This window comes from Cololabis saira, chromosome 20, assembly GCF_033807715.1.
Source record: "Cololabis saira isolate AMF1-May2022 chromosome 20, fColSai1.1, whole genome shotgun sequence".
NCBI classification, from domain to species: Eukaryota; Metazoa; Chordata; class Actinopteri; order Beloniformes; family Belonidae; genus Cololabis; species Cololabis saira.
This window is the reverse complement of record NC_084606.1, coordinates 325,080-397,168: the sequence shown is the minus strand read 5'-3', so window position 1 is coordinate 397,168 and position 72,089 is coordinate 325,080. Positions and strand designations below refer to the sequence as shown.

The window sequence follows — 72,089 nt, the reverse complement described above, 5'->3', positions numbered from 1 at the left end:
ACGCTGCTGGTTCTCACCAGAACTAAGAAGGATGACACATCAGTCCAGTTCTGAGATCTTTACACCGGTTCCCTGCACCTCAGAGAATAGACTCTAAAATACTTCTGGTAGTTTAAAAATCTCTGAATGGTTCAGGACCAAAATACATCAGAGACCTTTTACCATAGCAACCACCCAGACCTCTCAGGTGTCCTGGTCCAGGTCTGCTCTGTGTCCCCAGAACCAGAACCAAACATGGAAGAGCAGCATTCAGCTTCTATGATCCACAGATCTGGAACAAACCTCCAGAAACTTGCAGGAACTGGAACCCTCAGTTCCTTTGAATCAACTTAAAACTCCTTGTTTACAGCCTTTGGTGGATTATTGGAACTATTCTGAATTAAACTTTAAACAATGATAATATTATTTCTTAATTGTAACTCTAGTTTAGGTCTAACTTTTGTTTATTCTGCCAACTGCACTAACTCATGATTTTAATTTTTTCCTCTTTATTTTTCATGTTTTTCTCATGTAAAGCAGCTTGAATTGTTTGTTGCTGAAATGTGATTCAACACAAACTTTACTGAAGACACAACTACATTTTCCTCCATAACAGTGAAATAACCTGGTTGTTGTTCTTTTCTTCCGTCTGCAGACTGAGTGGCTGTCACCTCTCAGAGGACATCTGTCCACTTCTGTCCTCAGTTCTCAGCTCTCAGTCCTCCAGTCTGACAGAACTGGACCTGAGCAACAACAACCTGCAGGATTCTGGACTGGAGCAGCTGTGTCCTGGACTGGAGAGTCCACACTGTCACCTGGAGTCTCTCAGGTCAGGATTCATTCAAGTCTTTTCCAGGTCCAGTGAACATGCTGCTAAACGTGTCTGCAGCAGGACAATTGAGCAGAGAATATGCAGCAGACCTGTGTTGTGTGTCTGCAGCAAGACACTTGAGCAGAGAACATGCAGCAGACCTGTGTTGTGTGTGTGCAGGCTGTCAGGCTGTCTGATCTCAGAGGAAGGAAGTTCTTCTCTGGTCTCAGCTCTGACCTCCAACCCCTCCCACCTGAGAGAGCTGGACCTGAGCTACAACCATCCAGGGGAGTCAGCAGGGAAGCTTCTGTCTGGACTGGAGGATCCCCGCTGGAGACTGGACACTCTCAGGTAGGACACTCTCAGGTAGGACACTCTCAGGTAGGACACTCTCAGGTAGGATACTCTCAGGTAGGACACGCTCAGGTAGGACACTCTCAGGTAGGACACTCTCAGGTAGGACACCCTCAGGCAGGAGATGGCATCCCCCTGAAATAAAAACAGTCAAAGGCCCAATCCTAATACACCCCCTTCTTTTCTTCACTAGCCCTACTTTCTTTCACTCGCCTTTCTTTTCTTCACTACCCCTAAAAAAGAAGGGACAGATTTTAGGGCACATGAAATCTTCCCAGGGGCCTGTCCTAATACTCCCCCTACCCCTCGTTTTCATCCCTACCCCTAATCAGGAAGCTGAGAGCCAAAAGCTGTTTTAATTTCAGCTGTAGCGCTGTTAATATGGCACTTTAATAAGTTTGAATATTTTTTCAGGCGTAAAAGTAACCATTAAGATCCCCAACCTGGGCTCAGTTTATCAAAATAACGCCTTAAGGATTTTGATCCGATGTTTTCGGAGATGAAAAGAGCTGCCGGTCCGGCGCAGAAGCAGCAGCAGCAGCTCACGTACAGACGTGATCGCGCTGCGCCGTCGTTCCGGGGGAGAAACCTGCTGCTCTGTGGAGAATTACTGCTGGCTGAAATAAATCATTTAGGAAGATAAATGTTGGTTTAATAGATGAAATGTAACAGTTGTAGCGTTAAATCGACGCAGAGGATACGGCGTATGGTACGGCGTAGGGTACGGCGTAGGGTACGGCGTAGGGTACGGCGTAGGGTACGGCGTAGGGGACGGCGTAGGGGACGGCTATTATTTGTTATATATTATATTATTTGCACAAATTATCTGTCCCCATATGATAAAATCCACCATCCCCCCTGATTTCTTTTTTACAACTCCAGTACTGCTTACAGTGAAACATGCAACAGTGTTGCCTTGGTGTCCAGCTGGAAATGACCCACACTTTTGACATTTTCTGCCTTTTCTTTTGCGTTAAACCAAAAATTTCCTCCTCTTTCTTCTTCCTTTACGTGCGCGGCGTTAGCGCGTTGTGCCATATTAAACGTAGTCTGGGTGAAATACCTGCTTTGAGCTGCAAAATTAAACGATTCCTTTAGGCAGAAAAATTCCTCCATCATGTTTTCTAATCAATTTATTTAAATTATTCGAGGAATCGTTTCAGCCCTAGTCTCGTTTTGGTCAACGAAAATGAAGACGCATTTTAGCAGAGTTTTTATTTTGTAATCTTCATTTTAGTCTGCTTTTTATTCCTGTACAATATTGCATTATATATTTAATTATCATCATCGTCACATGACCAGAATACAGAAGAGTATCAGGGCCAGGCAGGAGAAAAATAAAGATAATATTTTAGAGGAGGAAGATTTTTTTTTTCATTATGCACTTTGAAAAAAAAAAAGTCGAAATGTAGAGAAAAATGTTGAAATGTCAAAATTAATGTTGAAGTACAATTTTGAGAAAAAAGTCTAAATTACAAGAAAAAAGTCAAAATGTCAAAATGAATGTTGAAGTACAACTTTGAGAAAAAAGTCGAAATGTAGAGAAAAAAGTTGAAATGTAGAGAAAAAAGTCGAAATGTCAAGATTAATGTAGAAGTACAATTTTGAGACAGAAGTTGAAATGTGGAGAAAAAGCTGTGACATCTCTGCTTCCTCTGAGAGAGACTGAGCTGGTCTGACCCTCCTCCTCCTTCCAGGGTGGAGCCTGCTGGACAACGATGGCTGACACCAGGTCTGAGGAAGTGTAAGTGTGTTTTTATTCAACCATCTTCACTCGTTCATGAGTCCATCAGTGATCAATAACTGATCAATAATAACTGCAGCTGCTTGTTTGTTCTCTCCATCAGATTCCTGTCAACTCACCATTGACACAAACACAGTCTACAAATACATCAAACTGTCTCATAACAACAGGAAGATGATGTTTGTGTTGGAGGATCAGTCATATCCTGATCATCCAGACAGGTTTGATTTCTGGCCTCAGCTGCTGTGTGGAGAAGTTCTGACGGGTCGCTGTTACTGGGAGGTCCAGTGGAGCGGACATGTTTTTGTATCAGTGAGTTACAGAAGAATCAGCAGGAAAGGCAACTCTGCGGACTGTAGGTTTGGAAGAAACGATCATTCCTGGAAGCTGGACTGTGATCCAGGTGGTCAGTACTATGTCCTTCACAATAACAGAGTAACATCCATCACCTCCTCATCTCCATGTCCAGACTCTGGCAGAGCAGCAGTTTACGTGGACGTTCCTGCTGGAACTCTGTCCTTCTATGAAGTCGTCTCTGACAGACTGATCCACCTCCACACCTTCAACACCAGCTTCTCTGGACCTCTCTATGCTGGATTTGGATTCTGGGACTGGTCTAATTCTGTGTCTCTGGATCCAGTTTCTCCAGAGTCTCCAGTCAGAGAAACTGTCTCTGTTGGATCCTGGACTTGGACTCTGGTGATGATGATGATGATGATGATGATGATGATGATGATGATGATGATGATGATGGTGATGATGATGATGATGATGATGATGATGATGATGATGATGATGATGATCTACTTAAACTAATTAAAATAAAATCTAAGTACAATTTGATTATGACACTTGATTCCAAATGTAGTTTTTCAACAAATTGTAGTATTTTCTCCTAAAACGTGGTTTAGCGGTTAATAAACCATCCAGTTATCAAATGTTCATAAACAGACATAACTGTGCTGGCGTCTGATTTATAAACATCATCATTTCATCTGGAATAACCAGAGTATTAAATATCAGAAATGAATCTTGGATTAAAAACAACATTCTTTCCGTGTCATCGGTTATTGAAAACTCCTTCTTACACAAGTTAGAAAACTCAGATACTTTAGTGAAGTTTCGTCTCACTTTCTCGTGGACGGGTTTCTGCGCGGGGAGCTCCGTGTGAAGGAGATCGGAGCAGTTTTTAAACTGCCAGCAGCTCCGTTTCTGGACAAAGATCATTCCCGTTAACGGAGTCACAGCTGGAACTGAAGGACGAAGGAGACGACGGTTCCACGCGTCCAGATGTTGGAGCGGAGTCGGTGGATGAGAGCAGAAGTTCAGGTAGAAAAAATGGGAATATATATATATATATATATATATATATATATATATATATATATATATATATATATATATATATATATATATATATATATATATAATAATTCATCTTATTTAGAGGTGCCTTTCATGTCACCCAAGGTCACCTTACAGGATTAAAACAAGAAATACAATTAAAAATACATTTTATAAGTTAAAAATACAAAAAGACATCCGTAAAAGCAGCAATGGACAGCATAGAAAAGAAAAAGTAAATAAAACACTAAATAAACCAACTGGTGAGATTTATTGCACAATGTCCGGTCAGAGTGAATGGGCAAGTTTGAACAGGTGAGTTTTGAGTTGAGTTTTGAATGTGGTGATGGAGTGTATTTGTTTTATGTGTGGGGGGAGGGAGTTCCAGAGTCTGGGTGCCGAGCAACTGAAAGCTCGGGCACCCATGGTGCTGAGGTGTGAGGTGGGAGTGTAAAGAAGTCCAGCAGAGGTTGAGCGGAGGGTACGGGAGGGAGTGTATTCTTGTTAAGAAGTCCAGCAGAGGTTGAGAGGAGGGTATGGGAGGGAGTGTATTCTTGTTAAGAAGTCCAGCAGAGGTTGAGCGGAGGGTGCAGGAGGGAGTGTATTCTTGTTAAGAAGTCCAGCAGAGGTTGAGTGGAGGGTGCAGGAGGGAGTGTATTCTTGTTAAGAAGTCCAGCAGAGGTTGAGCGGAGGGTGCAGGAGGGAGTGTATTCTTGTTAAGAAGTCCAGCAGAGGTTGAGCAGAGGGTGCAGGAGGGAGTGTATTCTTGTAAAGAAGTCCAGCAGAGGTTGAGTGGAGGGTGCAGGAGGGAGTGTATTCTTGTTAAGAAGTCCAGCAGAGGTTGAGCGGAGGGTGCAGGAGGGAGTGTATTCTTGTTAAGAAGTCCAGCAGAGGTTGAGCGGAGGGTGCAGGAGGGAGTGTATTCTTGTTAAGAAGTCCAGCAGAGGTTGAGCGGAGGGTGCAGGAGGGAGTGTATTCTTGCAGAAGGTCACAGAGGTAAGTGGGGGCTAGGTTGTGAAGGGCTTTGTGGGTGAGGAGGAGGTTTTTATAAATTATACGGTATTGGACTGGGAGCCAGTGGAGTTGGATAAGGACGGGGGTGATGTGGTCCGATGACTTGGTGCGGGTGATGATCCGGGCGGCCGAGTTCTGAATGAGTTGCAGTTTGTCGGTGAGTTTGGTTGGGAGGCCAGTGAGGAGGGCGTTTCAGTAATCGATACAGGATGTGATGAATGAGTGGACCAGGATTTCGGTGCTGGATTGGGACAGTGCTGGACGGAGTCTGGAGATGTTGCGGAGGTGGAAGAATGCAGTCCGGGTGATGTTGTGAATGTGAGGTGCAAATGAGAATGTGCTGTCCAGAATGACGCCGAGGCTCTTGACGTGGGGGGGAAAGGAACCGGGAAGCCGTCGGTGATGATGGGAGGAGCGGGAGAGAGTTGTGACTTGGTGAGGGTGGATTTGGAGCCGATGAGAAGAGCCTCAGTTTTATTGCCGTTGAGTTTTAAGAAGTTTTTGCCCCTCCAGGTATTGATGTCGTGCAGGCAGGTGGTGAGGGAAGTGGGAGGAATGGCAGCGGTGGGTTTGGAGGAGATATAAATCTGTGTGTCATCGGCGTAGAAGTGAAAATGGACCCCATGATGACGGAGAAATGAACCCAGGGGTAGGAGGTAGATGGTGAAGAGAAGTGGACCCAACACTATATATATATATATATATATATATATATATATATATATATATATATATATATATATATATATATATATATAGTATATATATATATACAGACTCAAAAAGTTCCATATAAAATACATAATTACAGGTCACAGTTTTTTCAAACATCTGTTCCAATGTTTCCATAGTCCAGATGTGAACCTTGTATCACTCCGTTTGATGTTAGTGAGTGCAGTTATTAGACCATTTTCTGACTCATGGAGTGGACACATAAATTTAAACATGAAATTCCTCAGCAGAGCATGGAAGGTGGGGACATAACAATGAACTAATAAAGTGCTTGCACTTGTCCATGTTGGGAGCTGAAGGAGGATCCTGAACGCATCATTCTACGCTACCTGCAACTTGTTTAGCTTGGCTTTGGTGGTTTAATGACACCAAAGGTGAGCTGTGTAAAGAGGTTGACAACAGCTCTGAATAGATGGACTTTAACATCAGCTGTGCACATGTGGAATCTACGGGCAGCATGTTGGCCTGAGCAGAGAGCTGACAGCATCATCATCACAAACATCCTCATTTATCATGTCACCAAATACCCTACTCTCTTAACAACATCTAAGGCTCACACAGTAAGAATGGGGGAAACTGTTGTTTCTGATCCTCCTTAGCTTTAACAATCACAATATTAAACACAATGTCATACTGGACTCCATAGCTAGAGCACTTTAAGCAGCTGCTGAAGCACCGTATGGAGACATGATGACCATCAGCAAGAAGTAACCACTTATCCAGTCCTACCCCTGAATCTACATATATTCTTACATAAAACAAGACGAGTTTCAATAACTGTTCAATACAGTGATAAAAATACTCAATTATATGTAAATATAAATATAGTTAAAATCAAAGCAAATCAAGGCAAACAAAAGAAAACTAAACAAACGCCAGCATTAAGTTGCTACTATGTATGTATGTAATAATAGAAGTAATTATAATGTATGGTATTACATTATCATTACTTTACTATAATATAATAGAGAACAATAGACAGCAATGGTATAACAATATACTTGAATAACTATATAAGAATAGATATGCTATATATACACTGGTTCATATATTTACCTTCAATTATATACATAAAAATAACTATAAATCTATATATCGACATATCTACATATAACTATAAATCAGTATATATTAATAGAGATATAGATATTTAAATACTGTACGTATAATACAACTCAATATATCCATATCCATATCTACATATAACATATCTATATCCATAATATACATCTATGTATTTACATATATGAATAAATGTTGATACATGTAGATGTATAGATGTATATTATGGATATAGATATGTTATATCTCAGTATGTAAATGGATGAGCCGCTGCCCGGAGACGAGAAGGAGCTCAGTATCAGATCATGATTGTGTTTGTGGGGGAAGAAAGAGCTGCCGACCCCAATAGATCAGAAATATCACACAGGTTTAATGAACCGATTAAGTTTTATCGGAAGAGGCGAAAAAAGAAAGAGGGAGAGTAAGAAGCTAAATGCCCGGGAAACAATAAACATTGGCCCGGTGTCGTGACAAAACGTGATTGCGTGCCAGAATCTGATTTGTGGCCGCGGGAGCGCGCACAGCAGCCCGTTGAGCGAGAGCGTTTAAATGTCAGATTTTCAGATTATGAAGCTCAAGAATGAGATCAAAATTAGATACTCGCTTCAGCAAAATTAGATACTCGCTTCAGCAATCAAATAAGTTCCAGAAAGTGTGGGGACCTTTTCTAGAAGCATTCCAGACCCTGTGAACTATACTTCATATTTCTTTTGTATTCCTAGTGCAGGCTTTTGATGTTAGAGTGACCTCATATTGTGATTAGTAATCTGGCAGTGACATGGGAGGGATTAGTTTGGTCTGTAGTTTGTTTTTGTTACTATTTTATATTTTTTCATACTGTTTAATTGTTTTTTATATTTTGTACACTGGTGTATGCTATGATTAACATGCCCATGCCTACTCAAAATATTTGTAATTGACATGCAGCATTTCACCTGTTTTACTTTGTGAAAATTTTAATAAAAAGATCTTGAATTAAAAAAAGAATGAGATCAAGTCATATTTAGGCAGAAACAACTTTTCACTAACTGTATTTGACCTTCAATCCATTTTTGGCAGGTGAAAATGACTATTTTGTGTTGTAAACGAGTTAAAAGTAATCCTGTGAGCTCTAGTGTTTATATTATGAAGCGGAAGAATGAGATCAAGTCATATTTAGGTAAAAACAACTTTTCATTAACTGTATTTGGCCTTCAATCATTTTTTGGGAGGTAAAAAGAGCCATTTTCAGGGGAGAAATCAGATTCTGGCAGGCAATCTCTTTTTGGAAGGACACCGGCGTTCCCTCGCTGGCGTGAGCTGTAAGACGAGGAGGGATGTCCGACCGATGGGGATTTATGGGACCAGAGCGCATTATCAAATGCAGCGACGGGGACAGGAGTTTTCCGGCAGTACGCGCTGGTGCTCATGGGAAACGTAGTGTTCTTTCTGGTAAAGCACTACCGCTTTTGTCCAAAGGAGCCGCCAAACTCAACAAAAGCTGAAAGTTGTGCTGCTTTAATACCAGAGTAGCTGGGAGGATCCAGGTGTCTTTACCTGCATGTTAATACCAGAGTGGGAGGATCCAGGTGTGTTTACCTGCATGTTCATACCAGAGTGGGAGGATCCAGGCGTGTTTACCTGCATGTTAATACCAGAGTGGGAGGATCCAGGCGTGTTTACCTGCATGTTAATACCAGAGTGGAAGGATCTAGGTGTGTTTACCTGCATGTTAATACCAGAGTAGCTGGGATCCTACGGTGTGTTGTGGTTCTGTTGCAGCAACACAGGGAAGTCGGTGCCTGGGGGGGCAGATTAGTGTGATGAGGGTCCGTTAAAGGGCCAGTCCTCTCTTTGGCCTACGAACTAACTGCTGTTGTCTTCAGTAGTTCCAAACACATATATTGTAAATATCTCTTTCTGAACCGTGGTGAAGTGTGTGTTCTCAGAGTTCTGACCCCGGACCATAGCGGTTAACTAAAGGTGGTGGCTGCAGCTTCTGCCTGCTGGCTGTTAAATATCCATCCATCCATTATCTATACCCGCTTTATCCTTTGCAGGGTCACGGGGGGTGTTAAATATTAATCTAATAAACAGCTTTACTGCAGTATGGAGGACAAAGTTCAGTGTTTCTGCAGTTGGAGACATCAGCGTACTTTATGACATCCCAGCTCAGATTACAGGCTAACTCTCATCCAGAAACATTACATTTAGTTAACATAAAATAAACCATCTGTACATTAATACAACTCAGAATGGAGCGAGGACTCATCTGGATGAAATGTTTCTGACTGTGAGTTTTATTTCCATTTTCCTACTTTTGAATGTCAGTAGTTTAATAACTGCTAAAACATCCATCATCTAAATTCTGTTTAACAACAATGAAGATACAACCGTATTTTTTTACTCCTCTTTCAGTGTTTTGAACCAGACTGTAAATATGTTTCTTTCTGCTGTAAAGTTGGACATTTGAACACTGAGGTCAGCGAGGTAACTGGCTGTTGCGGCCTCTAGTGGTCAGTGGAGGAACTGCAACCTGAGACTCTAGCACACAGGTGTCAAACTGAATCCCGACATGCTGTTGATGTCTATGTGGAAACGTGATTTGACAGGTTTTTTTCTTCTGCCGAAGCGTCGCACACATAGATCTATGTGGAAGCACATTCTGACTTCCTGCTGATAAATCGTCTATTTGCATGAAAAAGTCTTTGTAAAAAAAGAAACTGAGATAAAAGAAACGGGAATGGTACGGTAGTATTTTACCGGCTCGACACGTCTCATTCATGGTGACGCAGCAGAAACAGACTGCAGGTGGCGCCGCACATGCTCAGCAGGATCATTCATATGCAAATACAGTCATCAACTACTTTGCATTGACCATTCTTGGTAAAAAGTGGGTGTGTAGAGGGCGGGATATGAGGAGAATTCACCTTCAACCTTCCAGCTGGACTGGGATTTATAAAGAGAACATTGCGTGCAAGTGTGCGTGCACACGGTTTTATAAATCCGGATTTTTTTTTGCGCCCGCCATTTTCAGCTTTTGGGTTTACGTGCACTTTTAGTCTGAATCCTACACACTCTTTTATAAATGAGGCCCCAGTTCATTTACTCAATAATTTAATTGAAATTCATTCATAACCTTCAATAGTTCAACCAGATTATTTATTAGACTCCTCCTCCTCCTCCTCCTCCTCTTCCTCCTCCTCCTCCTCCTCCTCCTCCTCTTCCTCCTCCTCCTCCTCCTCCTCTTCCTCCTCCTCCTCCTTCTCCTCCTCCTCCTCCTCCTCCTCCTTCTCCTCCTCTTCCTCCTCCTCCTCCTCCTCCTCCTCTTCCTCCTCCTCCTCCTCCTCCTCCTCCTCCTCCTCCTCCTCCTTCTCTTCCTCCTCCTCCTCCTCCTCTTCCTCCTCCTCATCCTCCTCCTCATCCTCCTCCTCTTCCTCCTCTTCCTCCTCCTCCTCCTCCTCCTCCTCCTCCTCCTCCTCCTCCTCTTCCTCCTCCTCCTCCTCCTCCTCTTCCTCCTCCTCCTCCAGCTCTGACTCATTCCAGGATCCGTTCAGCTGCGTCTCAGTTGGTTTTTCTTCAGACTGCAGAATCTTCATCTTCAACTCTTCGGACTGTTTTTAGAAACTGTAAGTTTGAACTTTTTCTTCAGGAACTTTCCTGTTAGTTTCTGCTCCGTCCTGGTTGGAGAAGGTTTTCACTGCAAACTTTGGTCATTCTTGTGTCTGAAGACAAATCTACATGATTGTTAGAAGACGATATTATTATTAGGGCCCGAGCACCTTCAGTGCGAAGGCCCTATTGTATCTGTAGGAATTTTTTTTCTTTCTTTCTTTCTTTTTTCTTCTGACGAAAGGAGGGCATTCGAGGGCCTTTTTGCCCCCCTAAACGTGCCCAAAAAGTCACCAAATTTTGCATGCAAGTCAGGCCTGGCGAAAAATTTGATATTTAATGGTTTGCATTAATGGGCGTGGCAAAATGGCTCAACAGCGCCCCCCGGAAAACTTGTGCCTCAAGCCCCACAATACGGTTTGACGTACATGCACGAAAATCGCTACACACCTGTATCATGTCACAACTAAAAGAAAAGTCTCTTGGCGCCATGGCCGAAACCGAACAGGAAGTCGGCCATTTTGAATAAATTGTGTCATTTTGGCGAAATGTATGCCATTCCTTCGGCAGTTAATTCAGCCCGAACCGTAACGTGCACCCAGGTGTGTTATACATCAAAATGTGCGTCTACATCCTGCGACACCACGCATTACTTTTCTCTTTCAAAAGTGTTACCGTGGCGACGCTAGACGCCAAAAGGCGCGCCCCCCCTTCATGTGATTGGTCCATATTTGATAGTTCTCCAAAAGTCACCAAATTTTGCATGCAAGCCAGACTTGGCGATAAATTTGATATTTCATGGTTTGCATTAATGGGCGTGGCCTAACGGCTCAACAGCGCCCCCTAGAATACTTTTATCTGCCATAACTTTTGAATGGTTTGACATAGGAAGTCGTGGGTGGTGTCATGGGACTCTGTAATGAGTCCTTAAGCTTAGTTGGCTTTAATTAGCCCCGCCCCTTCTTCTGATTGGTTGTCCCGATTTTCTGCCATAACTTTTGAATGGTTTGACATAGGAAGTCGTGGGTGGTGTCATGGGACTCTGTATGGAGTCCTTGACCTTCATTGGCCTGAATTAGCCCCGCCCCTTCTTCTGATTGGTTGTCCCTTTTTTCTGCTATAACTTTTGAATGGTTTGACATAGGAAGTCGTAGGTGGTGTCTTTTCTGATATGCTTATGGGGGGCGGTGGCCGTGAGTGCGAGGGCCCGTTCATCGCTGCTTGCAGCTTTAATTGGTTTTATTTTTGATCTGTTGTAGCCGTTTTGCATCAATGTGATTTATGTTTAAGAGGATTAATAACTTTTGTAAGATTCCTTTGGTTTTATATTTGTTCTAACCAGTGACTAATCATAAAGCAGAATATTGCATTTCTATTGGCTGCTGTATGTAGAATAAATATACGGTAACTCAGTGAAAGTTTACAAGTCACTGGACCTTTGAGCTACACAGTCTTTAGACCAGCATACTTTATTTTATTCATAAACGTTAAGGATTTGGTTCTGTATTTTGTATGATTTTTCAGTTTTTTTGCTGCGTGCAAAATACTTTTCTGGTCCAAAGCTGCTGCTGCTGCACAGATCAGAGACACAGTGATGATCAATGATGATTAGTTTTCTTCATCGATCAAACTGTGAGGTGTTTTTATTTCCTGGAATGAAGCTGTCGTCTCCAGCATTAAAGTCAGTTTGGTTCCTGGAAGAAGTTGTTCTTTAGTGCTTGTGTAACTACTGAAGATGGCGTATCTTCATTCAGAAGTCTTCCTGACTGAACTTCCAATAGCATCACTGTTGACACAGAAGCTCCCAGAGGTTCATGCAGACGGGGTTAAAAACAACAGGCTGATTAACTGAAACATTTTTACTGAGAGACGTAAAAGAAGTTTCTTCTCCAGGTCATAAGACTTCTTAATCAAGACACACCCAGCACTCTGGACTCTGAACTCTGTCAATCATCACACCTCATATCACATTTATTACTCGTTTGCACTGGATACGGCATGTTTATATCTCCTTATATTTGCACATTGAACCTTTGTCCCTGCAGATAAACCTCTGAGTTTCCTCACGTTTACAGTAACACGATTTTCAAAGTTTCTGTAGTAAAAACTGTTCACAGAATCACCTCATTGTTGTTTCACACTTGTTCCAGCTAGTTAGAGCATGTTAGTCCTGGTGGAGGACAGGCTGATTACTTTGAGGCCCTTTCCAACATTTGGAGGATAAAGAAATAAAATTATTAATTACAGCTGCAAGCAGCGATGAACCTTTGTGCACGTTCAGGCTGCAGTGGAAGCTTGTATGACTTGATGTAGATTCTTCAGAACTGGACATTTAGTGGATGAAACCACCCACGACTCTCTATATCAAACCATTCAATAGTTATGGCAGAAAGTAGGAACTATTAAATATGGACCAATCAGATGAAGGGGGGCGCACCTTTTTGCGTCTAGTGTCGCCACGGTAACACTTTTGACTGAGAAAAGTAATGCGCGTCGTCGCAGGATGGAGACGCACATTTTGATGTATAACACACCTGGGTGCACGTTACGTTTTGAGCGAAGAAGCGGCTGAAGAAATGTCGAAATAAATAAATTGCGGCAAAATTACACAATTAATTAAAAATGGCCGACTTCCTGTTCGGTTTGGGCCATGGCGCCAAGAGACTTTTCTTTAAGCTGTGACATGATACAGGTGTGTACGTGGATGTACGTCAAACCGTATTGTGGGGCTTGAGGCACAAAGTTTTCTAGGGGGCGCTGTTGAGCCGTTAGGCCACGCCCATTAATGCAAACCATTAAATATCACATTTTTCGCCAGGCCTGGCTTGGTGCAAAATTTGGTGACTTTTGGGGAACGTTTAGGTGGAAAAAAGGCCCTCATTTCGTCGGAAGAAGGAAAATTCCTACAGATACAATAGGGCCTTTGCACTGTAAGTGCTCGGCCCCTAATAAGTGACCTCTACTGCTCAGTAGAAGCAAAAAAAAACAAGAGGAACAAACCAGAGCAGGATCAGCTGGTCTGTGTGCAGCACCAGTGATGTGTGTTTCCTCTGCAGATGAAGGTGTGTGTGTGAGCTGATGTGGACGTGAATTCAGCAGAATGGACCAGTGTGAGGACGGAGAGGACGGAGTCCCTCCCTCTAAAAGATCTCGGTGTGGGGAACGTGAGAGTCAGAGCAAAGCTCAGAGGTGAGATGAGCATCTCTAACTGTCCCTGACTCTTCTGCATGTCAGAGCTCAAGACTCACATCACCAAACATCATTATTACAGGAATCAACCTGGACCTGGGCCTGGACCTGGACCTGGACCTGGACCTGGACCTGGACCTGAACCTGAACCTGGACCTGGACCTGGACCTGGACCTGGACCTGGACCTGGACCTGGATCTGGACCGGAACTGAGACCCCGACCAGTACTTAAACCTAAACCTAAACTTAAACCTAAACCTAAACCTAAACCTAAACCTGGACCTGGACCTGGACCTGGACCTGGACCTGGACCTGGAACTGGACCTGGACCTGGACCTGGACCTGGATCTGGACCGGAACTGAGACCCCGACCCGTACCTAAACCTAAACCTAAACCTGGACCTGGACCTGGACCTGGACCTGGACCCAGCTGTGTGTCCTTGAAGAGTGACCGATCAAAAGACTTGATAGTTGACTTTAAAGGAGACCAACATTCTGCTCTAAAGAGGTGAGTATATCTAAATGCTGCCAATGATTTATGTTAAATGATTTTTAAATAGACTAAATATATTTATCTGTATAACTTATTTTTCATTTAAATAGAATATGTACATTTAACTTTTGTCTTCTATCAGGGTCCATGAGAAAGGAGGCTCTCTGAAACATGAACCCAGCTGTTTGTCCTTGAAGAGCGACTGGTCAAATGAAAGAGGCATTAACTTTAAAGGAGACCAAAATTTTTCTCCAGAGAGGTGAGATGTATTTAAACACATTAAATGTATTTAAATCAGTCCTCATGTTAGGAAATGTCCCCATGTTTCTCCCTGAGTAGATCTATGTAGTCCTGGACCCCTGTGGTCCTCCCTCACCTGATGGTGATCTGAGCTTCCTCCTCATAGATCTTCATCTCCTGTCAGGAGCTTTTTCCTCTGGTTGACACATCTGGAGGTCTCACCTTCCAGAGGACTGATCCTGATGATGATCCAGAGTTCCTCTTACTGATCCTGATGATGGTCCAGAGTTCCTCTTACTGTTCCTGATGATGGTCCAGAGTTCCTCTTACTGATCCTGGTGATGGTCCAGAGTTCTTCTTACTGATCCTGATGATGGTCCAGAGTTCCTCTTACTGATCCTGATGATGATCCAGAGTTCCTCTTACTGATCCTGATGATGGTCCAGAGTTCCTCTTACTGATCCTGATGATGGTCCAGAGTTCCTCTTACTGATCCTGATGATGGTCCAGAGTTCCTCTTACTGATGCTGATGATGGTCCAGAGTTCCTCTTAATGATCCTGATGATGGTCCAGAGTTCCTCTTACTGATCCTGATGATGGTCCAGAGTTCCTCTTACTGATCCTGATGATGGTCCAGAGTTCCTCTTACTGATCCTGATGATGGTCCAGAGTTCCTCTTAATGATCCTGATGATGGTCCAGAGTTCCTCTTACTGGTCCTGATGATGCTCCAGAGTTCCTCTTACTGATCCTGATGATGATCCAGAGTTCCTCAGCTGCTTCATGTCTCCATCAGTTGCCCGTCTTCTTGATCTCTAACGTTTCTTGGAGCAGAACTGGATCTTGTGAACGTGTGAATGAGCAGAGCTCTCACTGAGGTCACATGTTCTCGTTGGATCAGCAGGACTAGTAAACCTTCACCACCACCAGTCCTCTGGTGGACTGTCCTCATCCAAACAGGACTTCATGGACCTTCAGCTGCTGTTTGTCTCTGTGAGGACAGACATGACGTGAGCTAATTCTTCCTGGCTCCTCCACAGAGTGGACCAGCAGATCTCAGAGTCCCTCAGTGGTCCATCTGTCCAGCAGCATCAGACCCAGCTGGACTCCATCTTTCAGGTCTGTACATGAACAACAACTGCTTCTCCACCTTTTGTCCTGATGTCCATCTGCATGCTGGTCTCTGGAGACCAGTGGACTGTCAGTCTGTCCATCATGGACCTGATGTTTGTCTCCATGCTGGTCTCTGGAGACCAGTGGACTGTCAGTCTGTCCATCATAGACCTGATGTTTGTCTCCATGCTGGTCTCTGGAGACCAGTGGACTGTCAGTCTGTCCATCATTAACCTGATGTCCATCTGCATGCTGGTCTCTGGAGACCAGTGGACTGTCAGTCTGTCCATCATGGGTCTGATGTTTGTCTCCATGCTGGTCTCTGGAGACCAGTGGACTGTCAGTCTGTCCATCATGGACCTGATGTTTGTCTCCATGCTGGTCTCTGGAGACCAGTGGACTGTCAGTCTGTCCATCATGGACCTGATGTTTGTCTCCATGGTTTCAGTCTGATTGTGTTCTTCATGTGGTCTTCTGTTCCAGCTGCTGGAGGACGACATCGTCATGTTTGTGAAGGACCAGCTGAAGAAGATCCAGAAGGTTCTGAGTCCAGATTACCCAGAATCCTCAGAGAGTCTGGAGGAGGATGAAGATGAAGAGCAGGAGAGCATCAGAGAGACACTCGTGAAGATCACAGTGAAGTTCTTGAGGAGGAGGAAGCAGGAGAAGCTGGCTGACCTCCTGCAGAGCAGTAAGACGTTTCTCTGAACATCTGAGCTGCTGGATAAACCACACCCAATGTCTCAGTAGATGACCGACATTCACAGATCAGACACAACATTAAACCCACTGGAAGGTGGAGGAACTCAGCTCATCTTCTGTTAGGAACATCTCATTAATAGGGTCATTAATATCCCAGTAAATTAAAGTTTTATTCTAAAGAGTTGAACCGTGTTGATTCAATATTCATTTCCAGCAAACACAAAATAAACACAACTTGTGTGTCTGAAGGGAATCCTAGAGGAAACACTGTTCTTTTTTTTAAAGTATTTTTTATCCCCGATTTTTTCCCATTTTCATCACCCAGTGCTCCTACCTAAGTGACAGTCCTGGGGCCTCATTTAAAATGGACTGCGTAAGATTCAGACTAAAAGTGCACGTACACCCAAAAGCCGAAAATGGCGGGCGCAAAAAAAAATCCGGATCAATAAAACCATGTGCACGCAATCTTGCACGCAATGTTCGCTTTATAAATCACAGTCCAGCTGTAAAGCTGAGCAGCTGAATCCACCTCATATCCCGCCCTCTACATGCCCACTTTTTACCATAAATGCATATGGATGAGCCTACTGAGCATGCGCAGTGGCTTCCTGCAGCCTGTTTGGCGTCAGAATGAATGAGAGGGTGTCCAGCCACCGTGCCACTGAATTTCACTGATATCTGAGATCGAGATGTTGAGGATGAGGTGGAGGACAGGAAAACCACATTATATTGTGGTCACAGTAAAAGTAGAAAAATAAATAGTATAGAATAGAGCGAGTGAGTGGCAGCACGCTGTTGCTGCGCGGAATGCCGTGAGTGCCCCGGCGCAACAGGGGGGGGCATGTCCCCCCGTCTTTTCAAAATCATGTTTTTGTCCCCCCCACTTTTTACAGTTTAAAAACTAACGGTAGCATCTGCCATTAATTGCAAATCATCGACATACGAGAACGGCCTGGCAGCCCCGCTTCACCCCCTGCTCCCCCTCCTCCTCCCCCTCCTCCCCTCAGAGCTGCTCAGGGCGGGTTTATGGCGGTTTTAACGCGGGACCCTAATTTAGGCTTACACCCGCACCTAAAGGTTTCACGCGCGCGTAAAACTCATTATATATATAAAAAAATCTGTGTCCCTTTAGGGAAGAAATGAGGGGCTCTGTGGAGCCCCTAAACGCTCTATGAAGCCCCTCATTTGTTCTGTCTTAAAGCGGTGGGTGAAGGAGGTTCCTGCTGTGTCACTCGGCCCTCCCCCTCCTCCCCCCGACCAGAGGTTGCCAGGTAGGCTGCAGAATGCAGCAGGAACGTAGGCTGCCATGGCTGCGATAATCAGAGCCGAGCTGGCAACCCGGATGCCGAAACAATACTGACTTGGTGATTGGAAGATAGGTGGAGGGTGGAGCTTCATGCCAAAACAAAAAATGACAACATAAACATCAGTTGAGGGCTGCAACTCCTCTTTTTAAACTGGAATATCCTGGCTTCAGTGCTGTTGTCAGTGACATAAGTATTTGAAATGAACATGTTTTTTAAATGTCTGTTGACATATCGGGGTCATTTTATGATTCGTTTTATTATTGCTCTTACATACAGCTCCTTTAAGTAAATTCTTACGGGAGGGTCCTGGTTGCCGTAAAGATAAGCAGATTTTTCGGTTAGTTTTTTCTTTTTAGATCCGAGGCTTTGCGTAGATAGCGGCTTCCGCAACTTTCAGGCGCTTTTCTGCGCAAGCAAGCTTTATAGATGAGGCCCCTGAGCATTGCTATCCTCTACAAACCCCGCGAGGGCCCTGCACTGAGCTCAGGTCTCCTCCTTAACCTGAGGAGTGAGCAGGCCGCATCTTTTTACCAGACAGGGTGGGACTTCTCTGGGGTTGGGGGAGGGGGCAGTAGAGCCAGGACTGTGTGCATGTTTTTTTGAGGGTAGCTCACATTGCTACCCAAGGGAACACGGGGAGAACATGCAAACTCCACACAGAAAGGCCCTTTCACCAACCCCACTCAGGGTGTGGGCACTGAAGTCATGGGGTAACTAACACGACTAACACTGAACGGCTGATCAGTGAATGTTGAAATGCAGAATCTTTAGAGGAAGTAGAACTGGTTGTGGGCTGGTTTTAAAGCACTAAGTGGTTTTCTTTATTTCATCTTTATTTAGATACTGTTGCTGTCGTTTGTCAATCCAAACTCAAAGATCAGCTGCAGAAGAAGCACCAGCATGTGTTTGAGGGGATCATTAAAGCAGGAAAGAAAACCCGTCTGGAGCAGATCTACACGGAGCTCTACATCACAGAGGGAGGGACCGGAGAGGTCAACGATGAACATGAAGTCAGACAGATTGAAGCAGCTTCCAGGAAACCAGACAGAGCAGAAATGGCAGTCAGACAGGAAGACATCTTTAAACCCCCACCTGGAAGAGATGAACCAATCAGAATGGTGATGACGAAGGGAGTGGCCGGCATCGGGAAAACAGTCCTAACACAGAAGTTCAGTCTGGACTGGGCTGAAGGCAGAACCAACCAGGACATCCAGTTCCTGCTTCCATTCACCTTCAGACAGCTGAATGTGCTGAGAGAGGAGAAGTTCAGCTTGGTGGAACTAGTTCATCGATTCTTCTCTGAAACAAAAGGAATCTGCAACTTTGAAGGGTTCCAGGTCGTGTTCATCTTTGACGGTCTGGATGAGTATCGACTTCCTCTGGACTTCCACAATTCTACAATCGTCAGTGACCCCAGAAGGTCCACCTCAGTGGACGTGCTGCTGACAAACCTCATCAGGGGGAACCTGCTTCCTTCTGCTCGCCTCTGGATCACCACACGACCCGCGGCAGCCAATCAGATCCCTCCTTACTGTGTTGACATGGTGACAGAAGTCAGAGGGTTCACTGACCCACAGAAGGAGGAATACTTCAGGAAGAGGTTCAGAGATGAGGAGAAGACCAGCAGGATCATCTCCCACATCAAGACATCACGGAGCCTCCACATCATGTGCCACATCCCAGTGTTCTGCTGGATCACTGCTACGGTCCTGGAGAACGTCCTGGAGAACGTCCTGGAAACCAGAGAGGGAGGAGAGCTGCCCAAGACCCTGACTGAGATGTACATCCACTTCCTGGTGGTCCAGGCCAAACTGAAGAAGGTCAAGTATGACGGAGGAGCTGAGACGGATCCACACTGGAGTCCAGAGAGCAGGAAGATGATGGAGTCTCTGGGTAAACTGGCTTTTGAGCAGCTGCAGAAAGGAAACCTGATCTTCTATGAAACAGACCTGAGAGAGTGTGGCATCGATATCAGACAGGCTTCAGTGTACTCAGGAGTGTTCACCCAGATCTTTAGAGAGGAGAGCAGGCTGTACCAGGACCAGGTCTTCTGCTTCATCCATCTGAGTGTCCAGGAGTTTCTGGCTGCTCTCCATGTCCATCAGACCTTCATCAAGTCTGGAGTCAACCTGCTGGAGGAACAAAGAAACACCGACCTCCATCAGAGTGCTGTGGACAAGGCCTTACAGAGTCCAAACGGACACCTGGACTTGTTCCTGCGCTTCCTCCTGGGTCTTTCACTGGAGACCAATCAGAACCTCCTACGAGGTCTGATGACATCAAACCAAATAAGTTCACAGAACAATCAGGAAACTATCAAATACATCAAGGAGAAGATCAGTGAGGACCTGTCTGCAGAGAGAAGCATCAACCTGTTCCACTGTCTGAATGAACTGAACGATCGGTCTCTGGTGGAGGAGGTCCAAGAGTCCCTGAGGTCTGGACGTCTCTCCACAGATAAACTGTCTCCTGCTCAGTGGTCGGCTCTGGCCTTCATCTTACTGTCATCAGGAGATCTGGAGGTGTTTGACCTGAAGAAGTTCTCAGCTTCACAGGAGGCTCTCCGGAGGCTGCTGCCGGTGGTCCAAGCCTCCAAGAAAGTTCTGTAAGTACCAACAGACACATGTTGGACCTCTGGAGTGGAGGCTAGTTTCTGACTAGGTCTGGTTTTACCTCCACATTTCATGTTTTCTTCACTTGTTCGGGCTCTTTTTTTCAGCACAACCTCACATGAATGAGTTTACGTTGGATTTCCAGAGACTTTAATGTCACGTTGGACCTAAAAGACCATCAGAAAAGTTGGAGTCACAACTACATTTTCTTCAATAACAGTGAAATAACCTGGTTTTTGTTCTTTTCTTCCGTCTGCAGACTGAGTGGCTGTCACCTCTCAGAGGACATCTGTCCACTTCTGTCCTCAGTTCTCAGCTCTCAGTCCTCCAGTCTGACAGAACTGGACCTGAGCAACAACCACCTGCAGGACTCTGGACTGGAGCAGCTGTGTCCTGGACTGGAGAGTCCACACTGTCACCTGGAGTCTCTCAGGTCAGGATTCATTCAAGGCTTTTCCTGCTGACTCCCTTGCAGCAGATAATTCACTTCAGTCCAGTTTTACTGGTAGGACCCACTTCACTATAAACTCACCTCAACAGTACACACAGAAATCAAAGGTTTAAACCTCAGTGCGGTCTAATCAGTACCATATTATTGATTCTTGATTAATGTAATCTTGATTAAGTTATGGAAACCACACTTTCTCTCCATCTTTCTGGATGTCTACTTTAAAACCTGCAGTTGTGAATTAAACCACGGGGCCGACCTGCTCTGACCTTTGACCTTCTGTTCCTGAGGGACGACACCGTCCAACGTTGTTGACACTGAAGCTGTAGTTCTGTCAACAACATCATCCAGCTGTGCAGCAGCAGGATTCAGGATTCCAGCAGAATATCTCCTTCCACATGTTGATTCCCTGGAGAAATCCAGGATTACTGCGTTTAGCGACGCTGGGTCACTACAACCCACTGATGACTGTTACCATGACGATGAGGGATGAGGAAGTGGTGCTGGATGACCATCAGCTGAGCCGACTGTCCATCAGTCATGTTACAAATAGATATACTGTTTTCTATAAACTCTCCTGACGTGACACATTCACCGTCCTCAGAGTTGTCGTGGACGTGAAATCAACCATGAGCTGGTTTTTGCAGCCTCTAGCGGCCAGTCGAGGAACTGCAGCGAGTCAGAGTTCCTCATGAGACCCGACCCAGAAGTGAGATGGTCGGCGCTTGGTCTCCACCTGGACAGCCAGCGGTGAAGGATGACACGCCGTCAAACATGTCACCGGTTAGACTTGAGGTCCAGAGAAAACTCTGGAGTCCCACATTGTTTTGGTAGAGTTACACAGCGGTACCACACTAACTTAGTGCTTTAGTGGCCAGGTGCGTACCCCGAGTTCATGGCGGTAAACATGTGGTCAAACCCAGAAATGGAGCGCTAATCAGTGATGCAGACAGGATAGATGCGCTACGACACACAGGCCGCAACAGGAAGTGATGCAGAACGCCCTTCAGTGTCATGAGGACGAGGTATTTGTCAGAAGCTGCATCAACGTGACCATCAGTTTTTATCCTCTGGTCAAAAGCAGAACGTGGAGAATCATCCAGAAACACTGGAGGAGGAACCAGGGGTTCTTCATCCCACATCCTCACACCTTGGAGGTGGAACCTCCGTCTGTACCGCTGTGTGTCCGCATATCCGTCCATCCAGGTGAACATTTCCATTTTGGACCAGGATGAGCCGACATCTTCCAGTCCAGTTTTCCTGCTCACCACAGTACTGAGACCGTCCTTGTCAAGGTGTTCAATAACATCCACATAAATGCAGACTGTGGAAGAACCACAGTGCCGGTACTATTGGACCTCAGCGCAGCAACTCCTACTGTTATAGTATTTTACTAAAGCCACTGGAGAACTGGGTCGGGCTTTGTGGACCAATATTTGACTGGTTTGAGTCTCACTTAAAGGACAGTGACTACTCTGTGTCAACATGTAACTTTACATCAGAATCAACACAAATTAAATGTGGGGTACCCCAAGGTTCTATCCTAAGACCCTCGTATTTTACATTTACAAGCTTCCGCTAGCTCAGGTAATGATAAACAACAAGATAAGTTACCATAACTATGCAGATGACACACAGATGTACATTTCAGTGTCACCAGGAGACAATGAGCCCATCCAAGTGTTGAGTAGATGCAGAGAACAGATCAATAAGTGGATGTGGGATAATGTTCTTCAGGTGAACGCAAACAAAACTGAACTAGTAGTTTTTGGACCAGATGAACAGCGTTTAAGAGTCGGCACACAGCTTTAGGTGTTACAGCTACAAACCACTGATGAGACCTGAAATTCTGGTGTAGTCGTGGACTCAGACCTGAAATCTGGGTGTAGTCGGGACTCAAACCTGAAATCATGGTGTAGTCATGGACTCAGACCTGAAATCTGCCTGTAGTCATGGACTCAGACCTGAAATCTTGGTGCAGTCATGGACTCAGACCTGAAATCTGGGTGTAGTCATGGACTCAGACCTGAAATCTTGGTCCAGTCATGGACTCAGACCTGAAATCTGCCTGCAGTCATGGACTCAGACCTGAAATCTGGGTGCAGTCATGGACTCAGACCTGAAATCTGGGTGCAGTCATGGACTCAGACCTGAAATCTGCCTGTAGTCATGGACTCAGATCTGAAATCTGGGTGTAGTCATGGACTCAGACCTGAAATCTGGGTGTAGTCATCGACTCAGAACTGGACCTCCAGAGACATTAAAACATGTACAAAGTCGTCCTTCTATCACCTGAAGAAAATCTCCAGGATCAAGGACTGATGTCTCAGCAGCAGGACCTTGAAGAATTCATCCATGTTTATCTTCAGTGGACTTGATTACTGCAACGGCGTCTTCACAGGTCTGACTAGCTGTCAATCACACAGCTGATCCAGAACGCTGTTGGTTCACACCAGAACTTAGAAGGTGGACAGATCAGTCCAGTTCTGAGATCTTTACACGAGCTCCCTGCACCTCAGAGAATAGACTCTACTGGAAGTTTAAAAATCACTGAATGGTTCAGGACCAAAATACATCAGAGACTTGTTGCCATAGCAACCACCCAGACCTCTCAGGTGTCCTGGTTCAGGTCTGCTCTGTGTCCCCAGAACCAGAACCAAACATGGAGGAGCAGCATTCAGCTTCTATGCTCCACAGATCTGGAACAAACCTCCAGAAACCTGCAGGAACTGGAACCCTCACTTCCTTTGAACCAAATTAAAACTTGTTTGTTTACAGCCTTTGATGGATTATTGAAACTATTCTGAATTTAACTTTAAACAATGATAATATTATTTCTTAATTGTAACTCTAGTTTAAGTCTAACTTTTGTTTATTCTGCCATCTGCACTAACTCATGATTTAATTTCTTCCTCTTTATTTTTCATGTTTTTCTCATGTAAAGCAGCTTGAATTGTTTGTTGCTGAAATGTGATTCAACACAAACTTTACTGAAGACACAACTACATTTTCCTCCATAACAGTGAAATAACCTGGTTGTTGTTCTTTTCTTCCATCTGCAGACTGAGTGGCTGTCACCTCTCAGAGGACATCTGTCCACTTCTGTCCTCAGTTCTCAGCTCTCAGTCCTCCAGTCTGACAGAACTGGACCTGAGCAACAACGACCTGCAGGATTCTGGACTGGAGCAGCTGTGTCCTGGACTGGAGAGTCCACACTGTCACCTGGAGTCTCTCAGGTCAGGATTCATTCAAGTCTTTTCCTGCTGACTCCCTTGCAGCAGATAATTCACTTCAGTCCAGTTTTACTGGTAGAACCCACTTCACTACAAACTCACCTCAACACTCCACACAGAAATCAAAGGTTTAACCCTCAGTGCAGTCTAATCAGTACCATATTATTGATTCTTGATTAATGTAATCTTGATTAAGTTATGGAAACCACACTTTCTCTCCATCTTTCTGGATGTCTGCTTTAAAACCTGCAGTTGTGAATTAAACCACGTGGCCGACTTGCTCTGACCTTTGACCTTCTGTTCCTGAGGGACGACACCGTCTAACGTTGTTGACACTGAAGCTGTAGTTCTGTCAACAACATCATCCAGCTGTGCAGCAGCAGGATTCAGGATTCCAGCAGAATATCTCCTTCCACATGTTGATTCCCTGGAGAAATCCAGGATTACTGCGTTTAGCGACGCTGGGTCACTACAACCCACTGATGACTGTTACCATGACGATGAGGGATGATTGAGTGGTGGTGGATGACCATCAGCTGAGCCGACTGTCCATCAGTCATGTTACAAATAGATGTAATGTTTTCTATAAACTCTCCTGACGTGACACATTCACTGTCCTGAGTTGTCGTGGACGTGAAATCAACCATGAGCTGGTTTTTGCAGCCTCTAGCGGCCAGTCGAGGAACTGCAGCGAGTCAGAGTTCCTCATGAGACCTGACCCAGAAGTGAGATGGTCGGCGCTTGGTCTCCACCTGGACAGCCAGCGGTGAAGGACGACATGCCGTCAAACATGTCACCGGTCATATTTGAGGTCCAGAGAAAACTCTGGAGTCCCACATTGTTTTAAATATGAGACCCGAAATCTGGGTGCAGTCATGGACTCAGACCTGAATTATGGGTGTAGTCGTGGACTCAGAACTGAAATCTGGGTGTAGTCATGGACTCAGACCTGAAATCTGGGTGCAGTCATGGACTCAGACCTGAAATCTGGGTGTAATCGTGGACTCAGACCTGAGATCTGGGTGTAGTCATGGACTCAGACCTGAACTTCCACAGACATTAAAACATGGACAAAGTCGTCCTTCTATCACCTGAAGAAAATCTCCAGGATCAAGGACTGATGTCTCAGCAGGACCTTGAAGAATTCATCCATGTTTATCTTCTGTGGACTAGATTACAGCAACGCCGTCTCCACAGGTCTGACTAGCTGTCAATCACACAGCTGATCCAGAACGCTGCTGGTTCTCACCAGAACTAAGAAGGTGGACACATCAGTCCAGTTCTGAGATCTTTACACAGGTTCCCTGGACCTCAGAGATTAGACTCTAAAATACTTCTGGTAGTTTAAAAATCTCTGAATGGTTCAGGACCAAAATACATCAGAGACTTGTTACCATAGCAACCACCCAGACCTCTCAGGTGTCCTGGTCCAGGTCTGCTCTGTGTCCCCAGAACCAGAACCAAACATGGAGGAGCAGCATTCAGCTTCTATGCTCCACAGATCTGGAACAAACCTCCAGAAACCTGCCGGAACTGGAACCCTCAGTTCCTTTGAATCAAGTTAAAACTTGTTAGTTTACAACCTTTGATGGAATATTGGAACTATTCTGAATTTAACTTTAAACAATGATAATATTATTTCTTAATTGTAATTGTAATTCTGCAAACTGCACTAAAACCCGTGATTTAAACTTTTTCCTCTTTATTTTTCATGTTTTTCTCATGTAAAGCAGCTTGAATTGTTTGTTGCTGAAATGTAATTTAACAGAAACTTTACTGAAGACCGGGAGAACAGTTGGAGACACAACTACATTTTCTTCAACAACAGTGAAATAACCAGGTTTTTGTTCTTTTCTTCCATCTGCAGACTGAGTGGCTGTCACCTCTCAGAGGACATCTTTCCACTTCTTTCCTCAGTTCTCAGCTCTCAGTCATCCAGTCTGACAGAACTGGACCTGAGCAACAACGACCTGCAGGATTCTGGACTGGACAAGCTGTGTCCTGGACTGGATAGTCCACACTGTCACCTGGAGTCTCTCAGGTCAGGATTCATTCAAGTCTTCTCCAGGTCCAGAGAACATGCTGCTAAACGTGTCTGCAGCAGGACACTTGAGCAGAGAACATGCAGCAGACCTGTGTTGTGTGTCTGCAGGCTGTCAGGCTGTCTGATCTCAGAGGAAGGAAGTTCTTCTCTGGTCTCAGCTCTGACCTCCAACCCCTCCCACCTGAGAGAGCTGGACCTGAGCTACAACCATCCAGGAGAGTCAGCAGCGAAGCTTCTGTCTAGAGTGGAGGATCCCCGCTGGAGACTGGACACTCTCAGGTAGGACACACTCAGGTAGGACACACTCAGGTAGGACACTCTCAGGTAGGACACTCTCAGGTAGGACACTCTCAGGTAGGACACTCTCAGGTAGGACACTAGTGCTGCAGCTATCCAATATGTTAGTAATCGAGTATTCTACTGAAAATTCCATTGATTAATCGAGTAATCGGATAAAACATATTTGTGTTTAGTTAAAGAGCAATTATAAATATACATTAAAGCTGCAAGCAGCGATGAACAGCCCTTACACCCTTGTGCACGTTCAGGCTGCAGTGGAAGCTTGTATGACTTGATGTAGATTCTTCAGGCCTGGACATTTATGTCAAACCATTATGGCAGAAAGTAGGAACTATCAGATATCGACCAATCAGATGAAGGAGTGGGCCTAATTTCCAGCAATAATGTTCAAGGACTCAAAACTGAGTCCGATGATGCCACCCACGACTCTTTATCAACCCAATCAATCAAACCACTCAAACGTTATTGCAGAAAATCAGAACTTTGAAATATTGACCAATCAGAAGAAGGGGCGGAAGGAGGGTGAAGGAGTCAAAACCGAGTCCGATGACACCACCCACAACTCTTTATATCAAACCATTTAAAAGTTATGGCAGAAAGTAGGAACTATCAAATATGGACCAATCAGATGAAGAGTTGCATGCTTTTTGGCATCTAGCGTCGCCACGGTAACGCTTTAGACTGAGAAAAGTAATATGTGTCGTCGCATGATGGAGACGAACATTTTGATGTATAACACACCTGGGTGCACGTTACGGTTCGGGCCTTATAAAATGGCTTATTAAATGGCATAAATTGCACCAAAATTACACGATTAATTCAAAATGGCCGACTTCCTGTTCGGTTTCGGCCATGGCGCCAAGAGACTTTTCTTTAAGTTGTGACATGATACAGGTGTGTACCGATTTTCGTGTATGTACGTCAAACCGTATTGTGGGGCTTGAGGCACGTAATTTTCTAGGGGGCGCTGTTGAGCCATTAGGCAACGCCCATTAATGCAAACCATTAAATATCACATTTTTCGCCAGGCCTGGCTTGATGCAAAATTTGGTGACTTTTGGTCACGTTTAGCGGGGCAAAAAGGCATTTTGTCAGAAGAAGGAAAAAAAACCCGAGAACATTTCCTACAGATACAACCTTCGCACTGTCAGTGCTCGGGTGCTAATAGGATGTCAGATGTTAATTGACATTACCAAGACTAAATTATATAATACAGTAGGTTCATGGCTGTGCATTTAAAAACCCTGAACTTCGAGGCCGGTTCTAGGGGGGGGCAGGGGTGGGGTGGGCTGTGCCCATCCAAACGTGCGTCCTGCCCACCCAATCAAAGTTATGGGGATCATTTATTTTTTTATAATTTTATTTTTTTTATATATATATAAAAAAATATCACAAAATATCTGTACCGTTTCTGATTGGGTGGGCACTGCGCATCATTTTTAGACACTACAATGAACGCATACCGCAAAAGTTGTGTCTCGGAGACGTGAGACGTGGTCAGAACAGCAGACACACTGAAGGCTGATTTACGGTTCCGCGTTACACCAACGCAGAGCCCCCGGCGTAGGGTACGTGGCGAAGCGCACCGTTCGTCCCGCGTCACCGCGTAACCTACGCCGTAAAGCTGATTTACGGTTCGCCTCACACCAACGCAGAGCGGTGCGCGTCGCCGCGTACCCCGAGACGCCTCTCTCCATCCCGGTGTTGTGCCAAAAAGTGATTTCCTGCTAGGATCTGATTTCTCCCCTGAAAATTGGTCTTTTTTACCTGCCAAAAATGGATTGAAGGCCAAATACAATTAATAAAAGGTTGTTTCTACCTAAATATGATTTGATCTCATTCTTGAGCTTCATAATAGACTAGATTCAACTAGAGCACACAGGATTGCTTTTAACTCTTTTAAAGGACTATTACAACACAAAATAGGCATTTTCACCTGACAAACATTGATTGAAGGCAAAATACAGTTAATGAAAAGTTGTTTCTGCCTAAATATGACTTGATCTCATTCTTGAGCTTCATAATCTGAAAATCTGACGTTTTAGCGCTATCGTTCAACGGGCTGCTGTGCGCGCTCCCGCGGCCAGAAATCAGAAGAAATCAGATTATGGCAGGCAATCACTTTTTGGCACAACACCGGTGTTCTGCCATTTTTTGCTGCTTTGCCAAAAAAATGCTACCTAATGGTTTTCTACCTTTGTAGAGCTACAATTTTACTGTGTTTTACTCCCTAAAAGTGGTCCTTGTCTCTTGCCAGGTCGTCATTGTAAATAAGAATGTTCTTAATGACCTGCCTGGTTAGATAAAGGCGAATGACTGAATGAATAGCAAATAAAGCAATAGAATTGGTTTTTTTTTTCTCTTTATCGTATTCACAAAGTGTAATGCAATTCATGTCATGGGTAGTGTATTTTGAAGGATAAAATACTCAACATCCCATATTATCCATATTACATCGTGCAAGAAATGATTGGCGGGGCAATCAAACTTTGAAACTTGACTGTGCACATGCACAGAACCACAAAGTAGCATTTCTCGGCAGGTAGCAAGGATTGGCAGAACACCGGTCCCAAGCCGGAGTAAATGCAGAGGGTAGTGCCAGGAAGAGCAATTGGGTAAGCATACTGTGGAGAAGATAGATGAACTGATATGATGATAGCATAGTTTTCAATGCATTTCAGGGGTTTGACCCCCCAAAATTTTTTCTGCATGGCCCACCCTACGTTTCAGTCTGCCCACCTTAGTGGGCCTCGCTAAATCCGGCCCTGCTGAACTCACACCAGTTGATCAAATTCACTGCCTTCACTCAAAAACTAAGGGCCAAATCCACAAAAAATAGATTGTGCCCGCAAATAGCGCTGTGAATTGCGCCGCATTTGCGCCCGCAATTTGCCCCGCTTTAAGGTCCTATTCACAAAAGACTTTGCTCTAATGATATGCCGGCGCAAACACGGCCATAAAGTTTTGCAGCTGAGTGCAATTTTCCCTTGTCTGAGTAAGTGAGCGGAGCTGTTTCCAGTGTTCTCCATATTTCAGCACACAGATTGGTCCATAATGAAAACTGCAGAGAGCACATTAGCCTCAACTTTCACGTATTTGTACTTCTCTAGTATTTCACATGTATGACATAAGCATGCGCGGATTAATGCACAGGCAACCCTAGGCTGCAGCCTAGGGGCCCCACGTGTGGAGGGGCCCTTGGATTGGTCAGACTATTTTTTTTTAATGTAAATACATTTGTCGTTCTTCCGTTACAATGTTGTCGCCTGTCAATCTAAAGGCTGATTTACGGTTCCGCGTTACACCAACGCAGAGCCTACGGTGTAGGGGTACGCGGCGAAGCGCACCGTTCGTCCCGCGTCACCGCGTAACCTACGCCGTAAGGCGTAGGTTACGCCTAGATTTATATGTTTATATGGTGGAATTGTTTGTAATAAAGCAGCCCCTTACTGTATGGATGAATCCTGAGCTCCGTCCTGTTATTTTTATTTTTAAATCCGAGATAAGTCCACAACCCCACTTGATCTGACTGTCTACAGCAGGGGTGCTCACACTTTTTCAGCATGAGAACTACTTATAAAATGATCAAGTCAAAATGATCTACCACCTACTACAAAAAATGCAAAACATATATTTATTTATAAGTATATTGAGGATTCTTTATATCGCATGAGCCAATAATGCTCAACACAACACAACACAATTAACTATGTACATTTTTTTGTCATTACCCGAGTTTACTCTGATGACTTGCACTGAATTGAATCAGCCAGGGATGCATAGTCCGGACGGTAACTGCTGACAGCCAGCCTCAAGCACACTTCCAAATGTTCATCAGTCATGGTGGAACGGTACTTGGACTTGATGATCTTCATGTGGGAAAAGGCTGACTCACATAAATAAGTGGAGCTGAATAATGCTGTCAAGGAGGTAGCACATTTCCTCATGTTGGGGTACTTTACTTCTGTGAGTAAGTTCCAGAACTGTCCATGAGCTCCGGACTTCAGCTCAATGTCAGCTTGTAGTGTCAAAATCTCATCTTCCACTCCAGAAGAGTTCAGGTGAAACAGTGTTGCAATTTTTGATGCAAGTGAATCAACCTCAGCATCTTCCCGAAAAGGATAGCACATGAACGTAGCGACTGGCTCGAGCAAAGAAAAGTCTTGAAAGCGTTTGTCAAACTCTGACAGACAATTGTCAATCTGCTCTGTGTAGCGTGCAGTGTCAATTTGCATACAGGCCTTCCCTTGCATCTCCAGCTCTGACGCCAGGTTCTGGAAGTTTGCCAAATCATGGCGCTGCAGCTTTGAGGAGAAATGTTGCATCTTTCGTTTGAAAGCATTTTGCAATTTTGGGGTCAAACCCCTGAACCATCTCACGTCAGTGTGTAGCAACAACTCAGAGTAGTCACAGTCAGCATTCTCCAGATGTGCACGGAATAGCCTTCTTTGAAGAGATCTGGCGTGAATAGAACAGGCGATCTTCGTTGCAACATCCATGATCTCTCTCATGTTGAGCATTTTAGCGCATAACGCTTGTTGGTGGATTATGCAATGGTAATTTAGGAAGTCCGGGAAAGCATCGTCCTGCCTGCACTTTGCAATAAATCCATTGAAGCGGCCAACCATTGCAGGTGCTCCATCCGTGGTGATAGACATCAATTTGTACACTGAGAGCTGCGTTTTCCCGATAAAGTTTTTAAGCGACTGAAATATGTCCTCTCCTCGCGTCTGTTCTTTCTTGGGCAGTACTGTTAATAGCTCTTCTTTTGCAGTCATATCACTATACACCATACAAATGAAAATGCACATCTGGGCTGTGTCACTCACGTCCGTAGATTCGTCCAACTGCAGTGAGAAACACTCGCAATCTCTGATGTCCTTCCCAAGTTGCTGGGTTAAATCCTCAGCCATGGCTTCACAGCACCGTGTAACTGTACTACTTGAAAGCTGGAGAGCTTTGATCGAAGATAATATTTCCGCCTTATTTTTAAAGTCTCAGAACAATGAGTCAGCTGCTTCAACGAATGCCTTTTTTACCACCTCTCCGTCTTGGAAGGACTTCTTGTTCTTGACGATGATGTGACTCACCCGGAACGATGCTTTGGTGGCGGCTTTCGCTTTTGAAGTGGGTTGCGTGAAAAATGACTGCTGTCCGGACAACTGGGATTTCAGTTCCTTCACTTTTCTCTTTCTCAGCTCGCTTTTCGGCGGGAAGTCGGTGTCGTATTTTCCATGAACAGTCCGAAAATGCCGCTCCACATTCCCCTTCAATGGTAGACTGGCAGATGAGGCAAACACACTTGGAAAATGTCATCGAGAAAAAAAAGTCCTCCTCCCATTCCGTATGAAAGTGATACGTTTTTTTCTTCTTACTTGGTCCAGCTACCTCACTCATTTTTATACCCTTTCTTAGGTTTGAGAGAAAAAACCGAAGGCTGAAAACTGGCCGTAACTCGTGGACAAGCTGTTAGTTAGCACTTATCGCAGTTGTTTGCTCATGCGCAGCGACCTATGACCTCAGACAAAATTCAGATGTCATCTGATTGGCTGCCCTGTATGTCAATCAAAAGACGGGATCGATGATAGGTTGACGTCAATTTTTTTAATGTCACGCGATCTACCAATAATACCTTCGCGATCGACTGGTAGATCGCCATCGGCGTATTGAGCACCCCTGCTCTACAGTCATGTCTGACCGTAGATTTCACCCTTAATATCATTCAGTATCACACAGGCTTGAATGATATAGAAGAGAAAGAGAAACAGAGACAGAGCGGGAGTGAGGAGTGAGTTTGCGCGCAGTTAATACACGCTTCGACAAGACGGTATTTGCTCCACTATTTTTGCGTGTGGCAAATAGCGCTGGCCTTTGTGAATTAGACGTTTTTTTCAATGAGGCTTATTTGCATAGAAAGGGGGCAATTTTGCGCCGAATGTATGAATATTACCTAATTTACATGCATGCAAATGGCACAGGCGCACCATGACACTATTTGCTTGGCAGCGCAGTTTGTGGTGCAATTCGCCCTTTGCGGGTGCTTTGTGAATTAGACGCTCTCTTTTTGTCTTATTTGCACCGGTTTAGCGGCCGCAAAAGCCGCGCAATCCTTTTGTGGATTTGGCCCTAAGGATCTTACCAAGAAATGTTCTTATTTCTAACTTATTTCTAACTTAAAAATGCCATTACACCTGATAATTATCAGTTATTAATTATCAATTATTTAGTTATGTCTCAAATTAATTATTTAACGCATTACAAATAAACCCCCTCCATTAATTATATCAGGGTTTAATTATCCACAACAACGTCCTCACCTTCCTTACTGTGCTTAACACAGCTCACTAATAAACTTAATTAGGTAGTTACGTGCAAACATAACTCATGCACCTTCATTTTTTAAAGTTTCACTTACTATCACAACTGTAGCTCGGGCATCACTGAAAGCTCGTAAGCGATGTAAATGTCGGAATCCCCACCTTCTGTTTTCTCTGGCGTTGGTGGTCGCTCAAAATGTCTGACTCTCACTTGAGGCGTGGCATTTTTTTAAATTTCCGGGCCTCACGCTGGAGGTAGGCCTGAGACGAGAGCCTGCACAGGGAGAGGCCTGACACGAGAGGTCTGCAGCCAGACCCTTCTCATTACTTCTGACACAACTGAAAGAGACTGGTTGAGGAAAAACATTCCTGCACGTACTTTAACAAGATGGAAAAGAAGGTATGCGCATGTCAAACCCCTGTTTTTTTAGTCATCTTGTGCTTTTCGATGAAATTGTATTGTAAGATTATACTGTTTTTTAATGTGTATGTCTTATATATGTGGCACCTTGCGTAAGTCTTGTAGGTGTTTTCTATGATAATTATAAGACTTTAGTTTTCACCGATAGTTGTCCGGTTCATATAAGTTGATATTACGCATATCTACTAAGGATATTGTATGTAGAATTACTATTATATACTGTTCTTATAGGTCCTCAAATCATACAAGTTTCATATTGTACACTTTTACTAAGGATCTTATATCTGGTTTGACTGTGATGAAGAATTGTGACAGCTTGGCCCCCCTGCAGGGGCAGGTTGCCCCAGTCCTACCTCCTGCAGGGCTTTGAACTGGACTCAACACATTTTAAGTAGCTCCTTCCTTCCTTCCATCACACCTTGGAAGTTGCCTCAAACAGACTTGGAACACTAGAGCACCCCATGAGGTGATTTTCGTCTGTGGCCTATTGTCTCACACAAGTTCCTGCGTTTTGCATCCCTGCTGAGGACAGGCACCAGGGGAGTGGATCGGACTTCCAGCCCCCGCAGAGACAAAAACCATATAAGGATTTCCTGTTGATAGATCACACCTTTGACTGTCTCTCACTGACTTGTTATTCCTGCCGTTTGTTCTTGAATAAAAAGCTTGTTACAAAATCACTCGATGTCAGCCCACCGTCCGAGACACTGCGTCTGTGTTGGTCTGCTGAATGCCGGCTGAATAAAATCTCTCACCACAAAGCGGACTTCTGAACTGGTTTGATAAATTCCTCAACAATTTGGTGCTGTGACCCGGATTGACAATAGACCTTTGATGGAAACTCCTCTTTGCAGACCAACGACACAATCAGTGACTTCAATCTAAATTTTCAAAAGGTAAGGGATCCACTTCCAAAATCCCAAATTATTGTCGCTGAGTTGTTGTCGAAAGTCTGTGGACTGGAGTACCAGAAAAAAGGTTGACGTCATCCTGAAATTTAGCTAAGTCCGCTGTGTGGTTGTGAGGGTTATTTTTTATTATTTTGTGTTATTGGGAACGTTATTGTAGAGATGTTTTTAGGAATGCTGGCAATTTCATAACACTTGAATTTGATTGTGTTCTGAGAATGCTCTGCTTCTCCCGCCTTAGAATTTGACTTGCTCTTCTAAAAAAGGTTTAATATCTCGGGTAACATTAAGAGAGAGAAATGGCCAGAGCGCCATGGTTGGTCTGAGTACCAAAAGTATAGTCCAGTGGGACTTATGGAAAAGTCCGGTGGGACTTATTGCATATGCAGGACTTGAGGTCCGTAAGTGTTAGAACACTGATATATTTGTGAGAAATAGACATATACTGTATGTAGAGGAACTGTTTTTATTTTATAAGTGGGGATGACACGCTCTCCCAAATGAGCTATATTTCATTTCTGCAAGAATCGACTCGCTCTTCTTTGCATCAACAGGAATGATTTGTATGCTCTGAAGTAGACTGATGATTTGTGGGTAAAAGTGAGTGTAATTGACTGTAAGAAAGTTTTTTCTTACAGTAAGAAAATGGAAAGTTTTTGGGAAGTTTTTCAGTTCTTTAAATACATGTATGGTAATCACGGTACCGATAGTTTTATTTGTTAGTTTTGTTTGTTACTTAGTTAGTATTAAATATTGTTAAAATAACTAAAAGCACTTCAAACTCCCTCAGATTTTTGGAGGGATGAAAGTAGACGCCGTAATGCAGAATCCCAAATAGCTTCGCTTACTGATCAAAATAAAAAAGCTGATGGCTCTACTAGAAGGATTTAAAAACACAACGCAGACAAAATAGAAATTAGAGAACCAGTTAAATGATAAAATCAAAACCTTTATCCGGTGAAACTGATTAAAGAATCAAATGACGATGACACTTCTGATGACGACTGGATTTTACAAAAATCCAAGATCTGTTGCCTACAAAATTTGGAGCCAAATAATAGTAAGAGATTTTAAATAAATAAACAAAAATGGCTAGAGGAAACAGCTGTTAAACTAACTTTCCCACATGATTTGAAAAGTAAAGTACTTGATGCGCAAACTACTACTAATGCTTGTAGAATTCCCTTTAATCCCACAACTGTTGCCAAAATCACACCGAGCAAGCTCAGACCTTTTATAATATTCATTGCCTTAACAGTTCAAAGGGAAGTAGATGATAATCCCAGGGAACTTTATGCTAAAATAATGTTGACAGCAAAAGAGAATTGTGGTCTGTCACGAGATCAGATTGATGGATTTCCTCCAGGGTACATGCAAAATATATATTTGCTAATTGCCCTCAACAAAGGGTAGGGCTGAATGACGCAAAAAGAATCTGAAATGTATGAAAATACTAATGTTTGTCAAAAGTGTTTCCTACACAGGTTGAGCGCTGATAGGAGGCGCAGAGGAACCAGCCAATGATCGGCTCCCATTGTGGTGAGCCAAATCAGAGCATCCCAATTTACATAATCTTATCCTGCCTATGGTAACTTCATCATGTAAGTGCATGGGAATCTGTCTGTGAGCCAACTATAACGTCTCTGAATGCATGTATAACTAATCTCTAACTAGAGGTGTCAAGTTACAAAGTACAAATACCTCATTACCTTACTTAAGTAGAAATTTTGGTTGTGTATGCTTCACTGGAGTAATTATTTTTCAGACGGTTTTTACTTTTACTCCTTACATCTTCACGCAATTATCTTTACTTTTTACTCCTTACGTTTTAAAAACAGCCTTACTCTATTTCATTTCGGCCTTTTAAAAAACTATCCAGTTAAATTGTGCCATCCGGATAGAGTGAATTTGGTTGTGGTTGGATGAGAAGTATAAACATAATTGGTTTGTACCTGTCTGCTCTCTGAAACACATGTTAATGCTCAATAATGCACATATATGGTTCTTTAATATATTTGCATTATACTAAGATGCATTCATTTTCAATGGCTTTTAGCCTTAATGGTTTTTCCCCGCTTATATTACTTTTACTTTTATACTTTAAGTACTTTTGAAACCAGTACTTTATACTTTTACTTGAGAAAAAATTTTGAGTTGATACTTCAACTTCTACAGGAGTATTTTTGAACTCTAATATCTATACTTCTACCTGAGTAATGAATGTGAATACTTTTGACACCTCTGTCTTTAAAACTCGTCCTGACCTTTCCTGTTTTCTTCACTGACGGCTCTACTTATAAAAATGGAATACCATACGCAGGTTATACAATTTGTGATAATTCTTAATTGTTGAAAGCGCCGCCTTGCCCTCCTCCAGCTCCACCCAAGTAGATGAAACTATATACACTGATCAAAAGGTAAAACTGTTACAATCTATAAGGATTCCAGATATGCTTTTGGTTGTGTACACAATTTTATATATTGTGGGCGAACCGAGGATTTACCACATCCTCGGAGACACCCGTTAAATGTGGTTAGTTGATTGATGAACTGTTACAAACCTGTCAACTACCTTCATCTATTGATTTGTTTGCCTGTTTCACTAGGCAAAGCTTCAGCTGACCATGCAGCAAAAGAAACTGCCAAATTTGGCTTACCTGTCTATGTAAAACTTTGCCCTTCTATACCCGCTAACGACCTGGTTTCTCCTAATGATGTAGCCCTCCTACAAGAGACTACTGAGGTGAAGAAAAACGGATTGTAGCATTCCCATGGTTGTAAAAATGTAAATAATTTGTGGGTCAGCAACGACGGCCACGTTGTGAAACCCACATCCTTGTATTCGCGAATAGCATGCATGTCGCATAGCTGATCACAGTTAGCAATCACAGATGAGCAAAAGGGGGAATGTGTCAGATAGTGTTGAAAGACTGATAAGCTCCAAGATTTGCATCCTATAAAAATATTGCAAACATTATCAACACTTCCCCCCACCGTGACTTTTTTGAAGCTCTGCAAATAGACATTATGTGAGGGATATGAAATTGTTCTTGTATGAAAATGTTCTTGTATGAAAATGTTCTTGTATGTGTAGAAAATTTTAAACTGGACTTAAATAGACAATGTTGACACCCGTCAATACCCATTAGGAAGCACAAACTCACGCCTCATGAAAGGATTATGGGTAGACCTATGACCATACCAAGCAATTCAGTTCTGTATATATGAAGAAGATGGACTTCCATGCCATGGATGAATCCATGACATCATTTTATTCTGCTATAACCTCTGCTGTTCAGTCAATCCACAGAAAAAATATAAGCTGTCCAGTCTCTTCCTAGTGGCAAACCATGCCACAACCCGGAGACTGGGTTTGTGTCGGAGAGGGCCTCGCTGGTCCAGGGCTCAGCACGTCCTGCACCACCGACACTCAAGGGTGGGGGGCGCTGGCCTGGTTCCACGCGTCCCACTGCGGGAGCACAGCTCCTCGACCATGCACCGGAGACCAGCCGATTCCTTCTTCTTTCTGTGGCGCCTCGTCGGAGCCATTGAGGGGAGCAATGCGGGCAGGGAAAGCCCAGGAGTAGCTGAGCTCCAACACCCAGGACCTCCACGACTGGTGGAGGAGCGGAGGAGCGGAGGAGCAGAGGAGCAGCGCAGGCCCCACAGACCCCCACAAGCGAGACAATTATGGTGTAGCATCGAGATGTGACTCCACATACTCTCCTTCTGAAGAACCGCTTGTTAAGCCTGGAACAAGCCAAAATCCACTGCCCGATTCCATTGAGGATTATAGCTACCTTGCTACAATGGTTAATCGCTGTTCCATACCTCTACCAAAAGGTGTTTACTGGATTTGTGGCATGAAGGCTTATGAATATCCTCCAAACGGTTGGTATTGCTAAAACGTTACATACACCTGTCACGACTAGTTTGTTTGATTGCTTTAAAGAACAGTTAGGACACGTTGGTTACTTGATATTTGAATTTGTTTTGTTGGCTTGTTGTTATTTGACTTCTGATCACATGTTTAAGGTTCACTTGCAAAATATGTATCACTACTCCACTGTAATTCAACAAAAAGAAAAAAAAAAAAATTGTGAATTGATGAAGAATTGTGACAGCTTGGCCCTCCTGCAGGGGCAGGTTGCCCCAGTCCTACCTCCTGCAGGGCTTTGAACTGGACTCAACACATTTTAAGTAGCTTCAACTTCCTATCACACCTTGGAAGTTGCCTCAAACAGACTTGGAACACTAGAGCACCCCATGGGGTGATTTTCGTCTGTGGCCTATTGTCTCACACAAGTTCCTGCGTTTTGCATCCCTGCTGAGGACAGGCACCAGGGTAATGGATCGGACTTCCAGCCCCCGCAGAGACAAAAACCATATAAGGATTTCCTGTTGATAGATCACACCTTTGACTGTCTCTCACTGACTTGTTATTCCTGCCGTTTGTTCTTGTATAAAAAGCTTGTTACAAAATCACTCAATGTCAGCCCACCGTCCGAGACACTGCGTCTGTGTTGGTCTGCTGAACGCCGGCTGAATAAAATCTCTCACCACAAAGCGGACTTCTGAACTGGTTTGATAAATTCCTCAACAACTGTCTTATGTCTAACTTACAAGTTTCAGATAAAAGAGACAAAAACTTTATAAAATGTATATATATCTTTTCCATATGGGAACACACATCATTTAAAAGGTTAGGTGTTTTTCCCACGTGTTTCAATTGAACTTTCATTTGTGTCAAGCAAATTTTAAGTTCTATTTGAGTTTTAAGTTAAAGTCTTGATAAGATTTTGTGTTTTGTGTTAAAATAAAATTCTGAGCCCTGCTGTATTGGAGCACATTAGCCACCAGCGCTACTTGATGTTTTATCCATCAATGAATACAGAGATAAAACTTAAAACTACACAGTTAACTTTATTACGTTTTTATTTTTCACCCTCATCTCTCTACAGCTCTGTGTTTTTACAGATTAAATGTGTTAGACACATCGACAGTCGTAATAATTAACAGAAACCCAGCCCTCCACAGGGCTAACGTTATGTTAGCAAGGTACCGTAACGTTAATCTCATTAATTAGTGCTACGTTAACTTTGTTTGACCGTGTCTGGGTGACGGTCCTCCCTCTGGGAGTAACAGGGTGTTGGTGGAGAAGCTGCAGCATTGAGGACGTACTGTTGTGTATCAGCTCTGTCTTACAGTGAAACAGCAACAGTGTTGCCTTGGTGTCCAGCTGGAAATCACCCACACTTTTGACATTTTCTGCCTTTTCTTTTGGTTTAAACCAAACATATCCTCCTCTTTCTTATTCCTTTACGTGCGCGGCGTCAGCGTGTTGTGTTGCATTAAACGTAGTCCGGGGGAAATACCTGGTTTGAGCTGCAAAATTAAACGATTCCTCGAGGCAGAAAAAATTCCTCAATCATGTTTTGTAATCGAATTACTCAAATTATTCGAGGAATTGTTTCAGCCCTAGTCTCGTTTTGGACAACGAAAATGAAGACACATTTTAGCAGAGTTTTTATTTTGTAATCTACATTTTAGTCTGGTTGTTATTCCTCTACGATTTTGCATTATATATTTAATTATCATTATCGTCACATGACCAGCATTTTCGTCTCGTCTCGTTTTCCTGCGGTGATAAAGATTCGTTGACGACGAGATTTAATCATAATTTATCCCAGGGTACGTCCCAGCGTCTACTGTCTCACCGTAGTTTTTATTTTGTAATCTACATTTTAGTCTGGTTTTTATTCCTGTACAATATTACATTATATATTAAATTATCGTTATCGTCACATGACCACAATACGGAAGAGTATCAGGGCCAGGCAGGAGAAAAATAGAAATAATATTTTAGAGGAGGAAAATGTTCTTTTCATTATGCACTTCGAGGAAAAAGTCGAAATGTAGAGAAAAATGTTGAAATGTCAAAATGAATGTTGAAGTACCATTTCGAGAAAAAAGTTGAAATGTTGAGAAAAAGCTGTGACATCTCTGCTTCCTCTGAGAGAGACTGAGCCGGTCTGTTTATGTAATAATTGCTCGGGGGTTTATGTTTATGTTTATGTTCATGTTCTGGATCTCTGAAAAGCCTCTAGAGACAACATCTGTTGTATTAGATGCTATATAAATAAAGTTGAATTGAAAAGTTGAATTGAATTGAATTGAATTGACCCTCCTCCTCCTTCCAGGGTGGAGCCTGCTGGACAACGATGGCTGACACCAGGTCTGAGGAAGTGTAAGTGTGTTTTTATTCAACCATCTTCACTCCTTCATGAGTCCATCAGTGATCAATAACTGATCAATAATAACTGCAGCTGCTTGTTTGTTCTCTCTATCAGATTCCTGTCAACTCACCGTCGACACAAACACAGTCAACAACAAGATCAAACTGTCTGATGACAACAGGAAGATGACACGTGTGGGGGAGGTTCAGTCGTATCCTGATCATCCAGACAGGTTTGATTTCTATCCTCAGCTTCTGTGTAGAGAAGTTCTGACGGGTCGCTGTTACTGGGAGGTCCAGTGGAGCGGACATGTTTATGTATCAGTGAGTTACAGAAGAATCAGCAGGAAAGGAGACTCTGATGACTGTAGGTTTGGAGGAAACGATCATTCCTCGAGGCTGTACTGTTGTCCAGGTGGTCGGTACCGTGTCTATCACAATAACAGAGAAACATCCATCACCTCCTCATCTCCATGTCCAGACTCTGGCAGAGCAGCAGTGTACGTGGACGTTCCTGCTGGAACTCTGTCCTTCTATGAAGTCGTCTCTGACAGACTGATCCACCTCCACACCTTCAACACCAGCTTCACTGGACCTCTCTGTGCTGGATTTGGATTCTGGTTTGGTTCGACAGTGTCTCTGTGTCCAGTTTAGTCTCCAGAGTCTCCGGTCAGAGAAACCGTCTCTGTTGGATCCTGGACTTGGACTCTGGTTCTGGTTCCTCAGAGTCTCCATGATGAAGATGATGATGATCATCACTTGGTGAGTGAACGCTGTGAGTGAACTCTGTGAGTGAACGCTGGCGCAACCTGGTGCCGCTGCTCACCGCTCACCTGGCGTCTTTTTTCCGTCTTTTTTCCGGCTGTTGACGTTTCCAAGTCTTCCGAGACCGAAGCCCGGGGAGCGGCCCCGCGCAATAGTGGCCAGGCTCCATTATTACACCGACTGCGCTGACATCCTGAGAAAGGCGAGAGAGCGGCAGCGGATAAAAGTCCGGGGTATGACCATCTCCGTGTTCCCGGACCACACCGCCAAGACAGCGCGTGCGCGCGCTGCCTTTAATGACGTGCGCCGTCTGCTGCGGGAGATTGAAGGAGTCCGGTATGGATTGCTGTACCCCGCCCGGCTGCGTGTAACCCATGATGGCCAGCAACGTGACTTCACGTCGCCAGATGAAGCCCTGGCATTCATCAGGAAAATAAAAAAAGTGACTACCAGCTAATTTTCTGGGACGATTTATCCAGCTTGCTGTCCATGCGGGAATCTGGCCCGGGGTGAGTGAGTGAGTCAATTCAGAAAATGGGACTTTATGTCGTAATTTTTATTTTTTATTTTTTCTCTTCTAACTATCAATGGGAACAACACCGTTTAAAATTGAAGGCCTAATCATTTCTCTGGTATGATGCCTTGATTAGAAAATATGCACACACCCATGTCTTTGCTTAAATTGTGTGCATGTGTGTGCGTGTCTGTGTGGGTGTGCGAGTGCATATATGTATATATCATTGTTCTATAGGCCAAAGATCTCCTTAATTTAATTAACGTTTGTTGTTACCCTGACAAGACAGCGATCGTCAGAATGGCTCAGATTGTTGGTTTCATATGCCTCATATTTTATTTTATTTATTTTTTTTTAAGGTTTTAACTCTGCAGGAGCTAATTTTGTTTTTGTTTTTGTATTTAGCTTTATAGTCGAAAGCATCTCTTTTCGAGAATGGCTTCCTTTGAAGCCAGCACGGCTGTTTCCATCGTTTGGGGATGGGATCATCTAATGTGCGTTGGGCTGGTGGGCGGGGGTTATGGGATGTTGGCTTTTTGTCTCTGTAGGTATGTATATACTCCTGAGTTTTGTTTGTTTTGGTTTTCCCTTTTACCTCTTTTCCTTATATCTCCTCTGGTGGTGGGTGAGTCGGTCTTATTTTCTCTCAGAGAATGCCTATGAACGATCGTAATCTGCGCAAGCCTGATACTGGATCAAACATTACATTCACTAGCTGGAATGTTAAAGGTGTGAATAATCCAATTAAGCGATCAAAGATTTTTTCACATTTGAAACGCTTGGACACTGACATAGCTTTCCTTCAGGAAACTAATTTGCGAAATAAAGTCAAAACGACTCAAACGAGCTTGGGTGGGTGATATTTTTCATTCAAATTTTGATTCTAGGTCTAGAGGAGTAGCAATTTTGATCAATAAAAGAGTCAATTTCTCCGTCTCCAGGACAATATCCGATAAGAATGGTAGATATCTTATTGTTGCGGGCACTCTATACTGTAACCCTGTATTGTTGGTGAATATATATGCCCCTAATTTTGATGACCCCAATTTTACGGATAGGCTGTTTGGCAACCTCCCTTTCTCTCTACGCATATTACAATACTGGGCAGTGATCTGAATTGTGTTATTAATCCTTCTTTGGACCGTTCGAATCCTCGTACTTTGACTCAATCCTCTATGTCAAAATCTATTACCGATTTTACAGTCAAGAACGGGCTTGTTGATCCGTGGAGGTTCTCACATCCTGGAGATAAGGAATTCTCTTTTTTTTCACAAGTACATCAGTCATATTCACGTATTGACTATTTTTTTGTTGATGGCTCTCTTCTCCCCAAAGTTACTTCTGTCGTATACCACCCAATTGTTATTTCGGATCACGCCCCTCTAACTTTGAATATAACATGGTCTGAGCGCCCCCGTTTTTCTACTCCCTGGAGGTTTAATACATTGCTTTTATCCGATGATGCATTTAATGTTTCTATATCTGCTTCAATAGATGATTTCATTGCATTAAACAAAACAGATTCTACCAGTTTTTCGCTAGTATGGGAATCACTCAAAGCATATTTGCTAGGACAGATTATCTCTTATTCAGCATACGCCAGTAAAATCCGCAGGGCTAAATTACAGGAGCTCACATCTAAAATTCAGGACACAGACAGACTAAACTCAGTTAACCCAAGTCCGAGTTTACTGAAACAACGGCTTGATTTGCAGTCAAAATTCGATCTTATAGCGACAGCCGATTCTGAACGGCTCCTATTACGCGCTCATGCCAACTATTATGAACACGGCGATAAACCAAGCAGGTTATTGGCTCACCAATTAAAAAGGCAAGCAACGTCGAGACTGATTCCCAGCATTAGAGATTCTAATGGCACACTTACCACCGATCCAATCGCCATCAACACAATTTTTAAGTCATACTACTCCTCTCTCTATGAGTCAGAATCTCCACTTGACACAGCAGAAATGACCTCCTTTCTTGATAATATCACTGTCCCTACTATTAATTTGGATGTGGCTAATGGCCTCGATGCTCCTTTCAGCTTGCAAGAAATTGCTGCCGCCATTGAAGCTACGCAAAGCAACAAGGCCCCTGGTCCCGATGGGTTCGGAGCTGAGTTTTTCAAAAAATTCAAAGACAAATTAGCCCCCCTTTTACTTTCAATGTACAATGAGTCCCTTGATCATGGCTCATTGCCTCCCTCTTTAATGCAGGCGTCCATTGCCCTCCTTTTGAAGAAGGACAAGGACCCTGAATCATGCACTTCTTACAGGCCCTTGTCTTTACTGAATGTGGATGTCAAAATTTTAGCCAAAGCACGAGCAATTCGTCTTGATAAGATCCTTCCTAGCATCATATCTGAGGAGCAGAATGGTTTCATCAAGGGACGCCAGCTCTTTTATAATGTTCGTACACTTCTTAATGTGATTCTCTCTAAAGATTCTTCTCCACTCCCTGAAGTTGTTATCGCGATTGATGCTGAAAAAGCTTTTGATCATGTTGAATTTAACTATCTTTTTGCAACACTTCATAAATTCGGATTTGGACACAGGTTTATATCGTGGATTAGACTTCTTTACACTTCCCCTCAGGCCAGCATTCACACCAATGACAACTACTCCACTTATTTTACATTATCACGTGGCACGAGACAGGGCTGCCCTCTCTCCCCTTTGCTATTCGCTCTATCCGTCGAACCACTTTCAATTGCTTTAAGAACTCTTCCTCTATTTCGCGGAGTCTCTAGGTCCAATGTGGAACTCAAATTGTCACTTTATGCAGACGACCTCCTTTTAGATGTATCTGACCCTTTAACCAGCATTGCACCAATATTATCTCTGTTGAATAATTATGGATCCTTCTCCGGCTATAAGGTCAATCTTAACAAGTGTGAATGCTTCCCCATAAACTCCTCTGCTTTACAACTCAAACAATCTGATATCCCCTTTAAACTCAGCCCGTCGGGCTTTAGATACTTAGGGATTAATGTGACCCGCACTCTGCCCTCTCTTTTCACCGCTAATTTTTCCTCACTGGTAACTCGAGTGAAGGCGGACTTACAGAGGTGGAACTCCCTACCATTGTCGCTGATAGGAAGAATTAACACAGTGAAAATGACTGTATTGCCTAAATTTCTTTTTTTGTTCCAATGCACTCCTTTATTTCTACCAAAATCTTTTTTTTAAATCACTTGACCAAATTGTTTCCAACTTTTTATGGGCCGGTAAGACACCCAGAGTGAGGTATTCGCTTCTCCAAAAATTTAAATTTAATGGGGGTCTAGCACTACCAAACTTTATGCTTTACTAGCGCATATTCACAAACTAATTTATTGGCTTCAGTCTCCTGAATTATTATGGTGCAGATTGGAGGCTCAGTCACTCTCTTCATCCTCTGTAACGGCCCTACTCTCCTCCTCTTTACCATTGAATCCCTCTAAGTTTACAAATAGCCCTGTGGTGCTTTCCTCCCTTAAGATTTGGTCACAGTTTAGGCGCCACTTTAAATTTGCTTCTCCATCCATCTATACACCTGTTACTAAGAATCATCTGTTCCCTCCATCACTAATAGACACCACTTTTATGATTTGGTACAACCGGGGCATTAAGCACTTCAGGGATCTATATAAGGATGGTATCTTTTCCACATTTTCAGATCTGAGGTCAAAGTTCAATTTGCCTGCCTCCCATTTGTTTCGCTACTTCCAGCTTCGACACTGCACCTCTGCTCGGTTTCCATGCCTCCCTTCCCTTCCTGCGAACCAACCGTGGGATGATCTTCTAACTATGAAACTCAGTCAAAAGTCTCTGATATCTAAGATATATGCACTGTGTATGACATTTGATGATCATTCTGTAGATAAAGCTCGGGAGGGTTGGGGACGAGAGTTGGGCCTTGACTTCACAGGGGAGCTGTGGGATAAAGCTATCCGTAGCATACGATCTAGCACGCCTTGCGCTAGACTTGAACTTATTCAATTTAAGGTGCTGCATAGAGCCCACCTATCAAAATCCCGATTATCGGAAATATATCCGAATGTTGCAGACCTATGCGACAGATGCCAGGGTTCTCCCTGCAATTTAAGTCATATGTTTTTCTCCTGTCCTAGGTTACAGAAATTTTGGAGTGATTATTCTGTGATCATGTCTAAAGTTCTGGGTAAAAAAGTTGTTATGGCCCCTCTCTTAGCAATATTCTGACTCTCTGTTGACTCCTCACATATCAGCCCCACACAGTCAGAAGTATTGGCTTTCACATCCCTTTTAGCAAGACGTCGTATCTTACTTTCATGGAAATCCCCCAAGTCCCCGTCTATTTCTATTTGGCTTAGTGATGTTATGTTTTTTCTTAAATTGGAGAAGGTGAGATACTCCGTAAAAGGCAACTCAGCTAAATTCGTTCACAAATGGCAATCCTTCATAGACCACTTTACCGCGTTGAAGACTCTACCCACCGACTGACCCCCCCCTCCCTTAATTTTCTTTTCATCTCCTTAATTTGTTTTTTTATGTTTTATTTATTTCCAGTTAATGGGATATCAGTTATGGGCATCTGCATTTACCACTGCATTTGTTTTTTGTATGCACTTTTGCTCATTCATTACTTTCCTCCTTTGATCATTTCTTGCTCATCTGTTTATTTATTATTTAACGCTACAGAGACTCTGTTCCTTAGTTAGGTTTTGTGTGTTTTAAAAAAAAAAAAAAAGGAGACAATGTATAATGCGTCTGTTTGACTACATGTTTCCATGTTTTAATTGTATGTTGTTTCTTATAAAAAGATCAATAAAAAAAAAAAAAAACTGGTCTCACTATCCACAAGGAAATGTACAATAATCACATACTATGCTATAAGGATGCCATTGTCAGCACCAAAACCCACTACTACTCCGCCATAATCACTGCCAACAAAGGAAACTCCAAGTCACTCTTCTCCCTACTCAACAATATGACCCAACCCCAGGATTCTCTCCCCTCCCACCTCCACACAACCTCCTTCTGCAACTCCATCATGTCATTTTTCAATGAAAAAATCAAGATCATCCATGAGCACCTCAGATCAATCTCCCTACCCAGCTCCTGAGCCAACTTTCATCCGTCCACACACCCATTCTCCTCCTTCCATCTCCCCACTTTCTCAGAAATCACAGAACTCATACAGAAATCCAAGCCATCCACCTGCCAACTGGACCCCTTGCCCACACATCTTGTTAAAGCCTGCTCCCCCTCCTTGGTTCCCCTCATCTCTGCCATCATCCACTCCTCTCTCACCACTGGAACTGTCCCCGCATCCTTTAAAACTGCTGCCATTACTCCAATCCTGAAAAAACCTGGTGCCGACCCCTCCAACTTCAACAACTTCCGTCCAATATCCAATCTACCTTTCATCTCCAAAATTCTCGAAAAAACCGTTGCTTCCCAACTCCATTCTCACCTGTCCCATAACAACCTGTATGAACAGTTCCAGTCCGGTTTCCGCCCACTTCACAGCACCAAAACAGCACTCATCAAAATCACCAACGACCTTCTCATGGCAGCTGATTCTGGACTCCTCACCATCTTCATCCTCCTTGACCTGAGTGCGGCCTTCGACACCATCCGTCACACCACCCTCCTCAACAGGTTATCCTCCATCGGCATCACCCACACTCCACTGGACTGGTTTACATCGTACCTCTCTGGCCGCACTCAGTTCATTCAACTCAAGTCCCTGAAATCCATCCCCTCCTCCGTCACTTCTGGTGTGCCCCAGGGCTCTGTCCTGGGGCCCCTACTCTTCATCATCTACCTCCTTCCCCTCGGCAATATCTTCCGCAAATTCAACATCCACTTCCATTGCTATGCTGATGACACCCAGCTCTACCTCACCACCAAACCCTCATCCTCTCTCCCGCCCACCTCCCTTACTGACTGCATTTCTGAAATAAAAACCTGGTTCACCCAAAACTTCCTTAAATTAAACAGCAATAAAACAGAGGTTCTCCTCATTGGCACCACATCCACCTTATCCAAAACCGACAGTTTTTCTCTCACTATAGACAACTCCACTGTTTCACCCTCCCTCCAAGCTAAGAGCCTGGGTGTCATCCTGGACAGCACACTATCTTTTCAATCTCACATCAATAACATTACCCGGTCTGTCTACTTCCATCTACGTAACATCAATCGCCTCCGCCCCTCCCTTACCCCCCACACTGCCGCCATCCTTGTTCACAGCCTCGTCACTTCCCGCCTGGACTACTGCAACTCTCTCCTCTTCGGCCTCCCTCACAAATCCCTCCATAAACTCCAACTGGTCCAGAATTCAGCTGCCCGCATCATAACTCGGACCCCCTCCATCCATCACATCAGTCCTGTCCTCCAACAGCTCCACTGGCTCCCGGTTCAGTTCCGTATCCAGTTCAAGGTCCTCCTGTTTGCATTCAAGGCCATCCACAACCTCGCCCCCCCATATCTGTCTGATCTCCTCCACGTCCACACTCCCTCCCGAGCTCTGAGATCCTCTTCCTCCCTACAACTGTCTGCCCCCTCCGCCCGTGTCACCACCATGGGGAGCAGAGCATTCAGCCGCTCTGCTCCTCGTCTCTGGAACTCATTACCACCCCAACTCAGGAACATTGATTCATTCCCTAATTTCAAATCACAACTCAAAACTCATCTGTTCAAGACTGCCTATCCCATTTAACAATTCATCTCTTTTAATGTTCTTACCTCTGCTGTTTTTTAATGCTTTTGATGTTTGTTTTTAAATGTATTCTGCTATTATTTTAACATGTTGTGTACGACGACCTTGAGTGCCTAGAAAGGCACCTTATAAATAAAATGTATTATTATGATGATGATGATGATGATGATGATGATGATGATGATGATGATGATGATGATGATGATGATGATGATCACCGTTTGTTTAGTTTTTTTGGTTTGGTTGGTTTGGTTTATTGTGTTTTTATTTGATATTTTTCACCTGTAAATACTATTATTTACTGGATTGTTGACATTTGATCATAAATTAGATTTTCATCTCATTATTATTGTTTTATTCTTGATTCTGACACTGTCTCGGGGCGGTTTAGAAATGTAAATTCCTCATTCACTGGACCGACAACTTTCACATGCTCATCCATTTTCACTTCTCCGCTACTATTATTATCTGAACTAATTAAAATAAAATCTAAGTAAAATTCGATTATGACACTTGATTCCAAATGTAGTTTTCCAACAAATTGTATTTTCTCCTAAAACGTGGTTTAGCGGTTAATAAACCATCCAGTTATCAAATGTTCATAAACAGACATAACTGTACTGGCGTCTGATTTATAAACATCATCATTTCATCTGGAATAACCAGAGTATTAAATATCAGAAATGAATCTTGGATTAAAAACAACATTCTTTCCGTGTCATGGGTTATTGAAAGCTCCTTCTTCCACATGGGGAGGTTTTAACAACATTTATTCCAATAACGGCCAAAGAACACGGCTGCGGCTGTGACGTCACCAAGTCCGTCCAATCAGCAGCAGATGTCGCTGTTTGACTGAACCACGTGATCCGAAGCAGCGAGTCCGTGGAACGGATGGATGTTTGGTTTCCACATGTTTCTAAACTTTGTTCTAAACATGAGAGATGTGGTTCTGACACTGCAAACTTATGAATAATTATCAGCAGAGATTCTACAGCAGAGCTACAACCAGGGACTTTCTGATGAAAATAAACAGTTAGGAGCAATGAACACACACGCACCAGCTATTTATGTTCAATCAATGCTTAGGCTACTAAAACTCAGTTTACAGAGTAAACATACATGTTTAAAATATCGGAATATCATTCATATAATAGTTTAAACATGTAATCATTCAAATTGTGTTATTATATTAGTAATATTTATATGATTACTTTATAATTATTCTCCTTTATGTCTTCAATGTCTGTAACATATTGAACATAAAAGTCATTTATTTGCCAAACAAAATAGGTCCAGTTTTCCTACAAATATCCATCCAGAAGTGCAGCTTGCTGAGCCCGAACAGAGAACCAGATGTTGTGGAGAAAAACACACGGAGGACAGAGATGAAACAAAGATGTGAGTGAAACAGTGGAATAAAAGAAGACAGTGAAAAGACCTCCGAGTTACATGAATATACAGTTAAATGACCCGACTGAAGACTTCACTAGACAACAGGGCGTCACAGAGTGGGAGAGAACTTCAGACCATTAAAAACTTAGATTACACGGTCACTAATCCTAAAACAACACAAAGTCAGAGCAGTTCAGCACCACGGATAGCGACAGCATCATTTTGACACTCGCTTGAACTATTTCAGCTCAGTTTCTGCATCTGCATTTTTCCAGATAAAATGAAATAAAACCGTATTTATTTGTTTAATGACTGATGCAGGAGTCTCCAGTAGTTTGCAGAGGTGTCAAGTAACGAAGTACAAATACTTTGTTACCTTACTTAAACCAGCACTATGTAACTTTTCCACCTTAATCTAATATTTCATCATCATCACTATGATGGAACATCAACTTCCAACAGGTTTAATGAACCTCTGTCATGGTCTGAGGGGTCTGTATCTCCTTCACTGGCACTATGTAACTTTGAGGAGCATGGTAGGAACCCTGCCACACTAAAAAACTACACATTTCTACGGCTTTGACTGCTTTACGGCATACGTCACTTCCCCCTCCTTCCCCATTCGTAGTCCAGATGAAAATGGCCGGGGCGTGGAGCGCAGACATCAGGAGAACTGGTGGTGAGCTGAACGCGGAGCTGGTATCATGGCTGAAGTAAAAAAAACGAAGAAAATAAAAATTTTAACGGAGCGGAGGTGGCGAAAAAAAGAAAGCGGGAGAGTAACAAGCTAAATGCCCGGTGGAGAATAAACATTCTCTCGCTACAAGCCCTTGTAGCCGTCGTCTTGGACAAGAGATGGTTGAAGGATGTAAAGACGTTCATCACCTCCAGGTCTGCACTTTTGTCAACACCTATGTCAGTGTGTTTTACAAAAACAATGATCCTGAAACTACTACAGCTGGTGTAAGTGTTGCTACTGTATTACATGTCAATATCTATGTAAACCTTTTGACTCTTCAGGTCTGTATATACAGATACTTATACACTGATGGTAAAAGCAACACATTTGTAGATATAGTAAAATATAGCCAGAAAAAATAAATATATAGGCAAAGTATACACTCCCAGATAAAAAGAATACAATATAAACACCATATAAGCATATAAAATAAATCTACTTTGTTGGAATTATATTAAAATAATAACAAGGGTAGTAAAATAAACATTATATGGTGTTTATAATGTGTAGTTTTATCTTGTGAGTGTATAAATATATACATTTATCAAATTTTTCTATACATTACTTGCTTTTACTGTCTGTGTAATTACAGTGACTTCAACAACGAAAAAAATAAAAACTTGTGATCAACAAAATATGTTGATTGATTTATAGGTCAGTAATTATCAGAAAGACATAATGTTTTTAATCTTTATTCTCACACTCTGCAGGACTACATCAGATCTGGAAAACTTCCAGAATCACATGCTCATGCAGGGAAGGGTTCTCCTACACTCCAGCAGTGAATCATCAGGGAAGGTTCTCCTACACTCCAGCAGTGAATCATCAGGGAAGGTTCTCCTACTCCAGCAGTGAATCACACGCAGACTCTCCCAGCACCAAACAAGGATGGACACAAGATGCTACTGCTACTATAGTCATTGTATTTATTTACAGTAACTTCTTACACTGTTTCATAGTTCAGTTTTTATTATCAGTTAATTATTTTTAGTTTATTTTTCTACTACTCTATTTACACTTGTTTACTTTATTCACAGTAATTTATCCTGTCATACAGTTGTTCATTACTGCTACTGTGATACAGATTACTTATTGTTTATAATAATGTATGGGATAACTGCTGTCACTATGCAAATAACAAAGTTCAAGAATTTTTCTATTTTCTGAAAGGTGTGTAAATAAAAGTCTGTCTTGTTTTTGTGGAATTATATTAAAATAATAACAAGGGTAGTAAAATAAACATTATATGGTGTTTATAATGTGTAGTTTTATCTTGTGAGTGTATAAATATATACATTTATCAATTTTTTCTATACATTACTTGCTTTTACTGTCTGTGTAATTACAGTGACTTCAACAACGAAAAAAATAAAAACTTGTGATCAACAAAATATGTTGATTGATTTATAGGTCAGTAATTATCAGAAAGACATAATGTTTTTAATCTTTATTCTCACACTCTGCAGGACTACATCAGATCTGGAAAACTTCCAGAATCACATCCTCATGCAGGGAAAGTTCTCCTACTCCAGCAGTGAATCATCAGGGAAGGTTCTCCTACACTCCAGCAGTGAATCATCAGGGAAGGTTCTCCTACTCCAGCAGTGAATCATCAGGGAAGGTTCTCCTACTCCAGCAGTGAATCATCAGGGAAGGTTCTCCTACTCCAGCAGTGAATCATCAGGGAAGGTTCTCCTAAACTCCAGCAGTGAATCATCAGGGAAGGTTCTCCTAAACTCCAGCAGTGAATCATCAGGGAAGGTTCTCCTACTCCAGCAGTGAATCACACGCAGACTCTCCCAGCACCAAACAAGGATGGACACAAGATGCTACTGCTACTATAGTCATTGTATTTATTTACAGTAACTTCTTACACTGTTTCATAGTTCAGTTTTTATTATCAGTTAATTATTTTTAGTTTATTTTTCTACTACTCTATTTACACTTGTTTACTTTATTCACAGTAATTTATCCTGTCATACAGTTGTTCATTACTGCTACTGTGATACAGATTACTTATTGTTTATAATAATGTATGGGATAACTGCTGTCACTATGCAAATAACAAAGTTCAAGAATTTTTCTATTTTCTGAAAGGTGTGTAAATAAAAGTCTGTCTTGTTTTTGTGGAATTATATTAAAATAATAACAAGGGTAGTAAAATAAACATTATATGGTGTTTATAATGTGTAGTTTTATCTTGTGAGTGTATAAATATATACATTTATCACATTTTTCTATACATTACTTGCTTTTACTGTCTGTGTAATTACAGTGACTTCAACAACGAAAAAAATAAAAACTTGTGATCAACAAAATATGTTGATTGATTTATAGGTCAGTAATTATCAGAAAGACATAATGTTTTTAATCTTTATTCTCACACTCTGCAGGACTACATCAGATCTGGAAAACTTCCAGAATCACATCCTCATGCAGGGAAAGTTCTCCTACTCCAGCAGTGAATCATCAGGGAAGGTTCTCCTACACTCCAGCAGTGAATCATCAGGGAAGGTTCTCCTACTCCAGCAGTGAATCATCAGGGAAGGTTCTCCTACTCCAGCAGTGAATCATCAGGGAAGGTTCTCCTACTCCAGCAGTGAATCATCAGGGAAGGTTCTCCTAAACTCCAGCAGTGAATCATCAGGGAAGGTTCTCCTAAACTCCAGCAGTGAATCATCAGGGAAGGTTCTCCTACTCCAGCAGTGAATCATCAGGGAAGGTTCTCCTACTCCAGCAGTGAATCATCAGGGAAGGTTCTCCTACTCCAGCAGTGAATCATCAGGGAAGGTTCTCCTACTCCAGCAGTGAATCATCAGGGAAGGTTCTCCTACTCCAGCAGTGAATCATCAGGGAAGGTTCTCCTAAACTCCAGCAGTGAATCACACGCGGACTTTCCCAGCACCAAACAAGGATGGACACAAGATGCTACTGCTACTATAGTCATTTTATTTATTTACAGTAACTTCTTACACTGTTTCATAGTTCAGTTTTTATTATCAGTTCATTATTTTTAGTTTATTTTTCTACTACTCTATTTACACTTGTTTACTTTATTCACAGTAATTTATCCTGTCATACAGTTGTTCATTACTGCTACTGTGATACAGATTACTTATTGTTTATAATAATGTACGGGATAACTGCTGTCACTATGCAAATAACAAAGTTCAAGAATTTTTCTATTTTCTGAAAGGTGTGTAAATAAAAGTCTGTCTTGTTTTGCACAAATGTCTTTATTTTAAACACACAAAAACAACTGTACAGGAAAAAATGGAACAAAAAAAAACAATATCAAAATATTTGCAGTAATCCTCATAAAGGTTCCATTCTACAGAAGACGGCGAGCCCTGAAACCAGTGTACTGTCCCATTGGGTCTGGAAAGGTGTCTCTTATTTAATAATAATAATTAATAACACCATGCTGGCAGAGCACAAACTGGCGATATGTATATATATGATATATATATGATATATATGCTGCGTGTCAGTTCTGTCTTTGTGGGGGTTCAAACTCTGATGATGCAGAGGTAGAGGTGTTCTCAGGAACAGCAGATTCCTGATAAAACAAGAGACAGAATTGTTATGATACAAATGTAAATGTAGAGTTCTATGTTCAATAAGAATCAAAATTAGAATGTTTTCACATACTGGGGATTCGTCTTGGGTTTTGGTAATTCTAAAATTACTGCCAATATCAACAACAAACACATAGAATTATAAAAGTGATCATAAAAATTGTGTAATTCGCAATGAGGAAGCTTTATAAAATAATAATACAATTGAATAGAATTTCAGCACTAGAGGAAATAATGCAACGCAAAGAAAATGTATAGAACATTTCTAGTATTTTTCCTGAGAACTGTAAAACTGTGCAGGGCTGATCTGCAAAACATTCAGTTATTCACAGGTTATAAAGTATTTTTTTATTTTGTCAGTAAGTATGTTGGACTACTAATTTATGATGAAGTCCCTCTAAAAAACGTGACAGGAAAAATGTGCAGTAGAACAAAACCAAAGCGTTTGTAATTTGGGTCTCATTATCTGGCTGAAACAGGACAGGGGGGCGGTGGTGAGGTGCAGAGCGCTGAAACAACTTCATAAAACCAAGTTGAACTTAGTGATTTTCAACATCGCCAATTATATTGTTTAGCCAAAAATAGATGCATTACCTCTTCGCTATGTTTTAAGTTTAGTTTTAAAGGTGGAGGTGGTGTCAGCCTCCTTAACCCAGATTGGAAGTTGGTTCCATAGTAATGGTGCCTGATAGCAGAACGCCCGCCCTCCAAATCTACATTTAGATACTCTAGGAACTATGAGTAAACCTGCACTCTGAGAACGGAGAGCTCTGACAGGAACATAAGGCACTATCAGGTCTTGCAAATAATGCGGAGCTAAGCCGTTTTGGGCTTTATACGCAAGTAATAACATTTTAAATTGGATTCTGAATTTTACGGGTAACCAATGGAGCGACGCTAACACTGGAGAGACGTGGTCTCTCCTGCTAATTCCTGTCAGTACTCGTGCTGCTGCATTTTGGATCAGCTGGAGCCTATTCAGCAAATTACTTGGACATCCTGCTAACAACACATTACAGTAATCTAGTCTAGAAGATACAAACGCATGAACTAATTTTTCTGCATCACTCTGCGAGAGGATTTTCCTAATCTTTGCAATATTACGGAGATGGAAAAAAGGCTATTTTACAAACCTGATTGACATATGGTTTAAACGACAAATCCTGATCGAAAATAACACCAAGGTTTCTCACAGTTGCACTGGAAGCCATCGCAACACCATCTAATCCCTTCCTAAGAATCTCTGGACCAAGAATGATAACCTCTGTTTTATCTGAATTGAGAAGCAAGAAATGTCTGGACATCCAGTCCTTGATGTCCCTAAGACATGCCTGAAGTTTAACTAACGGTTCTGTTTCATCCGGCTTCATAGACAAGTAGAGCTGCGTGCTCATCCATCCAGATGCTCATCCATTTTCACTTCTCCGCTACTATTATTATCTGAACTAATTAAAATAAAATCTAAGTAAAATTCGATTATGACACTTGATTCCAAATGTAGTTTTTCAACAAATTGTAGTATTTTCTCCTAAAACGTGGTTTAGCGGTTAATAAACCATCCAGTTATCAAATGTTCATAAACAGACATAACTGTGCTGGCGTCTGATTTATAAACATCATCATTTCATCTGGAATAACCAGAGTATTAAATATCAGAAATGAATCTTGGATTAAAAACAACATTCTTTCCGTGTCATGGGTTATTGAAAGCTCCTTCTTACACACAGGGAGGTTTTAACAACATGTATTCCAATAACGGCCAAAGAACACGGCTGCGGCTGTGACGTCACCAAGTCCGTCCAATCAGCAGCAGATGTCGCTGTTTGACTGAACCACTTGATCCGAAGCAGCGAGTCCGTGGAACGGATGGATGTTTGGTTTCCACATGTTTCTAAACTTTGTTCTAAACATGAGAGATGTGGTTCTGACACTGCAAACTTATGAATAATTATCAGCAGAGATTCTACAGCAGAGCTACAACCAGGGACTTTCTGATGAAAATAAACAGTTAGGAGCAATGAACACACACGCACCAGCTATTTATGTTCAATCAATGTTTAGTATACTAAAACTCAGTTTACAGAGTAAACATACATATTTAAAATATCGGAATATCATTCATATAATAGTTTAAACATGTAATCATTCAAATTGTGTTATTATATTAGTAATATTTATATGATTACTTTATAATTATTCTCCTTTATGTCTTCAATGTCTGTAACATATTGAACATAAAAGTCATTTATTTGCCAAACAAAATAGGTCCAGTTTTCCTACAAATATCCATCCAGAAGTGCAGCTTGCTGAGCCCGAACAGAGAACCAGATGTTGTGGAGAAAAACACACGGAGGACAGAGATGAAACAAAGATGTGAGTGAAACAGTGGAATAAAAGAAGACAGTGAAAAGACCTCCGAGTTACATGAATATACAGTTAAATGACCCGACTGAAGACTTCACTAGACAACAGGGCGTCACAGAGTGGGAGAGAACTTCAGACCATTAAAAACTTAGTTACACGGTCACTAATCCTAAAACAACACAAAGTCAGAGCAGTTCAGCACCACGGATAGCGCCAGCATCATTTTGACACTCGCTTGAACTATTTCAGCTCAGTTTCTGCATCTGCATTTTTCCAGATAAAATGAAATACCTTACTTAAACCAGCACTATGTAACTTTTCCACCTTAATATAATATTTCATCATCATCATTATGATGGAACATCAACTTCCAACAGGTTTAATGAACCTCTGTCATGGTCTGAGGGGTCTGTATCTCCTTCACTGGCACTATGTAACTTTGAGGAGCATGGTAGGAACCCTTCCACACTAAAAAACTACACATTTCTACGGCTTTGACTGCTTTACGGCATACGTCACTTCCCCCTCCTTCCCCATTCGTAGTCCAGATGAAAATGGCCGGGGTGTGGAGCGCAGACATCAGGAGAAGCTGGTGGTGAGCTGAACGCGGAGCTGGTATCATGGCTGAAGCAGCGGAAAATCAGAAGAAAATAAAAGATTTATCGGAGCGGAGGAGGCGAAAAAAAAGAAAGCGGGAGAGTAACAAGCTAAATGCCCGGTGGGGAATAAACATTCACTCGCTACAAGCCCTTGTAGCCGTCGACATGGACGAGATGGTTGAAGGATGTAAAGACGTTCATCACCTCCAGGTATGCACTTTTGTCAACACCTATGTCAGTGTGTTTTACAAAAACAATGATCCTGAAACTACTACAGCTGGTGTAAGTGTTGCTACTGTATCAAATGTCAATATATATGTAAACCATGTGACTCTTCAGGTCTGTATACAGATACTTATACACTGATGGTAAAAGCAACACATTTGTAGATATAGTAAAATATAGCCAGAAAAATTAAATATATAGGCAAAGTATACACTTCCAGATGAAAAAAATACAATATAAACACCATATAAGCATATAAAATAAATCTACTTTGTTTGAATTATATTAAAATAATAACAAGGGTAGTAAAATAAACCTTATATGGTGTTTATAATGTGTCGTTTTATCTTGTGAGTGTATAAATATATACATTTCTCTAATTTTTCTATAGCTATACATTAATTGCTTTTACTGTCTGCGTAATTACAGTGACTTCAACAACGAAAAAAATTCAAACTTGTGATCAACAAAATATGTTGAATGATTTATAGGTCAGTAATTATCAGAAAGACATAATGTTTTTGTATCTTTATTCTCACACTCTGCAGGACTACATCAGATCTGGAAAACTTCCAGAATCACACCCTCATGCAGGGAAGGTTCTCCTACACTCCAGCAGTGAATCATCAGGGAAGGTTCTCCTACTCCAGCAGTGAATCATCAGGGAAGGTTCTCCTACTCCAGCAGTGAATCATCAGGGAAGGTTCTCCTAAACTCCAGCAGTGAATCATCAGGGAAGGTTCTCCTAAACTCCAGCAGTGAATCATCAGGGAAGGTTCTCCTAAACTCCAGCAGTGAATCATCAGGGAAGGTTCTCCTACTCCAGCAGTGAATCATCAGGGAAGGTTCTCCTACTCCAGCAGTGAATCATCAGGGAAGGTTCTCCTACTCCAGCAGTGAATCATCAGGGAAGGTTCTCCTACTCCAGCAGTGAATCATCAGGGAAGGTTCTCCTACTCCAGCAGTGAATCATCAGGGAAGGTTCTCCTACTCCAGCAGTGAATCATCAGGGAAGGTTCTCCTACTCCAGCAGTGAATCATCAGGGAAGGTTCTCCTACTCCAGCAGTGAATCATCAGGGAAGGTTCTCCTACTCCAACAGTGAATCATCAGGGAAGGTTCTCCTACTCCAGCAGTGAATCATCAGGGAAGGTTCTCCTACTCCAGCAGTGAATCATCAGGGAAGGTTCTCCTACTCCAGCAGTGAATCACACGCGGACTCTCCCAGCACCAAACATGGATGGACACAAGATGCTACTGCTACTATAGTCATTGTATTTATTTACAGTAACTTCTTACACTGTTTCATAGTTCAGTTTTTATTATCAGTTCATTATTTTTAGATAATTTTTCTACTACTCTATTTACACTTGTTTACTTTATTCACAGTAATTTATCCTGTCATACAGTTGTTCATTACTGCTACTGTGATACAGATTACTTATTGTTTATAATAAGTATGTATGGGATAACTGCTGTCACTATGCAAATAACAAAGTTCAAGAATGTTCTATTTTCTGAAAGGTGTGTAAATAAAAGTCTGTCTTGTTTTGCACAAATGTCTTTATTTTAAACACACAAAAACAACTGTACAGGAAAAAATGGAACAAAAAAAAACAATATCAAAATATTTGCAGTAATCCTCATAAAGGTTCCATTCTACAGAAGACGGCGAGCCCTGAAACCAGAGTACTGTCCCAGTGGGTCTGGAAAGATGTCTCTTATTTAATAATAATAATTAATAACACCATGCTGGCAGAGCACAAACTGGCGATATGTATATATAGGATATATATATGATATATATGCTGCGTGTTGGTTCTGTCTTTGGGAGTTCAAACTCTGATGATGCAGAGGTAGAGGTGTTCTCAGGAACAGCAGATTCCTGATAAAACAAGAGACAGAATTGTTATGATACAAATGTAAATGTAGAGTTCTATGTTCAATAAGAATCAAAATTAGAACATTTTCACATACAGGGGATTCGTCTTGGGTTTTGGTAATTCTAAAATTACTGACAATATCAACAACAAACACATAGAATTATAAAAGTGATCATAAAAATTGTGTAATTCGCAATGAGGAAGCTTTATAAAATAATAATACAATTGAATAGAATTTCAGCACTAGAGGAAATAATGCAATGCGAAGAAAATGTATAGAACATTTCTAGTATTTTTCCTGAGAACTGTAAAACTGTGCAGGGCTGATCTGCAAAACATTCAGTTATTCACAGGTTATAAAGTATTTTTTTTATTTTGTCAGTAAGTATGTTGGACTACTAATTTATGATGAGTTCCTCTAAAAAACGTGACAGGAAAAATGTGCAGTAGAACAAAACCAAAGCGTTTGTAATTTGGGTCTCATTATCTGGCTGAAACAGGACAGGGGGGCGGGGGTGAGGTGCAGAGCGCTGAAACAACTTCATAAAACCAAGTTGAACTTAGTGATTTTCAACATCGTCACATTATATTGTTTAGTTTGTTTGAGTTTATTCACATTACCAGAATAATAATTATAATAATACTAATACAATTGAATTAAACGGGTCAGCCAAAAATAGATGCATTACCTCTTCGCTATCCATCCTGCAAACGAGCGCTGAAAACAGAAACGTGGTTTTGAAAGTCCGTCCCGTCTTATTTCATTCACTATCAAAACAAATAGCGACGGGGACGGGAGTTTTCCGGCAGTACGCGCTGGTGCTCATGGGAAACGTAGTGTTCTTTCTGGTAAAGCATTACCGCTTTGATCCAAAGGAGCTACCAAACTCAACAAAGCTGAAAGTTACGTTGTGCTGCTTTAAGTAGAAATTTTGGTTATCTATACTTCACTGGAGTAATTATTTTTCAGACGAATTTTTACTTTTACTCCTTACATTTTCACGCAATTATCTGTACTTTTTACTCCTTACATTTTAAAAACAGCCTCGTTACTCTATTTCATTTTGGCCTTTAATAAAAACTATCCAGTTAAATTGCTCCATCCGGATAGAGTGAATTTGGTTGTGGTTGTTTCAGATGTTCTTGTCCAGTTTTGTTCTTACATCCGTTCCCTCAGATTCCTGCAACTAAACTTGGATGTACATTCCAATAAAGGTTAGGATAAATGATAACATGAACATGAAGTTTGACTTTTTGCACCATTACAATACTTATAGGTAACTAGTCATCATATCTGCTGCTCTCTGAAACACATGTTAATGCTCAATAGTACACATATATGCTTCTTTAATATATTTATATTAACACATGTTAATGCTCAATAGTACACATATATGCTTCTTTAATATATTTATATTAACACATGTTAATGCTCAATAGTACACATATATGCTTCTTTAATATATTTATATTAACACATGTTAATGCTCAATAGTACACATATATGCTTCTTTAATATATTTGAATTATACTAAGATTCATTCATTTTCAATGGCCTTTGTCCTTAATGGCTTTTTTCCCCCTTACCTTACTTTTACTTTTATACTTTAAGTAGTTTTGAAACCAGTACTTTTATACTTTACTTGAGTAAAAAACTTGAGTTGATACTTCAACTTCTACAGGAGTATTTTTAACCTCTAGTATCTATACTTCTACCTGAGTAATGAATGTGAATACTGAAGACACCTCTGGTTTCAACCGTAGACACTGGCTCCTGAGTGGAAAACCGTAGGACGATAAGGTACCGGCGGTTAGAAATCACGCCTGTTTTTTTCCCAGAGCTGCCGGCGTGATCATCTGCAGTGCTGTTTGCTTATTTTTATGTGGCGCGCCGACGGTCCCTCACTACTCCTTCGACAATCATTAATAACTCTTCGATAACTGAACCAGCACCCCCTCTGTGGCACAACAGAGCCACAAAACACATATCTGGCAAACAAAAACTCCCTGTCACATCATCAGTAGCAGGTGCTGTCATTAATGACATCACCAAGGATGATGCTTCTGGACGTCAATAACAGTAATCATTAAAATAAAAAAAATGTTGAAGCCAAATGTTGAAGCAGAACAGCCATGAAAACCATTTCTACAAGTGTTTTAACCGCCATTTTTATATGCCTCATCCCTGTCTAGATGTTTTTTTATAAGATTAAGGGGGAATAGAAATATAAATTGAATGATGATCAATAACCTGCTGCACATTTTCTGTAGTTTAGTGGTTATTGTGTTTGTCTCACATGAAAAAGGTCCCTTGTCTGGTTCTACCAGGCTGGACTTCTGGATCAGGACCTCTCAGTGAACAGAGCATATCATCCACTGGAAGATTTACAGCACTGTTTTGTCTTAGAAGAACTTCATCAATGACAGCGTTTTTAGCAGGAAATCCACAACTGCCTATGATGTGTGGAAGAGTCATTTTCATCTTATTGACCATTGTTCATATGTATCAGTCATGCATATCCAAAACAGGTACACTCCCCGTCGGGGAATCGAACCCTGGGCCCTCATTTATCAACCGTTCGTACGCACAGATATGTGCGTAAAGTGTGCGTACGAGCATTCCCACGCAAAGTATGGAATTTATCAACATGTATTTGTGCGCAGAAACGCTTGTAAATGTAAGCACAGCTCCGACCATGATTACACACAAAACCTAGTGGTAGAACAGTGAAACTACACATAGAACCCATTAAAAGAGTCACAGTGTTCAGCGATCTCAAACTTCACACATGTTCCCCGTTTCCTCCAATTAATAAAAATTCTCCATTAGTAATTTAGACATTTTGAATAATTGGTGTGACAAGCTATAAAAGACAGCTTTGGCAGGACGACCTGAAAAGAAAATACAAGTACCATGGCTTACTTAGAACCGTGCGCTCCACAAATACGCGCTCCGCAGAAGAGCGTGCTCAGATCTATTCAGTGAGAGACGGAGCGGCTTCTCAGCAGGAACTGCTTCCCCAAAAACATTCTGATGGATCTATGCCGTGATTTACAACCTACTGTATGTTGGAGCGAGAGACAAAACGCATCCCAGTGCACATCCAGCTCCTGTCCACCCTGGGATGTTTGTCCACCGGAACATTTCAGAGAGGGATTGGAGACATATGCAGCATTTCGCAGCAGAATCATGCCGGCAGTGTTGGATGCAATAATTTCTCTGGCCCCAATTTACACCCAGTTTCCATAAACACATCACCAAGTCAAAATGAAATGAGGATTTCACGCCATCGCCGGATTCCCAAACATAATTGGAGCTAGATTGCACCCACATCGCCATAAAAGCACCATCACATAATAAATTCAGTTACGTGGACATGAAAGGATTTCATTAAATCCATGCACAAATAATCTGCGATGCAACTATGTCTCTGTCAAACGTTGTTGCCCGGTGGCCTGAACGCACGACTCATTTATTCTGCAGAACAGCTCTGTTGGTGTTTGCACCTCCAAGCAGGAGCTTTAGACTCCAACCAAATCTTAATTTATATGGATAATCTTCCAAGAAATATATCAAACATGGTCAACATAATTATTTTACTAGGTAAATATCACATACATAAATGCAATGTTGAATATCTGTAGATGATTGGTTATTTTGTTTCATTTGCCTTTTGTTGTAAACCCTACAGAATTTTGTTCAATAAAGCTGTTGTTGCTCCATATATGGTCCATTGGAGGCGTTTCTGAATGCAAATGACGGTAACCTTGCACGAGCATGGCAGTTAAGAACAGGTGGGATTTATCAGCACTGATGTGCGTACGACCGGTGTCCGCACGTTTGATAAATCCAAATTCTTTTGTACTTACACACATTCTAATGGCAGGATTAACTGTTTTTTTTTTTTGTATTTTTTGGTTGAAACACAAGTCAGACTTGGGCATTATCATTGGCCCAACACAAACACTGACAATGTTTCTCAGTGTAGTAAGTGCTTCGTGTTGGTCCATAACATTATCTAAGAATAGAAAGCAGACTGAACTCTCATCACATTTTAACAGCCCTCATGAATATTGAGATGATTGTTGTTGCTCATCAGTGAACAGTCGTTGGCTGACCGTCACTGCCAGGGTTCTTGAGAAAGTTTTGATCCAGTCAGGAGTGGGTACAAAGAGAGAGCTCTGTTCATTCAAATGACAATGACAATTGTGATTTCCAAACCTCTCCAAGTCTATGGTCTCTTTCTAAGAGAATGTTGTAATGCAATGGATGACAACACATGTTGAACTGAATAAACCTGCAAACATGCAGCTTATACAACAAGAAGTTGATGTATAAGCTAAGGGACAGATGGAGGTAAGTAGCTTGTGATACAGGGTGGATATAGAACAAAAGTCAGTGTCAGATTTGCCCATGAAGCAGTACTTATATTCATCAGATATCAGGACACTGAAAAAGCAGACAAAAAACCCTTTTGTGAAAAACACAATATCAGTATGGTATGCAACACATAATTATGTTGATGAAACAATAACTTTGTCACAATTCACTCCTTTATGGGGAAATGAACAGTTTAAACCGGGTAAATTGGATAGGGGATTTAAATTATGGGCCGAAAAGGGAATTGGAATGGTCTCGGATCTTTATTTTGAAGGTATCTTTCTCACATTTATACAACTATGTCAGAAGTATCAAGTTCCCCGAAAACATTTTTTCAAATATTTACAAATAAGAAGTTTTATAGCATCAAAATATGAGACAATTATGATCACACCCCCACTGTCAGTTATTGAAGAGACTGTGCTTAATAATTTGGATGGTAAGAAGCATATATCTAGATTTTATAACCTTTTTGCAAAACACTCATTGGAATCAGCATCCGAGAGATTAAATGCCTGGAGAACAGACATACAGGATGAGATAAGTGAGAGAGATTGGGGATTGGCATGTTTAAAGGCCCAAAAGAATTCAATAAACACAAGGTTCAAATTGCTGCAATATAAATGGTTAATGAGAGTTTACATAACTCCTGTTAAACTTCACCATTTTTCCCCTAACATTCCGGATGTTTGTGTTAAATGCCTCACTGAAAAGGGAACTTTGATGCACTGCTTGTGGGAATGCCCTAAGATTCTGCTATTCTGGAAAAAGGTCGTCAAATGCTTGTCATTGATGACCAAATGTAACATCCCTTTGATACCAAAAGTCTGCATACTTGGGATATACCCCAAAGACACGATCAACACAACAAAGCAATCAAAAATGACTGATTTTGGACTTCTCCATGCAAGGAGAGTGATTGCACTACACTGGAAAAACGTTGAACCACCATCACTTGGACTGTGGAAGAAGGAGCTGATGACGGGTCTTGGTCTGGAGACGTTGACTTATATAGTCAAGGGTAAACAGAAGGAATATATGGATGTTTGGGACTCATTTATGTCTTTCTTGACCAACGAGATGGATAACACTGAATAACAAAACAAAACTTACACTGGCGATGTGACTGTACGATCCTGCCTTTTTAATTTAAATTTTACAGCACTTTATTAGTTTGATGTCTTTTTTTTTTTTTTCTTTTTTTTTTTTTTTTACTGTTTGTGTGATTGTTTTAGGGGGTATATGTGTATATATATGTGGCAAAAAAAGTTTGTAAAATTGACATAAGTTCTGATATGCTTGTTAAACTTCAATAAAAAATATTGTTAAAAAAAAAAGTAGCTTGTGATACTGGAGAAACTATTATTAAAGAGTTACTTTCCCTGACATCATGACTGCTCACCTTCTCATGTGTCATGTGCCTGGAAATTAATTATTCTCATCCTGCATTTCTTCCGTCTCTAAGAGCAGGAGCACTGATCAACCATGACTAACTCCAGTTAGGAAGAAGAGCAGAGCCACCAAAGAACCAGAGTTTTAAAGAGACCTACCACCACCTACGTAGACACAATACCTGCTGTGTCTCTCTAAAACCTTGATTGGATGTTTCAGACAACTTCTGCTGCAGGTTGACTTCCAGATCCCAGTGATGCTCTATGCCACATGTGTCAAACTCAAGGCCCGCGGGCCAGATGTGTCCCACCATGTCATTTTACGTGGCCCGCGTAGGCTCGCCACCCGTCCCTTGAAATACAGAATTGTTACGTAATTGGGAATTAAAAGTTGCCTTCCATATTGAACCAATACGGAACGCAGTTTATTCCGTATTTCACAATTGTCCCATGCACGTCTGTCACACTCGCACACACACACTCGCACACACACTCGCACACACACTCGCACACACACTCGCACACACACACTCGCACACACACTCGCACATACACTCGCACACACACTCGCACACACACTCGCACATACACTCGCACACACACTCGCACATACACTCGCACACATGAAGAACAAACTAACAATAATGAACAAAATAAAGGACAGGATATATTAAAGACAGCCACATATGTTGGTACTCTCTCTCAGGCAGCATTTCCTCATCAAAGACTAACATAAAAACTTGACCAATATAGTTGTGAACTGAGTCAACCTTTATTTTGGTATTTTTAGTTGATTAGAAATTATTTAATGTAATTTAGTGTAATTGCTGTTGTACTTATTTAATGTTTGCAGGTCTTATGTGTGTATGCAGACAAATTGTTGTTATCAAGAAATCAGTTGGAGGCAAGGCTGGGCAGCCTTTTTATGTAAAATGTTAAATGCCATACATGCTCTTTGCAGCTCAGTGTTGTTATTTTTTCTTTATTCACTTGGACAGTTTGATCCTTCATTAATGGAGTTATGTGGGTTTTCATAAGCTGACTCAATTTATTTATGTTTGCAACAAGCAAACATATGTCATATGTTTTTTATGCAACTGTAATTGTCACTTGAATAAGTTATAATAAATAATGAGTTGTTTAACATTAAGGAGTAGTTACATTTATTTTACACTACATTCGATTATATTTAGTTACATTTGTAAGTTACATCTGGCCATTTGAGGACAGTCATTATGCTGATGTGACCTGGACCTGGACCTGCACCAGGACCTGGACCTGCACCAGGACCTGGACCAATCCGGGAGGGGGACGAGTACCCGAAGTGGACCTGAAGTGGACCTGAAGTGGACCTGGACCTGAAGTGGTCCTGAAGTGGACCTGGACCTGAAGTGGACCTGAAGTGGACCTGAAGTGGACCTGAAGTGGACCTGAAGAGGACCTGAAGTGGACCTGGACCTGAAGTGGACCTGAAGTGGTCCTGAAGTGGACCTGAAGTGGACCTGAAGAGGACCTGAAGTGGACCTGGACCTGAAGTGGACCTGAAGTGGACCTGAAGAGGACCTGAAGTGGTCCTGAAGTGGACCTGAAGTGGTCCTGAAGTGGACCTGAAGTGGTCCTGAAGTGGAACTGAAGTGGTCCTGAAGTGGTCCTGAAGTGGACCTGAAGTGGACCTGAAGTGGTCCTGAAGTGGACCTGGACCTGAAGTGGACCTGAAGTGGACCTGGACCTGAAGTGGTCCTGAAGTGGTCCTGAAGTGGACCTGGACCTGAAGTGGACCTGAAGTGGTCCTGAAGTGGACCTGGACCTGAAGTGGACCTGAAGTGGACCTGAAGTGGTCCTGGACCTGAAGTGGACCTGAAGTGGACCTGAAGTGGTCCTGGACCTGAAGTGGACCTGAAGTGGTCCTGAAGTGGACCTGGACCTGAAGTGGTCCTGAAGTGGACCTGAAGTGGTCCTGAAGTGGACCTGAAGTGGACCTGAAGTGGTCCTGAAGTGGTCCTGAAGTGGACCTGAAGTGGTCCTGAAGTGGACCTGAAGTGGTCCTGAAGTGGTCCTGAAGTGGACCTGAAGTGGTCCTGAAGTGGACCTGAAGTGGACCTGAAGTGGTCCTGAAGTGGACCTGGACCTGAAGTGGACCTGAAGTGGACCTGAAGTGGACCTGAAGTGGTCCTGAAGTGGACCTGGACCTGAAGTGGACCTGAAGTGGACCTGAAGTGGACCTGAAGTGGTCCTGGACCTGAAGTGGACCTGAAGTGGACCTGAAGTGGACCTGAAGTGGACCTGAAGTGGTCCTGGACCTGAAGTGGACCTGAAGTGGACCTGAAGTGGACCTGGACCTGAAGTGGACCTGAAGTGGACCTGAAGTGGACCTGAAGTGGTCCTGGACCTGAAGTGGACCTGAAGTGGACCTGAAGTGGACCTGGACCTGAAGTGGTCCTGAAGTGGACCTGAAGTGGACCTGAAGTGGACCTGGACCTGAAGTGGACCTGAAGTGGACCTGAAGTGGACCTGAAGTGGACCTGAAGTGGACCTGGACCTGAAGTGGACCTGAAGTGGTCCTGAAGTGGACCTGAAGTGGACCTGAAGTGGTCCTGAAGTGGACCTGAAGTGGTCCTGAAGTGGACCTGAAGTGGTCCTGAAGTGGACCTGAAGTGGTCCTGAAGTGGACCTGGACCTGAAGTGGACCTGAAGTGGACCTGAAGTGGACCTGAAGTGGACCTGAAGTGGACCTGAAGTGGACCTGGACCTGAAGTGGACCTGGACCTGAAGTGGTCCTGAAGTGGACCTGAAGTGGACCTGGACCTGAAGTGGACCTGAAGTGGACCTGAAGTGGTCCTGAAGTGGTCCTGAAGTGGACCTGAAGTGGACCTGGACCTGAAGTGGACCTGAAGTGGTCCTGGACCTGAAGTGGACCTGAAGTGGACCTGAAGTGGACCTGAAGTGGACCTGAAGTGGACCTGAAGTGGACCTGAAGTGGTCCTGAAGTGGTCCTGGACCTGAAGTGGACCTGAAGTGGACCTGAAGTGGACCTGGACCTGAAGTGGACCTGAAGTGGACCTGAAGTGGACCTGAAGTGGACCTGAAGTGGTCCTGGACCTGAAGTGGACCTGAAGTGGACCTGAAGTGGACCTGGACCTGAAGTGGTCCTGAAGTGGACCTGAAGTGGACCTGAAGTGGACCTGGACCTGAAGTGGACCTGAAGTGGACCTGAAGTGGACCTGAAGTGGACCTGAAGTGGTCCTGAAGTGGACCTGAAGTGGACCTGAAGTGGACCTGGACCTGAAGTGGTCCTGAAGTGGACCTGAAGTGGACCTGAAGTGGTCCTGAAGTGGACCTGAAGTGGTCCTGAAGTGGACCTGGACCTGAAGTGGACCTGAAGTGGACCTGAAGTGGTCCTGGACCTGAAGTGGACCTGAAGTGGTCCTGAAGTGGACCTGGACCTGAAGTGGACCTGAAGTGGACCTGAAGTGGACCTGAAGTGGACCTGAAGTGGACCTGAAGTGGACCTGGACCTGAAGTGGACCTGGACCTGAAGTGGTCCTGAAGTGGACCTGAAGTGGACCTGGACCTGAAGTGGACCTGAAGTGGACCTGGACCTGAAGTGGTCCTGAAGTGGTCCTGGACCTGAAGTGGTCCTGAAGTGGACCTGGAGAGGACCTGGACCTGAAGTGGACCTGAAGTGGTCCTGAAGTGGACCTGGACCTGAAGTGGACCTGGACCTGAAGTGGACCTGAAGTGGACCTGAAGTGGACCTGAAGTGGACCTGAAGAGGACCTGAAGTGGACCTGGACCTGAAGTGGACCTGGACCTGAAGTGGACCTGGACCTGAAGTGGACCTGAAGTGGTCCTGAAGTGGACCTGAAGAGGACCTGGACCTGAAGTGGACCTGAAGTGGACCTGAAGTGAACCTGAAGAGGACCTGAAGTGGACCTGGACCTGAAGTGGACCTGGACCTGAAGTGGACCTGAAGTGGACCTGAAGTGGACCTGAAGTGGACCTGAAGAGGACCTGAAGTGGACCTGGACCTGAAGTGGACCTGGACCTGAAGTGGACCTGGACCTGAAGTGGACCTGAAGTGGTCCTGAAGTGGACCTGAAGAGGACCTGGACCTGAAGAGGACCTGAAGTGGTCCTGAAGTGGACCTGGACCTGGAGAGGACCTGGACCTGAAGTGGACCTGAAGAGGACCTGAAGTGGACCTGGACCTGAAGTGGACCTGGACCTGAAGTGGACCTGGACCTGAAGTGGACCTGAAGTGGTCCTGAAGTGGACCTGAAGAGGACCTGGACCTGAAGTGGACCTGAAGTGGACCTGAAGTGGACCTGAAGAGGACCTGGACCTGAAGTGGACCTGAAGTGGACCTGAAGAGGACCTGGACCTGAAGTGGACCTGAAGTGGACCTGAAGAGGACCTGAAGTGGACCTGGACCTGAAGTGGACCTGGACCTGAAGTGGACCTGAAGTGGTCCTGAAGTGGACCTGAAGAGGACCTGGACCTGAAGTGGACCTGAAGTGGACCTGGACCTGAAGTGGACCTGAAGTGGACCTGGACCTGAAGTGGTCCTGAAGTGGTCCTGGACCTGAAGTGGTCCTGAAGTGGACCTGGAGAGGACCTGGACCTGAAGTGGACCTGAAGTGGTCCTGAAGTGGACCTGGACCTGAAGTGGACCTGGACCTGAAGTGGTCCTGAAGTGGACCTGAAGTGGACCTGAAGTGGACCTGAAGTGGACCTGAAGTGGACCTGGACCTGAAGTGGACCTGGACCTGAAGTGGACCTGGACCTGAAGTGGACCTGAAGTGGTCCTGAAGTGGACCTGAAGAGGACCTGGACCTGAAGTGGACCTGAAGTGGACCTGAAGTGAACCTGAAGAGGACCTGAAGTGGACCTGGACCTGAAGTGGACCTGGACCTGAAGTGGACCTGAAGTGGACCTCAAGTGGACCTGAAGTGGACCTGAAGAGGACCTGAAGTGGACCTGGACCTGAAGTGGACCTGGACCTGAAGTGGACCTGGACCTGAAGTGGACCTGAAGTGGTCCTGAAGTGGACCTGAAGAGGACCTGGACCTGAAGAGGACCTGAAGAGGACCTGAAGTGGACCTGAAGTGGACCTGAAGAGGACCTGGACCTGAAGTGGACCTGGACCTGAAGTGGACCTGGACCTGAAGTGGACCTGAAGTGGACCTGAAGTGGACCTGAAGTGGACCTGAAGAGGACCTGGACCTGAAGAGGACCTGAAGAGGACCTGAAGTGGACCTGAAGTGGACCTGAAGTGAACCTAAAGTGGACCTGAAGTGGACCTGAAGTGGACCTGAAGAGGACCTGGACCTGAAGTGGACCTGAAGAGGACCTGGACCTGAAGAGGACCTGAAGTGGACCTGAAGAGGACCTGGACCTGAAGAGGACCTGAAGTGGACCTGAAGTGGACCTGAAGTGGACCTGAAGAGGACCTGGACCTGAAGAGGACCTGGACCTGAAGTGGACCTGAAGAGGACCTGAAGTGGACCTGAAGTGGACCTGAAGTGGTCCTGAAGTGGTCCTGAAGTGGACCTGGACCTGAAGTGGACCTGAAGTGGACCTGGACCTGAAGTGGTCCTGAAGTGGACCTGAAGTGGTCCTGAAGTGGACCTGAAGTGGACCTGAAGTGGACCTGAAGTGGACCTGAAGTGGACCTGATGTGGTCCTGAAGTGGACCTGAAGTGGTCCTGAAGTGGACCTGAAGTGGACCTGAAGTGGACCTGAAGTGGTCCTGAAGTGGACCTGGAGTGGTCCTGAAGTGGACCTGAAGTGGTCCTGAAGTGGTCCTGAAGTGGACCTGAAGTGGTCCTGAAGTGGACCTGAAGTGGTCCTGAAGTGGACCTGGACCTGAAGTGGACCTGAAGTGGACCTGAAGTGGTCCTGAAGTGGAACTGAAGTGGTCCTGAAGTGGACCTGAAGTGGACCTGAAGTGGACCTGAAGTGGTCCTGAAGTGGACCTGAAGTGGACCTGAAGTGGACCTGAAGTGGACCTGAAGAGGACCTGGACCTGAAGAGGACCTGAAGAGGACCTGAAGTGGACCTGAAGTGGACCTGAAGTGAACCTAAAGTGGACCTGAAGTGGACCTGAAGTGGACCTGAAGAGGACCTGGACCTGAAGTGGACCTGAAGAGGACCTGGACCTGAAGAGGACCTGAAGTGGACCTGAAGAGGACCTGGACCTGAAGAGGACCTGAAGTGGACCTGAAGTGGACCTGAAGTGGACCTGAAGAGGACCTGGACCTGAAGAGGACCTGGACCTGAAGTGGACCTGAAGAGGACCTGAAGTGGACCTGAAGTGGACCTGAAGTGGTCCTGAAGTGGTCCTGAAGTGGACCTGGACCTGAAGTGGACCTGAAGTGGACCTGGACCTGAAGTGGTCCTGAAGTGGACCTGAAGTGGTCCTGAAGTGGACCTGAAGTGGACCTGAAGTGGACCTGAAGTGGACCTGAAGTGGACCTGAAGAGGACCTGGACCTGAAGAGGACCTGGACCTGAAGTGGACCTGAAGAGGACCTGAAGTGGACCTGAAGTGGACCTGAAGTGGTCCTGAAGTGGTCCTGAAGTGGACCTGGACCTGAAGTGGACCTGAAGTGGACCTGGACCTGAAGTGGTCCTGAAGTGGACCTGAAGTGGTCCTGAAGTGGACCTGAAGTGGACCTGAAGTGGACCTGAAGTGGACCTGAAGTGGACCTGATGTGGTCCTGAAGTGGACCTGAAGTGGTCCTGAAGTGGACCTGAAGTGGACCTGAAGTGGACCTGAAGTGGTCCTGAAGTGGACCTGGAGTGGTCCTGAAGTGGACCTGAAGTGGTCCTGAAGTGGTCCTGAAGTGGACCTGAAGTGGTCCTGAAGTGGACCTGAAGTGGTCCTGAAGTGGACCTGGACCTGAAGTGGACCTGAAGTGGACCTGAAGTGGAACTGAAGTGGTCCTGAAGTGGACCTGAAGTGGACCTGAAGTGGACCTGAAGTGGTCCTGAAGTGGACCTGAAGTGGACCTGAAGTGGTCCTGAAGTGGAACTGAAGTGGTCCTGAAGTGGACCTGGACCTGAAGTGGACCTGAAGTGGACCTGAAGTGGTCCTGAAGTGGAACTGAAGTGGTCCTGAAGTGGACCTGGACCTGAAGTGGACCTGAAGTGGACCTGAAGTGGTCCTGAAGTGGAACTGAAGTGGTCCTGAAGTGGACCTGAAGTGGACCTGAAGTGGACCTGAAGTGGTCCTGAAGTGGACCTGAAGTGGACCTGAAGTGGTCCTGAAGTGGAACTGAAGTGGTCCTGAAGTGGACCTGAAGTGGACCTGAAGTGGACCTGAAGTGGACCTGAAGTGGACCTGAAGTGGACCTGAAGTGGTCCTGAAGTGGACCTG

The 72,089-nt window shown here is 43.2% G+C and overlaps 1 protein-coding gene across 1 annotated transcript; it reads left to right on the top strand.

Annotated features, from left to right (window-relative positions):
- Nucleotides 1–14,484: 14,484 nt before the first annotated feature.
- Nucleotides 14,485–40,857, top strand: LOC133420888 (NLR family CARD domain-containing protein 3-like). The gene is made up of 8 exons (XM_061710771.1): nucleotides 14,485–14,496; nucleotides 16,150–16,357; nucleotides 18,516–20,280; nucleotides 20,547–20,720; nucleotides 23,798–23,971; nucleotides 26,121–26,291; nucleotides 40,159–40,205; nucleotides 40,309–40,857. The coding sequence occupies exons 1-8, from the start codon at nucleotides 14,485–14,487 to the stop codon at nucleotides 40,845–40,847; spliced, it is 3,090 nt and encodes a 1,029-aa protein (XP_061566755.1). The 3' UTR covers nucleotides 40,848–40,857.
- The last annotated feature ends 31,232 nt before the right edge of the window (nucleotides 40,858–72,089 follow it).

What these genes read in the sequence shown, in the direction of transcription:
- LOC133420888 (XM_061710771.1), top strand. An exon ending in TGTCACCTGGAGTCTCTCAG is followed by an intron (nt 23,972 to 26,120) that starts GTCAGGATTCAT and finishes GTGTGTCTGCAG; the next exon opens with GCTGTCAGGCTGTCTGATCT. An exon ending in GACACCAGGTCTGAGGAAGT is followed by an intron (nt 40,206 to 40,308) that starts GTAAGTGTGTTT and finishes TCTCTCTATCAG; the next exon opens with ATTCCTGTCAACTCACCGTC.